Raw genomic sequence first — 72089 nt, forward strand, 5'->3', positions numbered from 1 at the left:
ACGCACTCATGTCAAAACCCTACTGCTTCTCATGCCATGAGGTATCTACCGACAGACACACGTACAGGTATCACAGATAAGGGGCAAACCATTTGATATTCTGCTCAACGATGTTAAGAACAAATATTTCTAACTGAAAAATATCTATTTCTGGGACGCCAGCAGTTGACAACTGGGTCGACTCGGTCGCCCGTGCCTTCAGTGATCTGGTACTACGTTTTACTCATTCATTCACCCTCTTGTTTACCTGACTCATCAGTACGGCAGAAACAGCTTGCCAAGCTGTGTGTAGGCTTGAAACGGTTATCCGGTTACTCAGAGAGTAATCTCCCTTGATCAGTTTTATTTTCTCCTTTTCTTAGCAGCCATGGCGGACAACTGCAGCTCAACTAGGTGGCGAAATACGTCAAAAGATAAAATAAAATTAAATGCACGGTTTGCTCATTCCAACTCTTTTTTAAGGGTGGCACCACCCCTTCAATATGGGACCACCCCTTCAATATGGGACCACCCCTTCAATATGGGACCACCAGCAACTGAAACATTTGAAACTACTGCACTCAGATTCAACTGGACCCGTGAAGTTCCGGGTAGAGAATAGGTCTTCAGCAACCCATGCTTGTCGTAAGAGGCTCACTGACTCATTTGATGCATGCCATTGTATCCCAATTGCGCAGATCGATGCTCATGATGTCAATCACTGGATTGTCTGGTCCAGATTAGATTATTTACAGACCGCCGTTATATAGCTCGATCATTGCCGATTGCGTAGTTAAACAACAAACAAACACATCTGTAAGAATGAACAACCCCCAGCGCGTAGAGTATGTTGTGTCTGACATGTGTCCACATGAACATCCGGGCTAGGATATGTCTTCAGCAACCCATGCTTAATGGCGACTATGCTTTTAGTAAGAGGCGACTAACGGGCTCGGGTGGTCAGGCTCGCAGACTTGGTTGATGCAGTTATGCCGTAGCCCAATTGCGTGGATCGATGCTCATGATGTCAGTCACTGGGTTGTCTGGTCCAGACTCGATTATTTACAGACCGCCGTCATATACCTGGAATATTGCTTAGTGCGGCGTTAAACACACGAACAAACAAAAACAAATATCACAGTATAGTCAACAAGCAATATTTCTTTACACTTATAAGGCGCTAATATAAAATGGCAATATAAAACCTTATTTCATAATTATTTACATGTCAGCTACATCAGGTATGCAGGTGCGACATTATTGTCTCGACCTCATTTACAAGAGATCGATAGCATGAGCCCCGACCAGAACCACCGGCTGGACTAAAAACACGTGAATGCACCCAGGTTAAGTCATAGACATAATCCTCGAAATTCTGGAAGTTTTGACACAACATGATGATCGTGCCTGGGTACCGCCTCATTAGGTATCGCTGGCATGGCAATTGCACTTACAAACAATCCGTGACTAACTTTGTCTCACTTTGTAACAGTTAAAGAATTCAACGCGAGGTGTGCGGTAGGCAATGAGAACATAAAGGATGCTGTTTATCATTATTTTCACATTTATTTTTTCGTTGGCAAACTATAGCAGTAATCTAAAGACTATTACCGTACCGGGTCGCTCCCATTGATCAGGATGATGGAGGGAACATATTGACTCGAAACTGCTCGCTTGTCTGCGAAAAGAAATCGATAGCCTAAGCAGACTAGTCTAAGGGATATAACTCTTGACGATCATTTTAAGAAAAGCGCGACGATCCGGTGAAGTTATTTGAGGTTCGAATCGGGAGCATGAATTTTGCACCCGTGAAGATCTGGGTTTGAATAGGTCTTCAGCAACCCATGCTTGCCGTAAGAGGCGATTATGATAACTAACGGGATCGGGTGGTCAGGCTCGTTGACTTAGCTGATGCAAGTGGCCCAGTCGTCTAAGGCGCCGCGATTCGTCCCTTGGGCACGCCAGAAACCTATGATTGTGGGTTCGAATCCCGGTTCGCCCCGATTATGTTTCTAGGTTTATCAGCACCATACCCGTGCTCGTGGGTTACACGGAAGTGGTAAACGTCTGACACCTGCATCAATTCGGGGTTTCCTTCCACATTAAGCTGACACGCCGCGATATAACTGGAATACTGTTAAAAGCGGCGTAAAACCCAACTCACAATGATTATGCTTGTCGTAAGAGGCGACTAACGGGATCGGGTGGTCAGGTTCTAATCTCCAAACCTCTGCTCCATTTAACAAAATTGGAATCATATTTGTATCGAAAATTATAAAGGATGTATTATACATATATTGTTTGAAGAAAACCAAGCTTGTACAGCTGCTTGGTTAGCCTACATCTTCCATGTCAGTCTATTTGTAACATATACACCTAAGTACTTACAGAATGATACAACATCTTACGAATGCCCTTAACAAAACCGATTCTCTATTCTAGCTAATGTCCAATCAGTTTTAAAAACAATAACTTTTATCTTATTCTTCTTTACAGATAACTTTGCAACTGATTAATTTTCTTTGTATTCCAGGTATTGTGCTTACTATATCATCGGCAAAGAAAAGAAAAACAACTATATAATTTCCGGGTGAAGCTCGATGCCACCAGAACAGTTTTGCTGAATTTGTTGAGCTAATTCGTTGATAAAGGAGAACAAAAATGGACTTAAAAATGCATCCTTGCCTAACACCGATATTGCTTTCAAAGGTGTCAGACACAATGCCGTTAATTCGCACACAAACATTCTGATACATACAGCACATTAACTTTCCAATTTTACTGCTAAGACCATGAGATTTGAGACGTGACTGACTATAATTTATTTCTGCTTACAGATTCAAAGTCTTTAAATTGCTAAGTACTGTCATACCACTGAAGATCCGGGGTAGAATAGGTCTACAGCAACCCATGCTTGCTGTAAAAGGTGATTATGCTTGTCGTAAGAGGCGACTAACGGGATCGATGGTCAGGCTTGCTAACTTGGTTGATATATGTCATCGTATCCCAATTGTGTAGATCGATGCTCATGACGTCAATCACTGGATTGTCTGGTACTGACTCGATTATTTACAGACCGCCGTCAACTGGAATATAGCTGAGTGCGGCGTTAAACAACAACCAAAGAAAGTTCATAAGATACTTCATCTGATGACAAATAATATCTGAAGTTATCAGCTCTACCGTGGACCCATGCAAATCTGATCACTTCCAACTGTTCAGTTGTTCGCCTTGATTTAAAAAAAGTGAAATCCCCAACACCCGCATCTGATCCACATCTTCCATTCATAATATGGATGTTTAGAACACCTCACATATCTTAAGAGATGTACCAAATCTGTTAATAGTTGAATCTACCGAAAATCGTTTCATGCTAAAACTGTTAAATAAATCCCACCTGTTGTTACCATTACCTTCCAAGTATCCAATGACATCATCTTCAACAAAATCAGGTTGTGTTCCAGTTCTAGAGTTATAATCACCTCCGATGATAATATGCACATCATCGCACTTAGATCATCTTGTAACAGTACTATACCGGTTTCACATTGTCGTAACGGGTTATTATACCAGGTTGAAGACCCCGGGCGAATATATACACATCCGTATAACAGGTCTTTATTTAAGAAACATCTATCCATATCTGGTTTAATGTATATACCACTATCCCACACTTTGGTCCACTTTACAAGATGTGAAAGCAGAAATGAGATTGCAGAAAGCAATTGAACTCCCGCCGCCGAAGGTAACTCACAGAACTGTAAAATAACCAGATTCGCGTAAATAAAATATGCACCTGTCTTATTCTCCTTTACATCGTCTTCTTAATAAACGGTGCGATTTTCTAGGTCGTCGCATGTCAAGGCAAACAGTATTTTATACATATTTCAGTCGACCTACCATGCCCCACTTAAGATATTTATTTCAGTAGCTATTATTTATTGTTTCAAAGTATTTCTAACATCAAACAGTTCATTGCGCTAAAATGACTCTACCAATTACAATTTTGATAAAATAGTCTAAATATAAATTAAATGTACTAGTAGAGCCTCCCTTGTGTAGAGCCTCAATAAACTCGGCAGGTCAGGACGCGAGGACGACAGTCTACCCACCCAAGAACGGGTGCACGGGCCTTGTCGAGGAACTGAAGCACTAACTGACTCAATCTGTCAAGGGTTCACGATGTCCCAGTTTTCAATATCCAGGTGCAGGGGCGCTGTACCGACACGTGGGCCCGGTAACATACATATATCTACAACTCTGGTAGATATTAAATAAAACTGTGTTATCTATGTCGACCGTAACCGTGGCCTGTTTAACACCACCTGTACGTAAAGATCCCTTGCATAAGGCGCTTCGTCACGCTGATAATAATGATTATCAGATTAAAGTAAAGAATGCAGTAAAGAGGGTTTGGGTGATCCTGGTACAGTCTGGTTTGGCTCATCATCAGCTCCTATAGTATAGCGGCTTATATTGACTAAATTGTGCAATTTGTGTTAAAAGTATGACAACTAATACACAGGTTCTTCAAACAAGTATATAGGGCCATCCAGTCGTCTAAGGCGCCGCGATTCGCTGTGCAGAGTTGCGTCCCTTGGTCACGCCAGAAACCTATGATTGTGGGTTCGAATCCCAGTTTGCCCCGACTGTGTCCAGGTTTATCAGCACCTTATCCGTGCTCGTGGGCTTCACCGAAGTGGTAAACGTCTGATACCTGCATCACTTCGGGCTTTCCTCCCACATGAGTGAGTGAGTGAGTGAGTATGGTTTTACGCCGCTTTTAGCAATATTCCAGCAATATCACGGCGGGGGACACCAGAAATGGGCTTCACACATTGTACCCATGTCGGGAATCGAACCCGGGTCTTCGGCGTGACGAGCCAACGCTTTAACCACTAGGCTACTCGACCGCCCCTTCTCCCACATGAAGCTGTCACGCCGTGATATAACTGGAACACTGTTAAGCGGCGTTAAATCCAAATCACTCTCACACTCCAATATTTTCCAATATGGCCGCCAAAATTATCCTCATTTTTGGACATTTGTAAACATTAGGCGTTTGGTTTTTCATATCGCTTTCTCATATACTGCACTGCCTTGTCAAAACCCTTCGAGAACTTTTCGGAGAATGTGAATATGGTTGTAATAATGGCAGCAAACCCGGGTACTCTCTCAATGTCAGTCAACAAATTGGGAGGTATCAAACCTAAGGCACCGAGTGAGTGAGTATGGTTTTACGCCGCTTTTAGCAATATTCCATCAAATGGGCTACACAAAATGTACCTATGTCGGGAATCGAACCCGGGTCTTCGGAGTGACGAGCGAACGCTTTAACCACTTGCCTACCCGACCACCCCGAGAATATTGGGGAATATCAAAAGGGACATCCATTTTCATGACATAAATGATTTCCTTTGAATCATCAAAAAGGACAAGATCGGGTTTGTTGGCCTGGGTATAGGTCAAAGCCTGTATTGCGGGCCTATTCCAAAGAATTTTGCTTTATCATTTTTCACGACGCCGTCGACATATTCTGTGTCAAAACCACAAGCATGGCGAAGACGGAAGTAAAATGTTTAGTGTTGTGTACTTTCTGCTCATTAACCTTTTACGCTGCCTGGCGCTCAGCATCACTGGCATAAAACAAGGAGTGGCTGGCTCGGACTCAGTATGATGTGTCGCACCCCGAGTGGGTTTGCCGCACGGTATTTAATTGCTATAACCCCGGCGTAAGTAAGGTCCAGTACGTGGGGTGACTGAAAAGTTCTGAGCCTAATAACATTATTTTTCAATGTTGCCCCCTCCGGAGTCAACACACTTGTGCCAACGATGCGGAGAGCCTGGTTTCCACTGTGTCCTCCTGGTGATGTAAAAGGTCAACCACAGCAGAGATGACGTCATCATGATCTGCATAATGCTTGTTTAGGAAGTTCAAGGGGTGAGGTAGAAATCTGACTGCCAAATCTGGATAATGCAGAGGATGTTTAGTAATTTAAGCCACAGTCATGCATTCAGTCAATGAGACCACAGACTGTGTACTGGTGCATTGTCCTGGTGGAACACGACGTTTAATCTTGATATTCTCGCGCAGTTGCCTGAAGAGATTTGCATAATATTGACCATTAATGAATAGGAGGTGGTCCTCCAGTAGGAATCCCCCAAATCACCCTGCCAGCTCAAGGGACAGTCTTGCTGCCTTCTGAAGAGACGTTAGATGTTCCCACTGCTTTGACTGTTGTTTGGTCTCAGGCTGTCACTCCCAAACACTCATCCATGGTGACAAATCACTCAACAAAGTCAGCTGGGTCTGCTTAAAGAATATAAATTCTCACAAGAGAGAATGATGAACCTGGAGCAAGGAGCTGTGGAACCCAGCGTGCTGAAACCTTTATCATGCCCAGTTCATTCCACGCGCCGTTGTGTCGTTGCTTTATTTAGTTCTTTTCTTTGTTGTTTAACGCCGCACTAGGCAATATACCAGCTGTATGAATGCGTTTTGTAAATAATCGAGTCTTGACATGAACATCGATCCAAACAATTGGGATACATGCCATGCATGAACCAAGTCAGCGAGCCTGACTTATGTAGTTCTGAAATTCGTAATATTAATTGTGGTTCACTTCTCAGAATGTCCTGACTCTCTCATGAGAGATGCCAGCTGTATTAGCTACATGTGGCATGTGGTGAGTCGTCTATCATCTATAATCATGTTATGTAGTTTATCAACATTTGTCTTAGTTTGTGTCTTTGTTGTTTAATTTCAGCTACATGACGGCAGTCTGTAAATAATCGAGTCTGGACCAGACAATTCAGTGACTGACATCATGAGCATCGTTGGCATTTGAAGGTCTTCCTGATCTTGGATCATCCTCGAGGGTCTCTCTTCAAAACCCATTAACTCACAATCCACCTCTCAGCAATGGCACAGGAAAAAGCATCACCCCCTAAAGTTGTTAATATGGCTGTTGGTGTTCACGCTTTCAGTTGGAGATCCTCGGTGACAGCGCAGTTTCCAATTCTGTCTATTTTCATCAACAGAGTAACGTCGCGTTTACCAGTATTCCAGTTATATCACGGCGTGTCAGTTTAATGTGGGAGGAAAGTCCGAAGCGACGCAGGTCTGAGACGGTTACCACTTCGGTGAAGCCCACGAGCACGGGTATGGTGCTGACAAACCTGGACACAGTTGGGGAAAACTGGGATTCGAACCCACAATCATAGGTTTCTGGCGTGCCCAAGGGACGCAACTCTGCACAGCGAATCGCGGCGCCTTAGACGACTGGGTCACCCGTGCTCCCCTCATCAACAGAAAAAAACCATAGTCACTTTGTAGACATATGCTGCCTGGCTGTGTACTTTGTTCAGATGCAGCCTGTTAACGGGGCAGATATTGTACTTAGTACATGCAGTGTTGAGGGTGTACTTTTCAGCCACCTCCGCTTTGTTTGTTTGTTGCTTAGCGCCCCACTCAGCAATATTCCAGCTATATGACGGCATTTTGCAAATATTCGAGTCTGGACCAGACAATCCTGTAATTGATATCATGATCATCGATCTACGCAATTGGGATACGATGACATGCATCAACCAAGTCATATCTCACCTGTTCACTGACATTGCACCTCACCTGTTTATTGACATATCTCACCTGTTCACTGACATTTCACCTCACCTGTTTATTGACATATCTCACCTGTTCACTGACATTTCACCTCACCTGTTTATTGACATATCTCACCTATTCACTGACATTTCACCTCTCCTGTTCACTGACAACATTCAGTTTCACATGTTCTGGAACCTAGGCTGTTCATGTCTGCACCTCTCTGACCTGTTTGTGTGTGTACCCTCTCACTTGTCCAAGGTCTATCGTCTCGATTTTTTACGAGTTAACGTTTGTATGCTGTCGGTTGCGTTTATCAGATAGCAGCCACTGCTTCAAAAGTACAAGGCAGGGTTACCTTCCTTGTTATCGAGGACCGTCGCTTGCGAGACTGCCGAGAGGGGCCTGAAGCGGTGTGTGTTGTCGCAAACTTGGCAGGTACGTCAACGTAGACTTATGGTTTTGCAGCGGATCGCATGTAACTATGGCAATGAGCACGGCACTACTCTCGCTTCCTTGAGGTTTATTGATTGCCCTTCAATGACAGAACATCCCGTCGAAGTTATGGGTAGAGAGGGGTGGTTTACATGAACGGAATTAGAAATATACAGTGTATTACCGTTTAGTTATTGTTTCACGGGGGATGGGAAATGTTTGTTAAAGAGAGGATAGGACATGAATTTTCAGCGATCTTTTTGTGTCCCATTTATTTCTGGAACTATAATGTTATTTCGAAAATAGTTTCTTTCTTACTATAATGTGCCTGGTGGTCTCAGCCATTCCTACAGAATCATTTGCATGGTGAGTCGGGAATAAGTGCCTAAGAGTGTCCGCCTGATCCATGTACAGTTGTACACGCGAGGTACGTCCAGCTCTTGGGCTTCCGGGAGGTCACAACGTGTATGAACGAACCTTTGATCATCTCCTGTTTATTTGAACATTTACATAACAATTGATAGGTTTATAGTGTCGAATACGATATTTCTTTTCCTTAGTGTTACAAGTGAAAATGTAACTGCAGCATTTCTTGGGATGTGTAATAGTCAATATTGTAAGTTCATATAACCAATGTCAATGAATAGCCGTTTCATTTTATTTTACAACTAAAACTGAATATTACTTTAACAATGGATAATACTTTTCGTTAAATATATGCACACATTTCTGAAAGAATTGCCTTGGTCTTGGAATTGTTTTTTTGTATGTTGTTTGATACGCAGAACAGTGATATCTGACGATTCCCCAGGTGCGCGTTAGTCACAAACAATTTTACGAATTATTCCTCTCGTTTTGCATTATATAATCAATGGGTTCATTCTTTTTTTCAATATTGTGATCACAGGATATTAAACTGTTTACTTTATTTCTCCAGGAATTGTAAAAAGTATAAAAAACAAAACCAAGCCAGGAACCCCATTGGTCCAACCTTAAATGATTATCCTGATAATTCTTTACCAACAGAGTTTTCTTCGCATCTTTTATTGTGTAATTCTGAGACGAGATGAAGAGAAATAACAAAAGTAATAATGGAAAATATATGTCCACCATTAAATATAAATTTGGTTGTTTTGAAATATTTTTTTGGGTATTTCATTACGTAAATTGATGCCAAACAGGTGCGTGTCTAGTCCAATTAAGATACACGACAAACTATCTAATTGTTTACATATTCAATACATTATTTACTTGCTGAAAGCAGTCACTTTATGTTGTGTCTAAAAAGCGTCAAATTCCGTTTTACACATCGAAATTTTCCATACCATGAACGAAACTTAGGTGAGATATATATTAATCAAAATACGACGTTATCCAAGACATAAAAACAGACATGACGTCAAAAGGAACGGTGTTATGTTTTTGGTATTTTTTATTGCATTTGATTAAAAGGCTAGTGCTCCATTAATAATGTGTACAACATTAGTCAAATGACACTTGCACAATCAGGAGAATGTTGGAATCTAAGGACTAAGTTATAGGTTATATAGGGCCATCCATTTCTATATTACCTTTTTTTAAGTACGATTTCATCATTTGTTATGGTTTTTTTTTTATAATTAAAAGTATACAGTTTCAATATCGATATTTGTATTGGGATATTTTGGTTCCTCGTAAACAAAACACCACGAAAATTAATTGCCCTTACCCACAGCTGATTCTCACCAAGTGACCTGAGTTACAATAAACTAGTGCTAAGCATAGCGGAGTTATGCCCCCTTTTCTTTGTACGCGTGTAACCTCTCCGTAGCCTTTTGACGTCATAGAAAAAATCAGTTTTCGTCATTTACGGCATGCTATTTTTGGCATTGAATGTATGTCGTTATACATACGCATATAACTCCATTTGATATGTAGTTATGTCGTTCAGATATTTTGTTCGCTCACAGTTTCTGTAAAGCTTCTAAATAAAAAAATCGTCGCACAGTACTTTTATCGGTGTACGAAAAAACGCGGAGAAATTTACTGCTTTTCAACGCAGAATAAATTCTCTGACAACACTTAGTAGTGTCTTTTTTAAAACCGTTTTAATATTTGCAGTTTAACTTAAACCATCAAATAGGAAATTTAATATTCTCCACCTCTGCGTAATTTTATAGCCAGAGGTAGATTCAGTACCGCGTGAGCGCAATTCTCGCACAACCTTCACTTTTCCGACCTTAGGAAAATGTGCGTCAGAAAAAACCTCGGCATTCAGAGGGAGAGACCCGTGATATGGCTGGAATAGAGCTAGAATCGGCGTCAACCCATTCTCACTCACTCTTGGGCTCCATGTGCCTACACAGTATGGAATCGCAGAGGGGCGGATCTGAATTACGCCCTCCATTGTGGACGGATTACACCAGAAACAGCCAAACATGTGCGCACGTTAAGAGATAATTTCTTAGTTTTAGTGTAAAATTGACTGAATATATCAGCTAAAATATGAACACGAGATATATGTACGCGTAATGTACCACCACGCCAAAATAAGTACACACATGACTGGCGTTACCCATAATTCACTGTGCTGTTTAATGCGTTAAAGTTTGGACAAGTATTCTTCAATTAGATAGTTTCTACGATGTTCACAGCATTGATTTAACTACATGTAATTCTTGTATCTTGATGATCCTTAACGTTGAAAGGAGGGACAGCGAAAGCACTTGATACACAGCCAGTTACGGCCTCCCAGCCAGAAGTATGACAGTGACGGTCAGGTTGGCCTCTGGGTGACTTTATCTACCAGTGACGGCCTTCCTAGGCCGTAACTGAACATCTCAGTGTGTAGGTAATCTTGCATCTAGTCTCATAGCCACAGTTGAGCTGTCAGTGGTTATACAGAAACCAGATTACGTCACCCAGAGGCCAACCATGCCACCTGCAGCGGTGTCTCATACTGTTGTTGGCCGAGACGTTGCAAGTGGTCGCGTGTAGGGTGTCGGCAGTCAGCAACCCTGGCATCGTGTTGAACGGATTACACGTAGGGGCATTGAACAAACTAGTTTTTCAAAATATCTGTGTGAACTGATTACTCTTTTGAGTAATTGCTTTTAAGATTTTTCCATAAACTTAATGATACAAATACAAGCGATTCATCCATATGCGTTGGAATTTTGTATCGAGATAAGATTTGTTCAGCTACAGATACAAAACCAGATATTTTTTATTTAAAACTATGAACCTGATTTAAGAAAAGCAAAACACCTTGAAACAATGTAATTTTTGCGGCAGGCGATTTCCATTCGGAGATTGGTATTACCAGCAACTCTCCATGCCGTCGAGGTATGATGACACAAGATCAACTGCTGTCATCAATCATACCACTCGATATATTTTTTCGATCTAATTTCAGAACTGTATTGTGTAAATAAGGACATCTGCTGTCATATCCAGATCAACTTGACATATTTGCTTCTTTATTTCCCACTGATACCGTGGTTGGTCCCATGTGGTTTGCAGAACAAACAATCAACGTTTGTTCACTATTGATCTGAGAATAGAGTTACCTCCCCTGGTCTTGGTTGTTGATGGTTGTTGAGACAGAGGAAATCTAATTGTGTTTAAGTTGTGAAGGTATGTACTTACAAGTTCTCGACAGAAAGTTGTATGGTAGCGTCATTATTATAACGAAGTGTTTTATTTGACTATTACTAGTACAAAGAAGATTTCGTTGTTATTTCCAGTGACGGCTCACGGAAACACATCCGTGGCTGTTGCCAGTGAGGCCACTGAGGGTAGAGAGGGGTGGTCTCGGGGACACCATACGTTTTTTACACCCCTTAGCTTCGTTTAAACCATTTGTAGATGAACTGATGCACATGATTAACATTAAGGCATTTATATTCAGTTTTCTAATCTGCGGCACTGAAATATCACAAATGTAGAATGAAATAAAAAAGAAATATTTTCCGATCTATATATGTGTAATTTCAGTAATGAGAAAAACACCTTAAAATGAACAACACTGTTTTATTTTTGTTAATTATCATTTAATGCAACACTCACGAATATATTTCATCCATCTGACGACAGCCGGTGAATAATAGAGTCTTGTCCAGACAAACCAGGATTGATACTTGGAGCAACGTCCCATGCAGTCGTAGTACGATGACAACCAAGTCAACAAAAAATGCATTTTGTGTACAACAATGACTCCCCTCCCATGAAGTATGCCCATCTCCTCATGTTTTGTCACCATATCCCTACTGGAATGGCACAATATATTCAATAATGACATTTAAGAAGCGATTATATTATCGCTATTTCAACAATTGTAAACACTGCTTGATAAGACCACACACGCTTATCTAAGGTTTTGTTAATCAAGTTGTTCGCGAAGTTACCTACCTTGCAAAGGTTGTTGATAAGCTTAGCGGAGCACTTTTACGTCCGGACTGTCTCCAGGCTAGTTATTTTCCTTGGCGGCTTGCAACCATGCATGGAACTGAGCCCGAAACCGACTGACCGTTATGTTTACAAACAAGTGATGATTTTCGTGATGTCCAATACACTTTTCCCATTATTTTGTCTGAATTATTTGCTTCAACTTCCATGTAATTAGTGAGGTGTGAATGCAATCTCTGCAATCTCGTACCGAACAAACAAACAAACAAACCAACCCAAAAATATATATGTCATGGTGACAGAGTGCATTGTTACAGAGAGTGCACAATTACATGGTGACGTGGGGTGCACGATAACACAATGACACAGAGTGCAGGATGACATGGTGACAGTGTGCCTGATAACACAGTGACACAGTGTACACTTTGATGCCGATTTCACGATGACACAGTGACACAGACTGCTCAGTGACACAGTGTATACAATGACAGTGACACAGAGCCCAAGATGACACAGTGATAGAGTGCCTGATGACACAGTGACACAGAGTGCTCAGTGACACAGTGTATACAATGACAGTGACACAGAGCCCAAGATGACATGGTGACAGTGTGCCTGATGACACAATGACACAGAGTGCTCTATGACACAGTGTATACAATGACAGTGACACAGAGCCCAAGATGACACGGTAATAGAGTGCCTGATGACACAGTGACACAGAGTATACAATGACAGTGACACAGAGCCCAAGATGACACGGTGATAGAGTGCCTGATGACACAGTGACACAGAGTGCTCAGTGACACAGTGTATACAATGACAGTGACACAGAGCCCAAGATGACATGGTGACAGTGTGCCTGATGACACAGTGACACAGAGTGCTCAATGACACAGTGTATACAATGACAGTGACACAGAGCCCAAGATGACACGGTAATAGAGTGCCTGATGACACAGTGACACAGAGTATACAATGACAGTGACACAGAGCCCAAGATGACACGGTGATAGAGTGCCTGATGACACAGTGACACAGAGTGCTCAGTGACACAGTGTATACAATGACAGTGACACAGAGCCCAAGATGACATGGTGACAGTGTGCCTGATGACACAGTGACACAGAGTGCTCAATGACACAGTGTATACAATGACAGTGACACAGAGCCCAAGATGACACGGTGATAGAGTGCAAGATGACACAGTAACACAGAGCATAAAATGACAGTGACAGCATGCGTGATGTCACAGTGACATAGATGGAGTGGTGACACAGAGTACACAGTGACACAGAGCATAAAATGACAGTGACAGAGGGCTTGATGACAATGACATAGAGTGCATGATCACACAGTGACAGAGTGTATAATGTGACATTCCTGTACATGACAAAACAGTAACACATGCATATGACAGTGACAGAGTGCATGATGACAGTGACACGGTGACATGGTGACAGTAAATGATGACACAGCGATAGAGTACATGGTGACAGTGCATGATGACAGTAACAGAGTGCACGATGACAGTGACAGAATACATGATGACAGTGGCGGAGTGCATCATGACAGCGATAGAGCACATGATGACAGTGACAGTACATGATGACACAGTGAAATAGTGCATGATGGCAGTCACAGAGTACATGATACAGTGACAGAACATGATGACACAGTGGCAGAGTGCATGATGACAGTGGCAGAGTGCATGATTACAGTGGCAGAGTGCATGATAACAATGACAGTACATGATGACACAGTGACAGCGTTCATAATGACAGTGACAAAGTGCATGATGACAGTGACAGTACATGATGACACAGTGGCAGAGTGCATGACGGTGGCATTGTGCATGATGACACAGTGAAATAGTGCACGATGTCAGTGACAGAGTGCATGATAACAGTGACAGAGTGCATGATAACAGTGACAGTGCATGATGACAGTGACAGAGTGCATGAATACAGTGGCAGAGTGGATGATGACAGTGACAGAGTGCATGATGACAGTGACAGAGGGCATGATTACAGTGACAGAATGGATGATAACAATGACAGAGTGTATGATGACAGTGACAGTGCATGATGACAGTGACAGAATGCATGATGACAGTGACAGAGTGCATGATGACAGTGACAGTGCATGATTACAGTGACAGAATGCATGATGACAGTGACAGAATGCATGATGACAGTGACAGCGTGCATAATGACAGTGACAGCGTGCATAATGACAGGGACAGAGTGCATGATGACAGTGACAGTACATGATGACACATTAACAGAGTGAATGCTGACATGACAGCTATATGATGGCGGTCGGAGTGCATGATGACACAGGGACAGAGTGCATGGTAACACAGTGATAGAGTGCATGATGACACAGTGGCAGAGTGCATGATGACACAGTGACAGAGTGCATGATGACAGTGAAATAGTGCACGATAGCAGTGAAGGAGTGTATGATGACACAGTGGTAGCGTACATGATGACAGTGACGGAGTACATGATTACAAAGTGTCAGAGTACATGATGACACAGTGATAGAGTGCATGATGACAGTGAGAGTACATGATGACACAGTGAGAGAGTGCATGATGACACAGTGACAGCGTGCTTGATGACACATTGACAGAGTGCATGATGACACAGTGACAAAGCATGATGACAGTGACAGAGTGCATGATGATAGTGAGAGTGAAGATGATGACACAGTGACAGTGCATGATGACAGTGGGAGAGTAGATGATGACACAGTGAGAGAGTGCATGATGACACAGTGACAAAGCTGATGACAGTGACAGTGCATGATGACAGTGAGAGTGTACATGATGACACAGTGACAGAGTGCATGATGACACAGTGACAGAGTGCATGATGACACAGTGACAGATTGCATGATGACACAGTGACAGATTGCATGATGACAGTGAGAGTGTACATGATGACAGTGAGAGTGTACATGATGACACAGTGACAGAGTGCATGATGACACAGTGACAGAGTGCATGATGACACAGTGACAGATTGCATGATGACAGTGAAATAGTGCACGATAGCAATGACGAAGTGTATGATGACACAGTGACAGAATACATGATGCCACAGTGACAGTACATGATAACACAGTGACAGGGTATATGATGACACATTGACAGAGTGCATGATGACACAGTGACAGAGTACATGATGACACATTGACAGAGTGCATGATGACACAGGGACAGAGTGCATGATGACAGCGATAGAGTGCATGATGACAGTGAGAGTGTACATGATGACAAAGAGAGAGTGCATGATGACACAGTGACAGTGTATGATGACAGTGAGACAGCGTACGATGGCACAGTGACACAGCGTGCATGATGACAGTGACACAGAGTGCACAGTGTCACAGTGACACAGAGTGCAATATGACACAGTGACAGTGCTTGATGACACAGTGACAGGGCATGTTGACATGGTGACACAGAGTGCACAGTGGCACAGAGTCAACCAGGTATGGATACGCAAGCGATACACAAGCGAGCACAATCAAATGGAATATGTGATGGTAGACACTCAGCATGGACAAGGCTCATTGAAAAGTACATTGTGACAACGTATCCTGAATCGTGTGGATAGTCATACATTCGATATCAGTTTGCTGATCTTTCCGACTCTTAACACATGATGCAGTGACTATAAAGCATCAACGATATTTTCTCAGGAATAATCCTCAATACTAACTGATAATGAACAGTTTCTTCTGTTTTCAGGTAGTTCAGTTCAAGATGTCATTTCCTTCCTTCATACTTCTTAGCTTAATAGTCAGCTGTGTCCAGGGAGCAAGAATTCTTCATATCCCCGCTCCTGCAACTAGCCACTGTCTAGAATCAATGTCCATTGGGCACACACTTCTTGAAAGAGGCCATCGCGTAGCGTTGTTTGTTGTCCTCTCGAATCCCAAGCCATATTTAGAAAGAATAAATACTGAAGTCTTCAAGTCCAGATTCAGACTGGTTGTTCCTGATCTGAATCCATCGTTTCAGGAGAAACATGATGACCTGATGGCAATTATCCTCAAAGGGATATTTGAACGAGTTGGTTAACTGGGCATGATTCTGTCTGTCATGAAACCTATAATCGAAAACCACTGCAGGGTTGCAATGAAAGATAAAGAAGCTCAAAAAAAGTTTAAAATGGACAAGTACGATATTGCGGTGGTCGATTCGATGCCTGGCAAAGAATGTCTGTTTGCCATTGCAGCCTATCTTGGGGTTCCAGCAGTCACTACCAGTTGCTATATTGGCCCGACAGAGCGGAATGCCTCTTCAAAGTAACACTCTCCCTCACATATTGTCTACTTACACGAATGACATGACATTCCCAGAAAGGTTCATGAACACACTCGTCAACTTCGCCACTCCACTTCTGTTGCGCTTCATGTCCCCATCCATTGACTACTCGGTATTGGATGAAAAACTCTGACATGTCCAGACAGGTGACTTGATAAGGGACTATATCATTGACTACCCCAAAGCTGTGTTTCCGAATTTTATTCAGTGCGGTGGTCTTACAGCAAGACCAGCAAACCCACTTTCATCTGAGATGAAGAAATACATGGATGCGGCAGAACAAGGCGTTGTTCTTGTTACCTTTGGAAGTTTATTGAAGGGTTTTCCATCGTCATTGATTTGAAGTTGATGGCTGTCTTTGGATGACTGAAGTACCAAGTTCTGTTCAAGCAGGATAAAGAGGAAATCTGCGGTAACATCAAAACCGTGAAATGGGTGCCGCAAAATGATATCCTAGGCCATCCCAACACCAAAGTGTTTATTTCTCATTGTGGGAAGAACGAATTTTGGGAGGCACTGTATCACAGAGTTCCTATCATCTGTATGCCAATCCACACGGAAACATTCACCACAGCCATTAAGGTTAAGAAATACAATATCAGATCTAGAATCAAAATATTTGATGATACTGTTGATGATCTGTTTGAAAACATCAGCTACGTTCTTGAAAACAAATCTATCAGCCAGAACATGAAGAGGATGTCGAGCATCTTTCGTGACAGACCAGAAAAGCCTGACAGAATGAGCGGCATCTGCTGTAGAACATGTTATCAAGTACGGCGGAGACCACTTGCGACAGCCCCCAGTTTGCTTTGTTAGTTACATCTATGCTGATGTATGGGTGTCTATTGCTGTTATTGTCAGTGTAATATTTGCTGCCGATAACTGGATCTGTCGCAAGTGTTGTTGCAAGGGAAAGAGTGACAGGAAGCACAAAACTGACTGATGAAGTATACCTTGTGGGGTATATAGATTGATAGGCGTATTAATATGAAGCTAAGATCAATGAATGAATCGTGACTGTGAATATGACAATAATCATGATTAGTGAAGTCACTTGTCATTGATATGTTGATATTCATATACTACAACAGACTAAAGACTATTTCCTGCAGACTAAAGAATGATACTATTGTCAAATAACAAATTGTGTTCAGTGTTTTCTGTGTTCTTTGAAATAAAGTTTTCCTTTTAAACAAAAGTTATTCAACTGTTGGATCATGACTGTCTTTATTTCGGTGTCTTAGTTGTCATCGTACCCTGATCGCATGGAACGTTGCTCCTAGTATCAATCACCGGTTTGTCTTGTCTTGATTTGACTCGATTACTTACGGTGTCAAACAACAAACAGCATGTACACTTGCTAAGTTGTAATGGGATTGTGGGGAGGGAGCCTAGTGGTAAACTCGCCTGGTGTACCAGCAATTCTGTTAGAATCCGCGTCACTCTCTATAAAATATCAAAGGTCAATAAATGTGTACGTCGTAGCCCTAATCTTATCAGTTCTAACAAAGCAGTATTGTATCAATTCATGTTGTTACCTTAACAACACCGCGTGTGTCAGTGCCCCATCTCCACCCTCAGTGTTGGGGTCAAAAACTGTGCACACCCTGGGTCCTTACTCATGATATGAGTCACGGGTTGCCCGGATTGAAAAAAACACTTTTATTTGTGGTTTTCACCATTACTATGTGCTTTCCTCCCACAAAAACACCCGATTTGACTCGATTATTTACAGGCCGCTGTCATATCAGCTTGAATAGTGTGGTGTTGAACAACAAACAGGGTGTAGACTTGTAAAGCTATAATGAGACTATGGGGAGCCTCCTGGTAAGCTCACCTGGTGTACCAGCAAAACTGGTTGCAATCCGTGTCACTCGCTATAAAATATCCAAGGTCAATAAATGTGTACACCGTAACCCGAGTTTTTATCTATTCCAACTTCGCGGTATTGTACCTGGTTGTTACTTAACAACACCAAGTGTGTCAGTGCCCCATCTCCACCCTCAGTGTTGGGGTCAAAAACTGTGCACATCGCAAACGGATATCTGTGAATACATGTACCTAAAGGAAATGAGACATGTTTTATAAACATTTTGAAGCATATTGTTAGTATAGGATCTAACTGTGTTGTTTGGGTGAATGGTATACCTTTCATCGCTCTTATAACACAGTCACTCAGTGGTTTTCTCTCGTTACACAACACTTAACACAGGCACAGTAGCCTCAGTTGTGATGTCAGGTGGTAACAGAAAGCAGCTCATTGCTTTTCCCTAAACTAGTCTGGACTTGTGCCGATTTCATAGTGCTGGCCCACTGAGATAACATGCCGCAGTTTAAAGTAAATCCCCCACTCAGTATACTGACTCCGAGCCGACCAATCCCTGTTTTGGCCCAAACCTCACGCAACACTAATCCTAAACCTTAAACCTTCAAAAACGCACCTCATGGAGCAAACACATCAAAATCAAAATTGACAGTTCACTTTTGACCTGCATCACTTCGGGCTTTTCTCCCACATTAAGCTGACACACCGTGGTATAACTGGAATTCTGTTAAAAGCGGCGTTGAACCCAACTCACTCATTAACTCACTGTCAGTCAGGGCTCAGTATAATGCACTGTCAGTCAGGGCTCAGTATAATGCACTGTCAGTCAGGGCTCAATATAATGCACTGTCAGTCAGGGTCTCAGTATAATGCACTGTCAGTCAGGGTCTGAGTATGTTGAGCTGTACGTGGTCAATATGTTCCGCTGTTAGTCAGGGCTCAGTATGTTGGCTGTCAGTCAGGGGCGCAGTTGGCTGTGCTGTCAGCCAGGGTCAGTTTGTTTCCTGTCTGTCGGGTCTCAGTATGATACACTGTCAGTCAGGGCTCAGTATGATACACCGTCAGTCAGGGCTCAGTATGGTACACCGTCAGTCAGGGCTCAGTATAATACACCGTCAGTCAGGGCTCAGTATAATACACCGTCAGTCAGGGCTCAGTATAATGCACTGTCAGTCAGGGCTCAGTATAATGCACTGTCAGTCAGGGCTCAATATAATGCACTGTCAGTCAGGGTCTCAGTATAATGCACTGTCAGTCAGGGTCTGAGTATGTTGAGCTGTACGTGGTCAATATGTTCCGCTGTTAGTCAGGGCTCAGTATGTTGGCTGTCAGTCAGGGGCGCAGTTGGCTGTGCTGTCAGCCAGGGTCAGTTTGTTTCCTGTCTGTCGGGTCTCAGTATGATACACTGTCAGTCAGGGCTCAGTATGATACACCGTCAGTCAGGGCTCAGTATGATACACCGTCAGTCAGGGCTCAGTATGATACACCGTCAGTCAGGGCTCAGTATGATACACCGTCAGTCAGGGCTCAGTATGATACACCGTCAGTCAGGGCTCAGTATGATACACCGTCAGTCAGGGCTCAGTATAATACACCGTCAGTCGGGGCTCAGTATAATACACCGTCAGTCAGGGCTCAGTATAATACACTGTCATTTAGGGCTCAGTATAACACACCGTCAGTCAGGGCTCAGTATGATACTTTGTCAGTCGGGGCTCAGTATGATACACCGTCAGTCAGGGCTCAGTATGTTGCCCTGTCTCTCAGGGTCTCAGTATGTTTCCCTGCCAGACAGGGTTTCAGTATGTTGCCCTGCCAGACAGGGTTTCAGTATGTTGCACTGTCAGTCAGGGTTCAGTATGTTGCCCTGTCTCTCAGGGTCTCAGTATGTTGAGCTGTCCGTGGTCAATATGTTCCGCTGTTAGTCAGGGCTCAGTATGTTGGCTGTCAGCCAGGGACAGTCTGTTTCCTGTCTGTCAGGTCTCAGTATGTTGCGCTGTCAGGGCTCAGTATGCTGTACTGTCAGTCAGTGACTCAGTATGTTTCGCAGGTTTAGTCGGGGTCTCAGTATTTTGCGCTGTCCGTCAGGACTCAGTATGATGCCTTGTCAGTCATGGTTACAATATGCTTGCTGTCTTTAAGGCGCTTGTGATCAGTATAATCCGTTGTCAGTCAAGGGCTCAGTAGGTTGCCCTGTCAGTCAGCATCTCAGTAGGTTGCCCTGTCAGTCAGCGACTCAGTATTTTGCACTGTCAGTCAGGGGCTCAGTAGGTTGCACTGTCAATCAGGACTCAGTATGTTGTACTGTCAGTTAGGGGCTCAGTATGTTGCACTGTCGGTCAGGATCTCAGTATGTTGCCCTGTCAGTCAGTGTCTCAGTATGTTGCCCTGCCAGACAGGGTTTCAGTATGTTGCCCTGTCAGTCAGAGCTCAGTATGTTGTACTGTTAGTCAGGGCTCAGTATGTTGCCTGAGTCAGCGTCTCAGTATGTTGCCCTGTCAGTCAGCGGCTCAGTATGTTGCCCTGTCAGTCAGGGTCTCAGTATGTTGCACTGTCAGTCAGGGTCTCAGTATGTTGCCCTGTCAGTCAGCGGCTCAGTATGTTGCCCTGTCAGTCAGGCCTCAGTATGTTGCCCTGTCAGTCAGAGCTCAGTATGTTGCCCTGTCAGTCAGCGGCTCAGTATGTTGCCCTGTCAGTCAGGGTCTCAGTATGTTGCACTGTCAGTCAGGGCTCAGCATGTTGCCCTGTCAGTCAGCGGCTCAGTATGTTGCCCTGTCAGTCAGGCCTCAGTATGTTGCCCTGCCAGTCAGGGGCTCAGTATGTTGCCTTGTCAGTCAGGGGCTCAGTATGTTGCCCTGCCAGTCAGGGGCTCAGTATGTTGCCTTGTCAGTCAGGGGCTTAGTATGTTGCCCTGTCAGTCAGGGTTCAGTATGTTGCCCTGTCAGTCGGGGTCTCAGTATTATGCCCTGTCAGTCAGGGTCTCAGTATGTTGAGCTGTCCGTGGTCAATATGTTCCGCTGTTAGTCAGGGCTCAGTATGTTGGCTGTCAGCCAGGGACAGTCTGTTTCCTGTCTGTCAGGTCTCAGTATGTTGCGCTGTCAGGGCTCAGTATGTTGTACTGTCAGTCAGTGACTCAGTATGTTTCACAGGTTTAGTCGGGGTCTCAGTATTTTGCCCTGTCAGCCAGGGTCTCAGTATTATGCCCTATCAGTCAGGGGCTCAGTATGTTGCCCTGTCAGTCAGGGGCTCAGTATTATGCCCTGTCAGTCAGGGGCTCAGGATGTTGCACTGTCAGTCAGGGTCTCAGTATGTTGAGCTGTCAGTGGTCAATATGTTCCGCTTTTAGTCAGGGCTCAGTATGTTGGCTGTCAGCCAGGGACAGTCTGTCTGTCAGGTCTCAGTATGTTGCGCTGTCAGGGCTCAGCATGCTGTACTGTCAGTCAGTGACTCAGTATGTTTCACAGGTTTAGTGAGAGTCTCAGTATTTTGCGCTGTCCGTCAGGGCTCAGTATGATGCCCTGTCAGTCATGGTCACAATATGCTTGCTGTCTTTAAGGCGCTTGTGATCAGTATGATCCGTTGTCAGTCAAGGGCTCAGTAGGTTGCACTGTCAGTCAGGGCTCAGTGTGTTGCACTGTCAGTCAGTGCTCAGTATGTTGCACTGTCAGTCAGGGGCTCATTATGATTAGCTTTCAGTCAGGGGCCTTGTCAGTCTGTTGCGGTGTCCATTGATTTAAGGTGTGGCATCAGCTACCAGTACCTAGTTCATCCCAATGATCATTATTCGATCACACTTTCTCACACACTGAGCTGATAAGAGGTCATGCTGTTAAATATATATATTTACATTATACCCTCTTACAATGTAGAGCAGTGAAAGCCCAACTTCAATAATTAGTAATCAATAGCCTCTTTTAATTGCAGGTATTTCAGTTGAAAGATGTCACTTACTAACTTCGTCCTTCTGATCACAATTGTCAGCTGCTGCCATGGAGCCAAGATTCTTTTAATTCCAACTCCTGCAACTAGCCACTGTCTGGAAATTATGTCCATTGGAGAAGCTCTTCTGAAAAGAGGCCACCATGTTACCTTATTTGCCGCCCTCTTTGATCCCAAATCTTGTATTGGAAGGTTGGATAAGGAGGCTTTCAAGACCACATTCAATGTTATTGTTCCTGATCTTGATCCATCGATGCAGAAGACACATGATGAAGTGTTGGCAGCTGGACACAAAGTAATATTTAGTCGTGGCGCTATGTGGAAAATGTTTTTGAACTTTTTGAAACCTATGCTACAGAATCACTGTAGTGCTGCGATGAAGGATAGTGTTGTTTTAGAAGGGTTAAAGAAGGGCAATTATGACATTGCATTGGTGAGTAGAATGCCTGGCTCAGAATGTTTGTTTGCCATCGCTGCCTATCTTGGGGTTCCAACAGTTGTTGCTAGCTCCTACATCGACGCAAGAGACAGCGGAATGCCTCTACAAAGTAACACATTTCCTCACCTTATGTCTAGTTTCACCAATGACATGACATTCCCTGAAAGACTCATAAACACACTCTTAATCTTTGCCACTTCTATCGTATTCAGAGCTTCTTCAACATCTACTGACTACTCTGTACTGGGTGATAAATTCCGAGATGTTGATGCAAGCAAACTGGTAAGGGACTCTGTGCTTTTCATAGAAAACTCCGATTATATCATTGACTACCCCAAAGCTGTGTTTCCAAATTTTATTCAGTGTGGTGGTCTTACAGCAAGCCCAGCAAACCCTCTTTCAGGGGAATTGAAGAAGTACATGGATGCGGCACAAAAAGGTGTTGTACTTGTTACCTTTGGAAGCTTGATAAAAGGGTTTCCACCACCCCTGATTGAAAAGTTGATGGCTGTCTTTGGTCGACTGAAGTACCAAGTTCTGTTCAAGCAGGATAAAGAGGAAATCCGCGGTAACATCAAAACCATGAAATGGGTGCCGCAAAATGATATCCTAGGCCATCCCAACACCAAAGTGTTTATTTCTCATTGTGGGAAGAACGGATTTTGGGAGGCACTGTATCACGGAGTTCCTATCATCTGTATGCCAATCCACGCGGAAACATTCACCACAGCCATAAAGGTTAAGAAATACAATATCGGATCTAGAATCGAAATATTTGATGATACTGTTGATGATCTGTTTGAAAAGATAAGCCTCGTTCTTGAAAACAAATCAATCAGCCAGAACATGAAGAGGATGTCGAGGCTCCTTCGTGACAGACCAGAAAAGCCTGCAGAACGAGCGGCATCTGCTGTAGAACATGTTATCACGTACGGCGGAGACCACTTGCGACAGCCCCCAGTTTGCTTTGTTAGTTACATCTATGCTGATGTATGGGTGTCTATTGCTGTTATTGTCAGTGTGATAATTGCTGTCGATATCTGGATCTGTCGCAAGTGTTGTTGCAGGAGAAAGAGCGACAGGAAGCACAAAACTGAGTGAGATGGAACATTTTGATAATGTTACTTCGTAGGTTAGAACTCATGGATGTTTGAATGTTTGTTCACCTTGATAACACCAGCACATTACATACAATGAGAATAAACTGTTTGATATACTTCCAAATGTCATGGCTCAGTCAATCAAAATGATGATTTGGCAATTCATTTAACTAGACTTGTTTTGTTACAAAGGCTGCATACGCCACCTCTGACTTCTGGCCTGTACTAAAATGAAACTTAATTGAACAAGAGATTCAAGCAGTGAAAAGTTCAATAACGTTTTGAAAATTGATGCCAATGTCGTATTTTGTTTTGTCAAATTTTATATTCATATTATTCCAATATTCAATGGACACTTCGTTTAGTTCGATATTTTATTATATCAAATGCACTATGGCGGAATACATATGTACTATTCATGTTACATAACAGGATACGTAGCAGTCTGACGGTGTTTAGCCATTGTGTTAGTCAGTATGCAATCTGACCGTTGGACAGCTACTAGGCAGGCTGCCTCACTGATCCTCCAAGATGCTGTCTGGCCATTGCTGTCCTGTTACCATTGTGTTTTGTTTGTGTGTTTGTTGTTTAATGCAGCACTCAACAATGTTCAAGCTATATGACGGCGGTCTGTAAATAATCGTGTCTGGACCAGACAATCCAGTGATTGATATCATGAACATTGATCCACGCAGTTGGGATACGATGACATGCATCAACCAAGTCAGCGAGCCTAACCACTCGATCCCGTTAGTCGCCTCAAGCAGGATCGACTCTTATACGGCAAGCATTGGATTGACGAATACCTTTCCACCCCGGATCCTCATGGGTGTGGCTGTATTCTTTTAATCAGGAATAAAATGTTGTGGACCCAATGATGGACTCCTGTGTTGGAAGAGACAGATCTCCCAAACGAAATAGCCCTGGATACTTGTAATGATTTGTTTGTTTCTTGTTTAACGCCACACTGAGCGATATTCCAGCTGTATGACAACTGTCACAAATATTCAAATTTGACCAGCCAATCAAGTGGTTGACATTATGGGTATAAATCTATTCAATAAGCATACGGTGACGCACACTCCACCAACTCACCAAGTCTGACACATTCAGTCGCTTGAGGAATTATACGGATTTTCCCAAGGCTGGAGCAAGGAGAAATAGGTGTGGGGCGTAATAGGGATTGAGTACATTAATCTTGGCAGCTGATAATTATTTATGTGTGTCTTATCCTCTCAGGATCTTCATTTCACGAGTTCGAATCCAAGACCTATACCACTTTTGGCTTTCCTCACACTTCAAGATCACCTGCTGATATACTGTTGAATATGTGTTAAACTGAACTCGATCAATGTATGCGGGGGTTAGATTAAAATAGTTTAGGCACTTTCATATCATTATTTTGGACCTGCAATATACAATCGTGAGATTGATCTCTTTCTTATCACATTTAGCTTCGACCCTCACTGTATATTTTCAATGGGAAAGGATGCATGTTTAGAAGAGATAAAATTGATTTGAGGATTACCAGTAGATTCTGTGTTCACTGTAATAAAGTATTATTTTCTGTGTTTTGTTTTAGTATTGCAACCTCAGGTTTCCAAATACAATTTAGTAATAATTTCTGAATTGAGTTGTTGTTTTTTTAACGACCACAATTAATATATTGCAATCGAGTGTCATTAATAGAGTGGGCTCGTGAGCTAGGTGTATTCTTCAGAATATTAAACACATCAACCCCTCTAACGTATCCGACGCCATACCATTCTCCGCTCTTGATCTGAAATAAGCTTCAGTGCTTGAGTTTTTGGCCATGTGACTTAAAAATCCGACGCCATACCATTCTCCGCTCTTGATCTGAAATAAGCTTCAGTGCTGGAGTTTTTGGCCATGTGACTTAAAAATCGACATTCTGACGATGCTTTATCTTTGAGTGTCCGTGGATAACTCGTTCCTAATCCTTTTCTATTTGTGAATAAAATATGCTTTAACTAAATTCACTGAACATAATTGCGTTGGTCTACAATTGGATGCATCCTCTAATGATCTTTCGCTAATTCTACTGCACTGTTACATCCAGATAACGCAGTCCTTCTAGCCTTTTCAAGAAAACATTACAAACTTCTTTTGGTTGTTTTCACTGATATTGTACAAATATTGAAACTAAATATAAATACTAATAAAACAAAAGCAATATTTTTGGGGGTAATGCATCTCTCAAAAGAAAGCATATAAGTCTTGAATGTAACTAATCTGGAATTCGTTGATGGGTATAAGTATCTTGGGATTCATTATCAGAAAAAACAATAAATTTCACTAAATCAGTAGATACATCTGTGTGATCACGCTATTTTACGCATGTGCTTTGTTCCACGAAAATCAGGGGCGGTCGGGTAGCCTAGTGGTTAAAGCGTTAGCTCGTCACGCCGAAGACCCGGGTTCGATTCCCGACATGAGTACAATGTGTGAAGCCCATTTCTGGTGTCCCCCGCCGTGATATTGCTGGAATATTGCTAAAAGCGGCGTAAAAACATACTCACTCACTCCACAAAAACCACGCATATGTAACCTTTCACATAAATGTCAACTTTATTTATTTGATGCTATGCTGAAACCACAGGGGGAAGTTTTGGGTTTTGAAATTTTTTTTTTTTTAAAAAGTCCACATATATTATATAAGAAAACTTATCCCAGTTAAAAAAGGAACACCACCTTTTATGCTTTATGCTGCGCTGGATAGAACTCCCCTTTTTATAGATATTCAGATAAGAAAGATCACATTTTGGACGAAAGTTTTTATCTGAAAATAGAGAAAACTGTCCCATATTAAATACATGTCCTGGTATAAAGGTACAAATACCAATGGTAATATTTACAAATGGCTCATTTTTATTCAAAATATGTTAGACCAAGCTGGCATGAGCTATGTTTGGCTGTCACAGAGTTAAATATCATCTCCCTGGTAAAACGTAACCCTTTCACGCAAACTACATGATATTCATCGGCAAAATTGGAACGCGGTACTTCAGATTCATCTTAATGTTCAACATATCTAATCATCATAATTGACAAGAATCTTGAATAGTATTTATTAAATGTTCCTTTCTTTTAGCTCTTAAATTACTCCTCTTTTGAACATCCTGTAACCACTGTGACCAAGACTCCAATAAGTGATCATATTTGTAAGTTTTGTGAAAAATGAAAGGTGTTGGTGATGAAAAGTATTACATTTTTAAATGTACATATTTTAACGATGTTTGTAAATTGTATATCCTATGTAAATGTAGGAATCAACTTAAAATTGCTAGAGTTTATAAAATTGTTTAACACCTCTAAAATCTGTCCAGATAAAACTGTAAATATACTGATATCAACATGAAAGCAGTTAAAGCTGTCAATATCACACAACCAAACTCAAATAGTGTCGCATTAAGTTGTAATTTTGACGTGTGGGTTATCGTGAGTGAGTGAGGTGGGTTTTACGTTGCTTTTAACATTATATCAGTTACACCACGGCGTGTCAGCTCAATGTTGAAGGAAATCTCGAAGTGATACAGGCCTCGGACGTTTACCACTTCGGTGAAACCCACGAGCACGGATATGGTGCTGACATACCTAGAAACATAATCGGTGCGAACCGGGATTCAAACCCACAATCATAGGTTTCTCGCGAGTTTGAACTTACACATATTTAATTGCTTTGAGCTTCAATAACCTTTTCTTGTGGTACGAGGAAACTGAGTGGATTCGGTGGTCAGGCTCGGTGACTTAGTTGTCATCGTACCCTGACGGCACGGGGCGTTGCTCCTAGTATCAATCACCGGTTTGTCTTGTCTTGATTTGACTCGATTACTTACGGTGTTAAACAACAAACAGCATGTACACTTGCAAAGTTGTAATGGGATTGTGGGGAGGGAGCCTAGTGGTAAACTCGCCTGGTGTACCAGCAATTCTGTTAGAATCCGCGTCACTCTCTATAAAATATCAAAGGTCAATAAATGTGTACGTCGTAGCCCTAATCTGTATCAGTTCTAACAAAGCAGTATTGTATCAATTCATCTTGTTACCTTAACAACACCGCGTGTGTCAGTGGCCCATCTCCACCCTCAGTGTTGGGGTCAACAACTGTGCACAACCTGGGTCCTTACTCATGATATGAGTCACGGGTTGCCCGAGTTGAAAAACACACTTTTATTTGTGGTTTTCACCATTACTATGTGCTTTTCTTCCACAAAAAAGCTCATGCGCAGTTACATGTAGAATAATGTTTAACGATTGATCGACGCTCAGTTAAATTCGTACCATGTCCGCGTCAAGCACAAGTCGAGTGCAGAACAAAACAATTAGTGAACCTGTAGAAATGACACAGGTGGTGATAAAATTCGATTATTCAACTTATTTTTCAAACATATTTCTCCGTTCTCATAAGACACTGACACTTTTTAGATGTATATTTAGAAATTTTAGAAATTTTTAATATTTAAGTTTTCATGGCAACAAGATGGAATTAGGTTCCAAACTCTTTTTTTACAAGTTCCATGACAAGTTCCACCTCGGTCAAAAAAGGTTTGGGTTTGTTTAGATTTAATTATGTCATACATTCTGCAACAGGGGCGGGGGATATAGCTACGTTTGTGGCAAACTCTTGTTAACACTTGTTCTGCAACGGAGAATTAGAGTAAAGAAATGGACGACTTGTGGTTTAACATTTTGCCGCAGCTGCCAATACCTGCTGTTGTTGTGGCGATGGAATAATTACCATAAGGCTTTCTCCCACACAAAGCTGACAAATATTATCAATATTTACATTTTACCCACTTACGATGTAGTAGCTAGTCCCTTTGTAAGTCAGTTGTTCCTCATGTTTGCTCTAAGAAAGGGTCTCTGCATGTGTTCTGTCAGTTACATGCTCAGCGTGATCCACTCTCAGCCAGGGTCTCAGTATTTTGCACTGTCAGTGGTGGGCTCAGTATGTTGCACTGTCAGTGGTGGGCTCAGTATGATGCACTACCAGCCAGGGGCTGAGTATATTGCACTGTCACTGTTGGTCTCAGTATGTTGCACTGTCAGTGGTGGGCTCAGTATGTTGCACTGTCAGTGGTGGGCTCAGTATGTTGCACTGTCAGTTATGTGCTCAGTATGTTGCACTGTCAGTGGTGGGCTCAGTTTGCTGCACTGTCAGTGGTGGGCTCAGTATGATGCATTGTCAGTGGTGGGCTCAGTATGTTGCACTGTCAGTGGTGGGCTCAGTATGTTGCACTGTCAGTGGTGGGCTCAGTATGTTGCACTGTCAGTGGTGGGCTCAGTATGTTACATTGTTAGTGGTGGGTTCAGTATGCTGCACTGCCAGCCAGGGGCTCAGTATGTTGCACTGTCAGTGGTGGGCTCAGTGTGTTGCACTGCCAGCCAGGGGCTCAGTATGTTGCACTGTCAGTGGTTGGCTCAGTATGTTGTACTGTCAGTGGTTGGCTCAGTATGTTGCACTGCGAGCCCGGGGCTCAGTATGCTGCTCTGCCAGCCAGGGGCTCAGTATGATGCATTGTCAGATTTGGGTTCAGTATGTTGCACTGTCAGTGGTGGGGTTCAGTATGTTGCACTGTTAGTGGTTGGCTCAGTATGTTGCACTGTCAGTGGTGGGCTCAGTATGTTGCACTGTTAGTGGTGGACTGAGTATGTTGCACTGTCAGTTATGTGCTCAGTATGTTACATTGTTAGTGGTGGGTTCAGTATGTTGCACATTCAGTGGTGGGCAGAGTATGTTGCACTGTCAGTGTTGGGCTCAGTATGTTGCACTGTCAGTGGTGGGCAGAGTATGTTGCACTGTTAGTGGTGGGCTCAGTATGATGCATTGTCAGTGGTGGGCTCAGTATGTTGCACTGTTAGTGGTGGGCTCAGTATGTTGCACTGTCAGTTAGGGTTTGAGAATGTTGCACTTTCAAGCAAGAGCTCAGTATGTTGCACTGTCAGTGGTGAGCTCAGTATGTTGCACTGTTATTGGTGGGCTCAGTATGTTGCATTGTCAGTGGTGGGCTCAGTATGTTGCACTGCCAGCCAGGGGCTCAGTATGTTGCACTGTCAGTGGTGGGCTCAGTATGTTGCACTCTTACTGGTGGACTCAGTATGTTGTAGTGTCAGTGGTGGGCTCAGTATGATGCACTGTTAGTGGTTGGCAGAGTATGTTGCACTGTTAGTGGTGGGCTCAGTATGTTGCACTGCCAGCCAGGGGCTCAGTATGTTGCACTGTCAGTGGTGGGCTCAGTATGTTGCACTGCCAGTGGTGGGCTCAGTATGTTGCACTGTCAGTGGTGGGCTCAGTATGTTGCACTGTCAGTTAGGGTTTGAGAATGTTGCACTTTCAAGTAAGAGCTCAGTATGTTGCACTGTCAGTGGTGGGCTCAGTATGTTGCACTGTCAGTGGTGGGCTCAGTATGTTGCACTGTCAGTGGTGGGCTCAGTATGTTGCACTGTCAGTGGTGGGCTCAGTATGTTGCACTGTCAGTGGTGGGCTCAGTATGTTGCACTGTTAGTGGTGGGCAGAGTATGTTGCACTGTCATCCAGCTGTGTTGTAAGTAAGGGCTTCAGTATGTTGTGTGGTAAGTACGGGGATCAGTATGTTGCACTGTCAAAAGATTTTGCGTCACTCGTGAAAATGTTAGACTCTCCCCACTTCACTCGATGAGATAAAAGTGGTATTAGAGAAAACACATTAAATATCCTCTATTTATTACTATCACCTACTTAATAATTAGCTTGAGACAATCTGAAAGTGCCTAGATCGTCACAGACAAAAATCGCTGATAAATAAACGATGAACCTAAACGAATATGCAGGACCGTTAACAATGAAACCGGATTGCAGCTTTTACTAAAGATGGCAAAAGCAATACTCTGACAAGACTCTGACATCAGCAAGGCACATAGACAGCTGATTAAACCGGCTGCGACCAACAAACACCTGACACTAAACACCTAGCCGTTGAATCTTGCACTCTCCAATGAGTGAATAACGAGGCTTGGCTTGATGCGGAGAAATGGGCACAGAGGAGCGAACAGAATTGTATTGTCTGAAGTAGGACAAACCTGAATAGCAAACTAAGTACTAAACCAAAATTGGAGATGTAGGTAAATATAGGACTACCTAAAGATACTATTAAACATTGAAACCAGATACGTACAATTAGTAAGGTGACAAAAATGACTATAAATGAAATTTATAAAATTAAAATTTATAAATGCCTGAAAATTAAAGTTACTAAACACCTTCAATATGCGAATATGCTTTCACACACTTAGGAGATAACATACATCAAAACAACAGCATATATAAACAGCATAACATTAAAATGCATAAGAATGAAATTTACAGATAAGAAATTCTGTAGCGATCAATCACAATGTTTAGAGAACTGAAGCCGAGACAGAGATAAGTAAGGTAACACTAAGATCACTAGACTGTAATTAGCTCGGTTTTACGACATGGTGACAAGGATCTAGGATCGAAATCTTTGATGATACATACTGCTGACAATAAGCCACGTTCTTGAAAACACAGTTATCAGCCAGAACATTAAGAAGATGTCAAACCTCCTACGTGAGAAAGCATGGAGAACAAGCAGTAGCTGCTTTATGACAAGTTGCCCCCCCCCCCCCCCCCCCCCCAGTTTGCATTATTTGTTACATCAATGGTCATGTATGGGTTTCTAGTGCTGTGATTTTCGGTTATAACTGGAAGTGTTCTTGCAAGGGAAAGAGTGACAGGAAGATCAAAACTGAGTAATGTGTTGTATATTGATAGTGTTACGTCGAAGGTTAGAACTCATGAATGTTTGTTTACTTTGATAGTACCAGCACACTACTTCCAATGAGAATAAACTGTTTGATATACTCCAAAATGTCATGACTCAATTTATATAACTCGACCTATTTTGGTGGCATTAATAAAGGTAGCCGCTCCGAGTCAGGATCTTCAGTTCATATGAAGTATCACCTTCATGACATGTCAGTCGAGTCTATGATTTGAATAGGCCATTGATTTGAAAGTAGTATTTAGTACTTTCCCTCTGGGGCTCAGGCTGTCTGAGGCTCGACTTGTATTTTAACAACAACCATTAACTGCCGTACTCCATCTTTGATAGCCAGTTGCGGTATGTTTGATCATGTTCTACACACACATAGGATTTTAAGGATCCCATTTTCTGGAACGCGAAAAAATACAACACTTCAGTTTTTTTGGTAAGATCATTGGTTATGTATTTTTAAACTTGTACACACTGATTTTCAGACTCGCCAATAGAATCTAATCGTAATGTGACTATACAAACGCAAATATCAAGTAATTGATTGAAGTATTTAGAATTCAGATAAACATCTCAGATAAACTGTCGAATACTTACTTATAAATAGTTTTAAACAATATATCATTTTTGTCACAAAAACAAGTTCTGACTGATCTTTGACCATTTGCATTTCACTACAGAAGGTAACCAGAATATCTCAGGCCCAGAATGTATTTGGAGTATTCCAGGAAATTTGATCACTGTCTGGAATTATCCCTTTCATCAATTAACTCTTTGTCTTACAATGTTCGTTTGTTTGTTGTTTAACGCCTCACTATTCCAGCTATATGACGGCGGTCAGTAAATAATCGAGTTTGGACCAGACAATCCAGTGATTTACATCATGACCAGCGATCCATGCAATTGGCACACGATGACATGCATCAACCAAGTCAACGAGTCTTACAATGTAGTTTGTTGTACAGCACATATTAAATGAATGGAAAACCTGGATAAATTGCTGCTACATTCCTCTGTAATAACCCTTTTCATACCAACAATAAATATCGCATTTCAGATTAAAAGCAACATGCATATATACTCTTCAAAAAAAGAAACTATACATCAGGATTGCAACTGAGTTTATTTTTCGAGTTTATATTTCATAAATATTATAAATAGTGAAATGTATAGCTAAATTATTGCTGTATAATATGCACTGAACAAAAACAGGTGCAAAGTCGTCCGGGGTAGGTGGAAAGTCACTAACGATTATGACCTCCTCGAGCTGCTATCACCTCAGAGGAGCGACTGCCCATAGGCGCAATCAAAGTCCGAATACTTGCCCGGGGGATGTTCTGCCACTTCTGCTCTAGCGTCACAGATGTTCAATAGGGGACAAGTCTGGCGAGCGGGCAGGCCAGGGTGGCGTAGGCATGTTGTTCTGACGCAGATACTCTGTGCAAACATGTGCGACGTGGGGTCTGGCGTTGTCCTGCTGAAAGGTGCCGCCATTTACGTTGAGGGAGGGGACAATGTGGCGCTACAGGATCTCGTCTCGGTAGCATAGACCATTAAGAGCACCATCCACTCTCACCTCCGTGATGAATGCCTCCCAACACCATGACGCTTCAACCCGACAAAACGATCCACTTGCTGAACGCAATTTTCAGCGTAACGTTCGTTACGACGTCGGTACACACGGGCAGCACGTCTCAGCAGAAAACGGGACTCGTCTGTGAACAGAACACGTGTCCATCTTGCTTGAGGCCATGTGACTCTCCAACGACACCACTGCAGACGTTCACGGAGGTGATGCGGCGTCAGGATGTTACGCCACACAGGTCTCCTGGTTAGAATACCGGCTGCTCTCCTGGACGCAGTCCCGGTGTTTGTGAGACTGTTGACGTCGCCGTGATGAAACGGTCCCGCAGGTGTCGTACCCGGTTGTAGCGATCTTGCCCAGGCGTTGTAACGCGAGGTCGTCCTGACCTTGGCCTGTCACGAACGTTGCCGATTATCAAATAGTCCCTGACATCCCAACTGGTGAATCTTTTTCCAAGTTATATTCACACACAGTGTTAACTAGTTGATCAAAATCCTTTCAATGTGTTGAAATAGTCAAACTACTTCAACCGATAACCAAATTGTTGTATTATGAAGTAAATATGACCTCCATATGTGTTAACTCATTTCATTAACTATAATACACTCAAAACAAACTGATGACGTTGCACCATGGCACCTTGTGCATCTTGCCCTTGTTTCGCCAGTGCCAGCCGATATTCGCGGTTTTCACTGTACTGTATAACTGTTGCAGGATTTCACACTGTCACGCTGACTTTGCCGTCGTTATGTCAAAAAACTGTTGACTCAAGAAAAGAAGCCTCTAATTAAAAGGGAGAGGGCACTTCGGGTAAAACAAAGGTTCAATTAAAAACACTTGTATTTTTTATTCTCTGTAAGTTTTTATGCCAGAAATGTCTCAAAATGGCCAATAAATGTACCCAGACAAAAACTTTCCTTACTGCACTTAACACAATTAATTGCATGTATCATGATTTCTGAAAATCTCATGATGCGAATTTCACCATGACACTGTTTACTTGTGTCAAACAGTTTTATATTTGTTCTGAATTTAATTACTACATTAAATGTACACCTGACGATCAATTTGATAATAAAGATTTTGCCAAAAAGAGGAAATATTGGGTTTTAGCAGAAAGCTAAAAAAGAACAGAGTTTGAAACCACTGTTCGTCGTTAATGTATCTGATGCTCTGTTCTTTTTTTGTTGAAACTTCATAAAAATAATATTTTTTTTTAAACTCACAAACGTTACAGTATGTTTCCATCAAAACTATCTCAATACACTATGTGATCGACCCAACAGTTATATCATAGATATAATACTTTTTAGCAACATATGTTTTAGAAACAGACATATATAAATCAGATACGTTAAATTATCATCAGATACGTTACCTGCAAGATTCAGTGTTTGTGGTATACACACGCTCGTAATAATACAATATAGGATCCGTTCATAATCTTAAACCTAAGCTAATATTGCCATCAATATTGTCACGTCGAGTTTAAAATATTACTTACCGAACAATATGGAATATTTATAGGATTTGTTTAAAAAATTGTGCTCAAAGACATGTGCTGAGACTGAAAGTGGCCTGACTCTTTGGTCAAATGAGCAGGTTTTTCTCATAAAAATCTGAATAAAATATATACAGTTCACGTATCTGATGCTATAAATAAACAAAAGAACGACATATATTGCCCTTAATCCACTATACATCTCCTGGACATACACCACACCCTTATCTCGCTGTTCATTCTGTCAGAAAGTATTGAATCGGTAACTGGTTTAGGAGTTTCACAATCCGTATTGGTGTGTTTAACATATCTGCATGATGAAAAACGAATGTAACAAAGATAATAAAAAAAGAAGAGTTTTAATTGTAACATTCTTACTTGAAGACATGTCAAAGCTGTAGTTTGCTGTTTGATAAACAGTAAATACCCGTGTTTATGCATTATTTAACTGTGTAAAGAGTTCAATTCAAATATTATAACAACGATTTCAAAAGTGTTTAACGTATCTGATGACAGATTCTATTGGGACAGATTCATAAATGTTCTCAGTCAAAGACAACTGACAATACTGATGTAATATTGTTCAAATACAGTTTCTATGTCAATTCTATTAACAAATAACATAGAACATTATATGCGTATTGGGAAAATGTGAAATATAGTTTGAAAGTTTTGATGTATATAGGCGAGGGACAATGCAGTTATTGACTGTATTTCAAGTATTATTTGAAATCAAATAATGTATAAAATAATGTTTTCGTGAATATTCTGATTTAACCACATCTGGTATACATATCTAAATTTGTACTTGTTCATAAAGTTGTACAAAATTCAGCAAATCTCCACTTAGTGAAGAATGAATGTTAAATTCACTGAAGGTGGAAGTACATCAATGAATAGTAAATGGGGATTCAGTTTTCTCGCAAAATTAATTCATTTCTGTCGGTGAAGAACTTAAAAACGTAAAATTTATAACATAAATTTTGATCCAAGACTTGGCGACCAACGTTTTACGAAAACTAATATTCCTTTTGAAAAACTCACCAGTATTTCACTTTCTTTACATTTGGATTCCTTCATGAGATATGAAAACAATGTAAAATGTCAATAATCTCAATACTGCAGAAATAAGTATTGTTTAACCAAAGTATTCATATAAGTCACTGAAGTAGATATAACAAATAAATAAATAGATTGCCCAGAGCCTTGTCTGATAAACCAAAGAAACACAGTGAATCAGCAACCATTTAAAATGTACTGCACAGTCACTGGTGCGCGGCGTTAAAATAGTGTTAAAACCTAAAAGGCAAACAAAAAACCCGACATAGTAAAAATATATTTTATAAGAGACCCGTGTTAGTCTAGCTCGCACTCGCCCGTCTTCTACATAAGAATAAAGATCGGACACCTCTGGACACCTCTGCCGGTATGCTCACTTGAGACCCGCTAAGATGTTTCAAAGCGTAACTTGCTTTGGACGTCCATTGATGCACATAGGATAGACAACATGGTCGACGGACAAATTAATATGTATACATGTATTTTCATTTAACAACGCTGTTTAGAAATGATTTATAAAAAAATCTCAGTCGATGTTCCCGAGTGCTCAGACGGCAGTGACGTCAGTGGTGAAGACTTGTAAGCAGATGTATTTGTTCATTGGTAGTTAATAGAATCCAATCATTGCGGAAAATGCCAACCTGCATGTCGTCTGCTTTTGCAGTCAGCAGAATGGTGAAATGACTGCCACCTTAAATCATGGTGATTAAAGAATGAGATTATAATGTAGCTTTCTATTAAGATGTAATATATCTCTTATGATGGGTATTTCGCTATCACGCGTCTGCTATTGTAGACGACACGCAGTATATATTTTCCGCAATGACTGGATTCTGTTACCTACCAATGAACAAATACATCGCCTCACCACTGACGTCACTGCCGTCTAAGCACTCGGGAGCATCCATTGAATTTTTTATGAAACATTTCTATACAGCTTTGTTAAATGAAATAGCATTCATACATATGCATTTGTCAGTCTTCCACGTTGTCTATCCTATGTGCATCAATGGACGTCCAAAGAATAGTTTTAAAGCTGTTCTATGTATTGCAATTTACACTTTGAAAAACTCTTGGCGGGTCTCAAGGGAGCATACCGGCAGAGAAATGTCCCATCTTTACTCTTATGGAGAAGACTGGCGAGTGCGAGTTAGACTGGCACTGGTCTCATATAAACTATTTTTTATGATATTGTTTTTGTTGTTGTTCATTTAACACTATTTTAAGGCGCGCGCCTTTGTGTACAAACTCCCAGACACCGCATTGGTAATGGTAGTTTTAACAAAACAATCTGTACTTTTTCTTTAGGCAGAAAATGCTGATCAAATAGGAAAGTCTTCCTCATACTATAGGTGTTTTATGGATAACAACTGTCAAAGGTTATCACGCAATGCCAAACCCAACAGCATTGAACACTGCAAACTCAAAGATTTCTTTGAATTCGCTGTATTAATCGTAGGTAACAGGCAATCTTAAAATGCAGCTGCAGGTATTGGCCGTTGGATATCTCATGTCTGGTGAATCTGGCAGAAACTCAAGTCGTGAGTTTGTATCAAATCCACAAGTTTGTATGGAGTCAGATGCAGTGTCGAACATCAATATGTCGGAGAATTGCAGCCTTGATTCCCCTCTGAAACATGGCGAATCACACTCATAAAACAAGCATTGTTTATTATTTTTTACTTAAAACTACAGTTTTGCATATGTGCCTGCACTGTGCTACATGTACAAACACAAGACGAATTGCAGATAAGAAATTAATGACTCCCTTCATGGATATCAAATCATATATTACCTCTAAAACCTAAACAAATACAATATCAGTCTCATTTGTATGTTCCCCGTCAAAATCTTTTTGAAAAATACAAAGTTTCATTTCATTTGAATACCTTTCATGTCACTCAGGTCAATCATGCATTATACTGTGGTCAAGGAAAGATGTCAACTACCCTACCTCATCAACAATCAGCTTCATAATTGGCCGCTGCAACCAGTAGAGCAGATGAATTACGAATGGCTGCCGGGTATCAAAACGAGACTTTTCATCTCACGTGACTTTCTACCGCGGTGGAAATATTATCACCGCGGTGTAAATAGTTTTCATCGCTGTGGAAATATTATTACCGCGGCGGAAATACTTTTCTGAATTTTCATTTTAGTTTTTGACATTTTCATTTTAGTTTTTGACATTTTCGCTTCACTTTTCAGCGATTCAATATCTACTTTACACATGATTTATCACATATTTGTATGACAAATCGTGTTAATTTGCAAAAGGTTACGATAACAGAAAGTGAAATATCAAAATTTTGAAAAACAGACGCCATGTCCCTTATGGGCCACCGTATATAACAGCTATGAGAATATTGATGAAAAAGAGCGGACAGATTTACACATAGACGTTTTAGGCTAACCGCTGTGGTAACATCCTGTCAACAGAGAGATATGTTAGTGATGTAGGTGTGCTATTTGTATTCCTGTATGTGCATCTTTTCAGCAGATATGATTTTATTGTCAGAAACCTTGATGTTGTTCGTAGCATGCATACTCTACAAGTGTAGTTCTCATATCTGACAATGCTGAATAGATCTCACATGTTCCTTGAAACAACGGTTGTGTTTGTTGTATCTTTGCAGGACATGCTGGACAACATGATGGTGACTCTTACTTCCATATTGGCCATCGTGACCTGTGCTTCCGCAGGCAAAGTTGTGTTGATACCTGGTCCAGCTGTAAGTCATTGTCTTGAGACTCTTGCCGTTGGTAAGGAACTCTTAAAACGAGGTCATGATGTAACATTGTTTGCACACCTGTTTGACGCCAAAGCATGTATTAATAGGTGGGACCTTAGCAAGTTCAAGTCAAAGTTCAAGACCCTTTCACCTGTTCTAGATCCAGACGTGATACAGAAACACAATACCTTCTTTGAACAGAATGAAAAGGTGATGATGGACGGCACAGGTCTTCTAAAGATGCTTATATTCATGGTAAAGCCAGTGATAACTAATCTTTGTCATTCTGCCTTTTCCGACCAAAACGTTCTGAACGAGCTTCAGGAGGATAAGTATGATCTTGCTGTGGTAGAAGGACTACCGATGACAGGGTGTATCTTTTCCATTCCTGTTTATCTTGGAATCTCTTATGCAGCTATTGGTTCATTCATTGATCCGCAGGATGCTATGATGCCACTACAAACAATATTATTTCCAAGCCTTTTTTTGCCGTATTCTAATGACATGACATTTCTTGAACGCAATAACCTACTTTCTTAACCCTCTCATCAAATACGCCATAATTCCCTCCCTAGATCTCTCAAGCTACAGAGAAAAACTGAAAACAGTCGATACAAGGAATTTGATTAAAGATTCTGTTCTTTTTCTAGAAAACTCAGATTATTTCATAGACTACCCAAAAGCACTGTTCCCAGATTTCTTACAAATAGGAGGCCTCACAGCTTCTCCCTCGAACCCATTACCAGAGGATCTGAGGAAATATATTGATGTTGCCAGGGGTGGGGTCATCCTTGTGACTTTTGGTAGTGTTTTGAAGCATGTGCCTCAGCGTGTGGTTGAACGGATGAGCATTGAGCATGTGATTAAATATGGCGGTGATCATATGAGACCTCCTGAAGTGGACATTCTAAGCAGCTTCTATGCAGATGTGTGGCTGATCATTTTTGTCTTTGATTTCCTCTTAGTTAGTGGGGTCATATTCATATGTCGTAAATGTTGGCGCATAAGAAAAGGATCCAGTAAGCCCAAAGCAGAATGATAAACTATTGTCCTAAACAAAGTATACCAAGGGTTTGAGAGACTACGAACAAAACCAAAGCATGTGTAAAGTTGTGTTTTAACATAATGTGTAGACCTGTTCATATTATCCAAACATAACCTGTACGACTGACGGAGACAAAAAGACACATTGGGGTAAAAAATGCCCACTTGTTCAACATGACTTTAGAATCTATGAAAGCACGTTCCAAACCAACTTAATACCGAGTATGTCCACCTTATGCATCAATGCTCTCCTGAACACTCACCGATTACGTCAAACGTCAGATGACGTTGGTGATACTCCGCTGCCATTCCTCAATGAGACATTGTCCAAGTTGTTGACTGTTGGCTGGTGCCTCTGCTCGTCCTTTGATCTGTCTGTCAAGGTAATCCCATAAATGTTTAATGGGGTTCATATCAGGAGAACTTACCGGCCAGGGTAAAACGTGAATATTTGCGTTGTTCAGGAAGTTATGTGTGAGCTTGGCTATGTGCAGTCATGCATTGCCTTCCTGGAAGTTGATGGCTTCGATCCGTATACTAGGCGTAACTCGCTCAGATGAGTATTACTAGTGATAAGAACATGACTAAAGATACAACATAGCGATGTCAATCGTTCCCACTTTATAAGCAAACTCCTCACGGGTAAGACTCATATTTTCATCAAATTCACCTCATATCCAACACTATAGAGGTTGACTCTGGTATTGTATGAGGGGAGCTGCAAAGGGTATGCTGAATGGGCAATACGAACAGAACATTCATAATTGAAGACCTGACACGTTACAGTCACGAACTTGTCAAAATGATTGACGGGTATTTGCAACGGCGGCGACATAATTCGCATTGAAACTGTAAATGATATTGCCCAAATATAATTGATTTGACTGTATCAATTCAAAAATCCCTATACCCGGTATTCCTACTCTATACGGAGAACACACACATTGTACATTATGCTAAGTGACAGTCCTTGTAACGGACATGTTACAAGCATTTATTCTATACCTATCATAGGTGATACGAGTCATTTTGCATGTGCGATATAGCCAATACAGAGACGGTTACACCACAGAACCTGTAATAACCTGACCCGCATCACACATCTGGTACGGATTATAAGGCTTGTCAATGCATTTTCAATGGGATATCGATATCAGCCTGGGTGGCCCGAATATCAACTGCACATATCCATATTGCACCACAATGTATTGTTTTGTAGATTTGTATACTTCTATTGCTAAAACAATCATTTCATTGTCAACACAACCACAATCTACCTTGGATACTTTGACTTTGAAAACAATCCACACATATTTACCATGAATTAATTACTGTCCGTGCACACTACTATGAGACACTCAAAACGCTTTGGTTCATGATATATACAAAGTCTCCACCTGAAAATCAAAAGTACTCATCAAACAAAAATAAGAATAGTGATGTTATTTGGAATATACTCAAGTGACTTCCCTTCCTGTTTTCATCCTCCCATAACTGAGACATGACTGACATAGTAACTCATAACAGGGCAGTGATCGGCTTTTTCTATAACAGATGTGTTCCTTCACACCTAAAACGCTATATTTTTAATCAAAATTGGAATATCTCCAGTTTTATCTCGGGTAAACGTTGTACCACTGGCCATGTGTTATATTCCGTTCTTTGCTTAATCAACTGTTTGTTTGTAAATGTCACTTCACGTCGCTTCCTGCTTCCTCCTGATGTCCATCCAACTTCTGGCACAAAGGAGGCACTTGAGTCACTAGAAAGCTCACGTGATGTTTCGGGACGTAAATCCGGATTTGTTGAGTAACACTGTCCACCGCTTGCGTGATATCATCACCAGTAAACATTGGAGAAATATGAGCACGGAACCTACACGAATTGACATCAAACACGCCGGCCTTGATAGACCCTATCTTAATAAGTAATGCTTATAACTGTACCCTTACAGGTGTTATCAATCTTGCACAAATATATCTGATCACAAAACAAAGAAGGGTTCGCTGCACTGTGTATCTTTCAAAACACATAACATTTACATAATATGGTGATTTGCATAAACCTAACTACGTATCTCATGACGAACATTAACTGGAATAGACAGTTTGCTGCATAGGGCGATGTTAATGACGTGATTTGTTTCATTCGAGTATTAAATGTACCATGGCTGACCACGTTCCAAATGAAACAATAACTGTTCGACTATGTGACAACCCTGGGTTGATAAAGATCAGCGTCTATTATGAGACCGTCACAGATAAAAGGTCATAAGTACCGGTAATATTAGTCATATAACGAATTATAAAAATATATCCATAAAAAACTAGTTTAATTATATGAAAAAGGTTGCAAAAGAAAGTTGTTTTTCAGATATAAATGGATTACTAGATACATATCGATCAAGTAAAAAATATTAATTACTTGGAAATTATTGAGATACATTTAAACGATGGAGGAATGACAACATGTATCCCCCAGCTTTATACGGATACAAGCTCGGACAAACCTTTAGCGTTTAAAGACACCGACAAGGCTGAATTTCTTTATGAGTATTTTGTTTCTAAAAGTAATGTTGAACCTATATTCAACACTTGAACCCCCTCTCAACAGAGCTGTGCATCCCTCCTTACCAAACATGGGCAAGAAATTAGTAATCTGATCATATCATTACCATGTAATAAAGCTATAATTCAAGGGAAGGGATTTGTCTTACTTCTTGTACAACGGCATGACATGCGCTAATGCCCAGTCAAAGGGAATGAAAGGGGTTGCTATAAAGATTGAAAAACCTGCTGCCACCACCACTGTTACTATCATACAGTTACTTTCAGTTCCATCACTTTGTGCCTTCCTTCCACAATACACTTATGAGCAATAACAAATACAGTTATTTTTAAGACAACAACTCAACGATAACTTGCTCTTGTGTTAGGAGTGTCGAATGTAAACACTCAGATAAATTCGTATTCCGTCCGTATCAAGTCCAAGACGGGGGCAGAAAATAAGCAAGTAGAGAACCGGTTTTCTTGATCTCTTTGGGCGGACACACTATTGTCATATGGTCATGAGATGCCATTGGCTGATGGAGAGTCTTGGGCATAAGTGGGGTCACGGGTGGCCCAGTCGTCTAAGGCGCCGCGATTCGCTGTGCAGAGTTGTGTCCTTTGGTCACGTCAGAACCTATGATGGTGGGTTCGAATCCCGGTTCGCCCCGATTATGTTTCTAGGTTTGTCAGCACCATACCCGTGCTCATGGGATTCACCGAAGTGGTAAACGTCTGAGAACTACATCACTTCGGGCTTTCATCCCAGATTAAGATGACACGCCGTGACATAACTGGAATACTGTTAAAAGCGGCGTTAAACCCAATTCACTTACTCACTTGGGCATAAGTGACACAGATGGACACTGGAAAACATAAAAGAACAGAAAATTAAACCGTCAGGGTATCAGTAACAAAAAATATATTTCTAAAACAATTTGTGTCAAAGCAAAGTCAACTGTCATTTTGTGTGCATATGAAATAATAAATGAGCATATGATAACCAATATACTAATCAGTTCATATCCACAGACTTCAGATCTGAAACATTACCTCGTTGTAGTTACAACTAAAAGTTGGAAAAGGACATATTTTGCAGGGGCTAGCAATACGAATATCAAGTTGAGTTTTGATACTGGTGATTTTTTGCTTGGGATAAAGTTATCGCCCTTGTCCCTGTCCCTTCACAGCGCCAGTCAGAGAATGCAGTCTATTTGATCGCTGTTGGTACAAAGGTATGTGAGTTGACGATCTTTCAATGTGTAACAGTGGGATTATAACCTACAGTTGATTTATCTAATTGTGAGGCAGGTGTTAATCTAATAAATTCTCGATAGCACTGCACAGGGAACTTGGGCGCACAGTTAGGGTGTGTTTGTAGATAGAACATCTACATGACCCCCTCACCTCTTGATTCGCCAGTGAGCACGTTGTAGGTATATATGTCAGTATCAATAGCTTTGAACACCTGCTGCATATGTATTGGCAATTGTGCGGAGTCATGCTGTTATGAGCCGCCACAGACGGTCAGACATACCCGTCGTGTTACAAATAAAAATAGAATACTAAACGAGCTCCAGTGTAATACCAATTTTATGAAACGAGTTTCATAACATTGGTTTTACACGGGAGCGAGTTTAGTATTTTATTCACTACTTGCCATTTATAACGTTTATTTAATTATACTGTTGAGTATGAATAGGCTGACACCTACACGATCCACGGCATAGTCCAATTGAGTTTAACAGAATAACACTTCAAACACGTCAAAAGTTGAAACGTATGAATTTAATACCATACAACGGTCCACCTTTAGAATTCACAAAATTATCGTAGGGCTAAGACTATCGCAACTCATACTTTAACTTAGACTAACCACTGTCGTTACGCTTCAAAACGATCGCCCTGTGGAACAGACCCTTGCACCTCAAAGTTTACAGTAACGTCACAATACCCGATGACGTAATTTGTGGAATTTTGTTGCAAGATCCATTGGCGAAACAATGCCATGTGACGCCAGCCTAGCAACAAGGTTGCTGGGGTCATCGAGTGTGCATAAGCTCCTCTCAGTGATCTATCAACTCTACACGCGATGTCGTTGAATAAGCCATTGGATGTTGAGAGCTTTCAATATTTGTTCGTGAAATGTGTTCCGAGAGTACATAAACACAGCTGTATGTTTATCAAACGGGTGACCTCTTCACGGGCAAGTAATAAATCCAGGTTACTATATGTACAAACCGCGTTTAGTTCGACCCCCTATTCACCCTGAATAATCGAGGTCAGTATCTGTGTACATGACAGGCCGCCGGCGGTGGATGGCTTATGTGAGAGGACAGAGATTTGAAGTGCGTAACCATTGCTAATCAATTATTGTTTCGTGAGTTTAGTAAGGTAAGGCTGAAAATTCAATTATGTTTAAACATTTTAAAAGAACATTATTCTATATTTTTAAATACTCAGATCTCGCAACGTTGTGACAGTATTAGAAGTACCACAGCATCCAATAATTTAAGTCTCAGTATATTGCACTGTCAGTTTGGGGGTCAGTGTGTTGCACTGCTATAAGTCAGAGGCTCAGTATGCTGCTCTGTCAGTTAGGGGCTCTATATGTTGTACAGTCATTTAAGTACTCAGTATGTTGTACTGTCAGTCAGGGGCTCACTATGTTGCGTTATCAATCAGGGGCTCAGTCTGTTGTACTGTCAGACAGGTACTCGGTATGTTACACTGTCAGTCAGGGACTCAGTATGTTGCATTGTTAGGGGCTCAGTATGTTGCATTGTTAGTTAGGGGTTCAGTATGTTGCATTGTCAATAAAGGTCTCAGTATGCTGCACTGTCAGTCAGGGGTCAGTATGTTACACTGTAAGTAGGGGATCAGTATGCTGCGCTGTCAGTCAGGGGCTCAGTATGTTGCGTTGTCAGTTAGGGGCTCAGTATGTTGCGTTGTCAGTTAGGGGCTCATTATTTTGCACTGTCAGTCAGTGGCTCAGTATGTTGCGTTATCAATCAGGGGCTCAGTATGTTGTACTGTCAGTCAGGTACTCAGTATGATGCACTGTCAGTTAGGGGTCAGTATGTTGCACTGTAAGTAGGGCCTTAGTATGTTGCACTCTCAATCAAGGGCTCCGTATGCTGCACTGTCAGTCAGGGGTCAGTATGTTGCACTGTAAGCTGGGGCTCAGTATGCTGCGCTGTCAGTCAGGGGCTCAGTAAGTTGCGTTGTCAGTTAGGGGCTCAGTATGTTGCGTTGTCAGTCAGGGGTCAGTATCCTGCGCTGTCAGTCAGGGGTCATTATGCTCTGCTGTCATTTAGGGGCTCAGTATGTTGCGTTGTAAGTCAGGGACTCAATATGTTGCACTGTCATTTAGGGGCCCATTATGCTGCACTGTTAGTCAGGGGCTCAGTACGTTGCGTTGTAAGTCAGGGGCTCAGTATGTTGCACTGTCAGTTAAGGGCTCAGTATGGTGTGCTGTCAGTTAGGGGCTCAGTATGTTGCACTGTCAGTCAAGCACTCAGTGTGTTGCGTTGTCCTTCAAGTAGTCAGTATGTTGCACTGTCAGTTAAGGGCACAGGATGTTGCGTTGTCAGGCGCTCAGTATGTTGCACTGTCAGCTAGGGGCTTAATATGTTGCACTGTCAGTTAGGGGTCAGTATGCTGCGCTGTCAGTCAGGGGTCAGTATGCTGCGCTGTCAGTCAGGGGTCAGTATGCTCTGCTGTCATTTAGGGGCCCATTATGTTGCACTGTTAGTCAGGGGCTCAGTACGTTGCGTTGTAAGTCAGGGGGTCAATATGTTGCCCTGTCAGTTAAGGGCTCAATGTGTTGCGTTGTCCGTCAAGTAGTCAGTATGTTGCACTGTCAGTTAAGGGCACAGGATGTTGCGTTGTCAGGCGCTCAGTATGTTGCACTGTCAGCTAGGGGCTTAATATGTTGCACTGTCAGTTAGGGGTCAGTATGTTCCGCTGTCAATCAAGGGCTCAGTATGTTGCACTGTCAATCAAGGGTTCAGTATATTGCACTGTCAATCAAGGGCTAAGTATGTTGCACTGTCAGTCTGGGGTCAGTATGTTGCTTTGTATGAAAGGGGCTAAGTACTTTCCTTTGTCAGTTTGGGGCTCAGTATGTTGTGCTGTCAGTTGGGAGCTCAATATGTTGCACTTTCAGTCAAGTAATCAGTGTGTTGCGTTGTCAGTCAAGTATTCAGTATGCTGCGCTGTCAGTTAGGAGCTCCATATACTGCGTTTTCTGTCAGGGGCTCAGTGTGTTGCGCTGTCAGTTGGGAGCTCGATATGTTGCACTTTCAGTCAAGTACTCAGTGTGTTGCGTTGTCAGTCAAGTATTCAGTATGTTGTGCTGTCAGTTAGGAGCTCCATATACTGCGCTTTCAGTCAGGGGCTCAGTATGTTGCACTGTCAGTTAGGGTGTCAGTATGTTGCACTGTCAGTTAAGGGCAACGCAACATACTGAGCCCTTACTGATAATGCAGCATACTGAGTACCTGACTTACAATGCAACATACTGAGTACCTAACTGACAGTGCAACAAACTGAGTCCCTAACTGACAGTGCAACATACTGAGACCCTGACTTACAGCACAGCGTATTGACCCCTGACGGACAGCGCAGCATACTTACCCCTGACTGACAGTGCAACATACTGACCCCTAACTGACAGTGCAACATACTGACCCCTTAACTGACAGAGCAACATACTGAGCCCCTGACAACGCAACATACTCAGCCCCTGATTTACAGTGCAACATACTGACCCCTGATTGACAACGCAACATACTGAGCACTGACTGACAGTGCAACATACTGAGCCCCTTACTGACAAAGCAACATACTAAGTCCCAAACTGACAGTGCAACATACTGAGCCCTGACTTATAATGCATCATTTTGAGTACCCGACTGACAGTGCAACATGCAACATATTGAGCCCCGAACTTACATACTGAGTACATGACAGACAGTGCAGCATACTGAGCAACAAACTGACATTCCAGCATACTGAGCCCTGGCTGACAGTGCAACATACTGAGCCCCTACTTACCGTGCAACATACTGAGCAACAAACTGACATTCCAGCATACTGAGCCCTGACTGACAGTGCAACATACTGAGCCCCTACTTACCGTGCAATATACTGAGCAACAAACTGACAGTCCAACATACTGAGCAACAAACTGACAGTCCAACATACTGAGCAACAAACTGACAGTCCAACATACTGAGCAACAAACTGACAGTGCAGCACACTGAGCCCTGGCTGAGTGTGCAACATACTGAGAACTTGATTGACAGTGCAACATACTAAGCCCCTAACTGACAGTTCAACATATTGAGCTCTTAACTGACAGTGCGACATATTGAGTATGTTCACTGTCAGTCAGGGGTCAGTATGCTGCGCTGTCAGTAAGGGGTCAGTATGCTGTGCTGTCAGTCAGGGGCTCAGTATGTTGCACTGTCAGTCAGGGGTCAGTATGCTGCGCTGTCAGTAAGGGGTCAGTATGCTGTGCTGTCAGTTAGGGGCTCAGTCAGGGGTTAGTATGTTGCACTGTAAATCAAGTGCGTTGTCAGGGGCTCAGTATTTTGCACTGTGCGTTAGGGAGTCAGTATGTTTCACTGTCCGTCAGGGGTCAGTATGCTGCGCTGTCAGTAAGGGGTCAGTATGCGGTGCTTTCAGTCATGGGCTCAGTATGTTGCACTGTCCGTCAGGGGCTTTGTATGTTGCACTGTCCGGCAGGTACTCAGTATGTTGCACTGTCAGTCAGGGGCTCAGTATGCTGCGCTGTCAGTAAGGGGTCAGTATGCGGTGCTTTCAGTCATGGGCTCAGTATGTTGCACTGTCCGTCAGGGGCTTTGTATGTTGCACTGTCAGGCAGGTACTCAGTATGTTGCACTGTCAGTCAGGGGCTCAGTATGCTGCGCTGTCAGTAAGGGGTCAGTATGCGGTGCTTTCAGTCATGGGCTCAGTATGTTGCACTGTCAGTCATGGGCTTTGTATGTTGCACTGTCAGGCAGGGGCTCAGTATGTTGCACTGTCAGTTAGGGGCTCAGAATGTTGCACTGTCAGTCAGGGGTCAGTATGCTGCGCTGTCAGTAAGGGGTCAGTATGCTGTGCTGTCAGTCAGGGGCTCAGCATGTTGCACTGTCAGTCAGGGGCTCAGTATGTTGTACTGTCATTCAGGGGCTCAGTAGGTTGCAGTGTTAGTCAGGACTCAGTATGTTGCATTGTCAGTTAGGGGCTCAGTATGTTGCACTGTCAATTGCAGGCTCAGTATGTTGCGTTGTCAGGGGTTCAGTATGTTGCACTGTAAGTCAGAGGCTCAGTATGTTGCACTGTCAGGTAAGGGCTCAGTATGCTGCGCTTTCAGTTAGGGGCTCAATATGTAGCACTGCCAGTCAGGGACACAGTATGTTGCACTGTCAGCCAGGGGCTTAGTATGCTGCGCTGTCAATCAGGGGTCAGTATGCTGCGCTGTCAGTCAGGGGGCTCAGTATGTTGCCCTGTCAGGTAGGCGCTCAGTATGTTGCGTTGTCAGTTAGGGTCTCAGTATGCTGCGCTGTAATTCAGGGGCTGAGTATTTTGCACTGTCAGTCAGGTTCTCGGTATGTTGCACTGTCTGTCAGGTTCTCAGTATGTTGCACTGCCAGTCAGCGACTTAGTATGCTGCGCTGTTAGTCTCGGAATCAGTTTGTTAGGTACCAGTCCAGGGCTTTGTATGTGTACTGTCTGTCACGGTCTCAGTATCTTGCGCTGATAAGAGACTAAATATTTAGTGAGGGAAAGGTACAAGCATTTCATTTGAAATACCCGCAATTCTAACTCCTGCAACTAACCACTGTCTGGAAATTACGACCATTGGACAATTCCTCACCTTATGTCTAGAGACACTGGTGTCTCGGTTAATTACCATGGCCTCACCACAGAGACATGTGCGGGTCCGCTGCCTATCATTAAAGTCTGAGTGTGGCTGTTTGGCCACTGAAGCTTAACGTTGTGAATAAGGTGCTCATACATGTAACGTAACACGATACGTGGCAGTCTGATAGTGTTTCGGCTGAGGGTTAAAGATAGAATGCAATCTGTTTGTCAGTTTGAATTCTGACCCTCGGACAGCAGCTTGGCAAGTTGCTTCCTTGATCCTTCAAGATGCTGTCTGGCCATTGCTGTCCTATTATCATTAGGTTGCTATATTTGTTATGTCAGGAATAAAGTGCTGTTTATCCACTCATGGACTCCTGTGTTTGAAGAGACAAAACAAAATAGCCCTGGATATTGGTAATGATTTGTTTGTTTGTTGATTAAGGCTGCACTAAGCAGTCTTTCAGCGTTATGACAGCTGCCTGTAAATAGTCCAGTCTGGACCAGCCAATCAAGTGATACGGTGACCCTGAAGCAAGTCACCAAGCCTGATCCATTTAATCACTTCAGAAAGTTTCACGAATAATGGGATGGGGTACAAATTGGGACACTGGGGCATAATCTAGGTAGCCACTAATCGTTTACATGTGACTTATCCATATCAGGATCTTCTGTTTATGCGCTCGAATCTTTGTACCATGGCCGTTTGTTAAGCTGCGTGTTTTACGGCCCATTATATCCATATTGAGTCACATTTCGGCCTTTAACAAAAAAATTTGACATAGACCAATGTCAAAAAGAAATACCACCCAAAATGCCTTGATTATCAATGGAAAACTGTCATTTATCATTTCCACGCGGTGACGTTTCTTTTGCGCTTCAGCAGATACGATTTTGTTGAGGTTGTTCGTAGCATCCTCTTCAAAATGTAATTCTCAGAATATCGGAAACGATCTCAAATGTTAGTTTCCCTGTTGTATTTGTTGTATCTTTGCAGGACATGCTGGACAACATGAGCGTGACTCTTACTTCCATATTGGCCATCGTGACCTGTGCTTCCGCAGCCAAAGTTTTGTTGATACCTGGTCCAGCTGTAAGTCATTGTCTTGAGACTCTTGCCGTTGGTAAGGAACTCTTAAAACGAGGTCATGATGTAACATTGTTTGCACACCTATTTGACGCCAAAGCATGTATTAATAGGTGGGACCTTAGCAAGTTCAAGTCAAAGTTCAAGACCCTTTCACCTGCTCTAGATCCAGACGTGATACAGAAACACAATACCTTCTTCGAACAGAATGAAAAGGTGATGATGGACGGCACAGGTCTTCTAAAGATGCTTATATTCATGGTAAAGCCAGTGATAACTAATCTTTGTCACACTGCCTTTTCCGACCAAAACGTTCTGAACGAGCTTCAGGAGGAAAAGTATGATCTTGCTGTGGTAGAAGGACTACCGATGACAGGGTGTATCTTTTCCATTCCTGTTTATCTTGGAATCCCTTATGCAGCTATTGGTTCATTCATTGATCCGCAGGATGCTATGATGCCACTACAAACAATATTATTTCCGAGCCTGTTTTTGCCGTATTCTAATGACATGACATTTCTTGAACGCTTTATCAACACAATAACCTACTTTCTTAACCCTCTCATCAAATACGCCATAATTCCCTCCCTAGATCTCTCAAGCTACAGCGAAAAACTGAAAACAGTCGATACAAGGAATTTGATTAAAGATTCTGTTCTTTTTCTAGAAAACTCAGATTATTTCATAGACTACCCAAAAGCACTGTTCCCAAATTTCTTACAAGTAGGTGGCCTCACAGCTTCTCCCTCGAACCCATTACCAGAGGATCTGAGGAAATATATTGAAGGTGCCAGGGATGGGGTCATCCTTGTGACTTTTGGTAGTGTTTTGAAGCATGTGCCTCAGCATGTGGTTGAACGGATGATGAATGCTATGGCCCGATTGGAACAGCGTATTTTATTCAAGCACAATAACGAGGAGCTTAAGGGAAATATCAAAACCATGAAGTGGATACCACAGAATGATGTGCTTGGCCATCCTAACGTGAAACTCTTTGTCTCCCATTGCGGAAAAAACAGTTTATGGGAGGGAATATACCATGCCGTTCCTATTATTTGTACTCCTTTCGGAACCGATGCTGTTTCAACAGGAATTAAGGTAATGAAGTATGGAGTTGGGTCATCGGTTAATATTCTCCAGGGAACTACTGAGGAAATATTTCAAACGGTTCAGGCTGTTCTTGGCAACAAGACTATAGAACAGAATATGAAGACCATGTCTGCTATAATGCGTGATAGGTCGGAAACTCCCTCACAACGTGCAGCATCTGCTGTTGAGCATGTGATTAAATATGGCGGTGATCATATGAGACCTCCTGAACTGGACTTTCTAAGCAGCATCTATGCAGATGTGTGGCTGATAATTTTTGTCTTTGATTTCCTCTTAGTTAGTGGGGTCATATTCTTATGTCGTAAATGTTGGAGCATAAGAAAGGGACTCAATAAGCCTAAAGCAGATTAAATACTATAATTGTGTCACAGAGTGACTTAAAAGCACTCTGGACAACGCAATGTTAAAAAATAGTAGCTTACTGTTAGTTAGTCTGGTATGCCGACAGCACCTGTATGTACAGCCGCGAGTAGGATATGCCTACTTGCTGGACTTCACTAGTAATTGTTGAGTTGGAATCTCCGCTCGACATAGTTCTATAAGTAACTGTATTTGTTTGTTTTATTGCCGACTAAAGAGTCAGTGAGTGAGTATGGTTTTACGCCGCTTTTAGCAATATTCCAGCAATATCACGGCAGGGGACACCAGAAATGGGCTTCACACATTGTGCCCATGTGGGGAATCGAACCCAGGTCTTGGGTGACGAGCGAACGCTTTAACCACTAGGCCACCCCACTGCCCGCCGACTTAAGAAGTTTGGACTCAAAGTTTTCTTCGTCTTCAATCTGAGCTTATTTCCCCGTCAACATACGCGTTGACAACTGGTGTTAGAATCTGGCTGGAGTAACTTTTGAGCTTACTCCCGATCCAGTAACCTCTCCACTTGCCTATCTGGGATATCTCCCGAATGTTCAACTTCAGAAAACCCTCATTTATCTGGTCAGAAGGCTATAACACCTTCTTCAGCATCGTCGATAGATCTGTATGTGTAATTCTATTGTCAAGATGAGATTTCATCAGGACCAAGAGTTCAAACTATTGGAACTGATATTCGAGAAAACAAACTTGCAGCGAGACAGCGATGTTCAGCAGATTTCAAGCCTATCATTGACTTTCTAGAGAATGGTGAGATTCCCTCTCATTACACTGATTCTCAAGTCAAAGGTCGCCAAGGTCTCTCACAGGAGTATGATCTATGTGATGGCATCTTGTATCATTTCTACCTGCCAAAGCATAGAGGACACAAGAACGGCCGTCACCCATTGGTTACACAACTGGCAGTTCCTATTTCTGACAGGAAATCCCTGCTGTATGCTTACCATGATTCAAAAGCAGGTGGGTGCCACTTTGGTCGGGATGCCACCCGTCAGTCCATTTTGACCAAATACCATTTGCCAGGCTGTGACCAAGATGTCGAAACATACATAAAGTCGTGTGAAGAATGTCAAAATAGCAAACGTTGGGCCCATTCAAAACCAGCTCCAACGGTACCAATACCTGTTGAAGACAACTTTTCCAGGTTACATGTTGACATCCTTGGACTTCTTCCTCAAACAAAGGATGGGCATAAGTATGTTCTTGTAGCTGTGGATTCATTCTCAAGGTGGATTGAAGCATCTCCATTGCACCCTCAAGATGCTGTGGAAGTAGCAACAAAACTCTTTGATGAGGTCTTCACAAGGTACGGTGCACCTCGAACTCTAGTCATTGATAGAGATCGCCAGTTCACATCAAAGCTGGTCCATGCTATCTGTGAAATCTTTGAGGTTAAGCACCACTTCACATCCTCGTACCATCCTCAAACAAATGGAATGGTTGAATGGCGTAACAGTACAATTGCACAAGCCTTAAAATCTTACTGTAATCCTGACCAATCCAACTGGGCTGATATTCTTCCATGTGTTCTCATATCAGTGCGAAACACACCATGCCAATCAACTGGTTACTCACCACACCATATGCTCTTTGGCAGAGAGACGTGTCTTCCATTTGATACTACACTCGCACCGAAGCCAACACTTGGTAAAAATGCAGAGACACATCTCCAGCAGCTCATCGACAATCTGAAGGTTGTCAAATCTATTGCTCGCGACAACATGTCTGTAAGTCAACAGATAGACAAAGAGCACCAAGAACTAAAATCATCAGAACCTTCTTATATATTAGGTCAGCAGGTGCTTCTCAAGAGCCCCGTAGTCAAACAAGGACTTTCACCGAAGAAGTCGCTATCATGGACAGGTCCTTATTATATCACAGACATTGGTCCAAACCACACCTTCAAAATTCACAGAGGTTCAGATGACAAAGAACATAAATCTTTGGTACATGCCAATCGCCGGAAACCCTATGTCCTCAGAGATAATGTTGCACGGCATGTTGACTCATCATGTTCTTCTACACCTACATTGGTGTCAAGCAGAGCACAGTTACCAGACTCTCCTGCACAAACTTTGCAAGGCAGCCCTCCACTAGACTCACCAGTCTCTAGTGAAAAGCCAAACGCAAAAGCAGATGAAACTGTGCCATCAGAGCACAATCACAAGCAAACAAAAGATCACAATCAAGATCAATTCTATGATGTCGAAAAACTCTTGAAGTACAAAGACATCAATAGCATCCGCCATTTTCATGTCAAATGGGTTGCATATCCTACACCAACATGGGAGCCACACCATAACATAGGACAAGGACTTATAAGAGACTTCCACGTGCATAAAACACAGGCTGGACGCAGTCATAAACACAAACGATCACACAAATATTTTGTCTAATCTCTAATAATATAGTTATCCATGACTTTGATAGTACCTGGCAGTTAGTTTCATTGTGAGTAGTTAGATATTGTCGACAAACCTGCAGGGCCTCCTGTGTTATTAAGTGCTAGAAGGATGATAGTTGCAAATGTCATCTCTTCAAACCCGTTGTCAACGCTAATCAACCCACTTGATCTTCTCTCAGAGTTGTCGGATTCAGTTATCTATTATTATAGATTATGCTGTTATAATGGTGTATATTTCAAAATCGAAACAAACGTTATGGCCAAATATGACACCATTTGGCCACCTTCCTTCAGATAACTATTTAAAACTTTAAACTTAATAAAAAACAGTTGTATGAACTGTTACTCATCCATGAACTAAACCAACACATGTATATGACCTCTTTCATCAAGTAAAGTTTTCAAATTGCCGAGTTCCTGCTGAGAACAATACCCTACATGTTCTATTAAGCCAGATGTTGCTAAAACTATTGTATTATGCTTCGTTATGTTGTACTTGTTTTGGTTCTCATCACAGAACAATACTCTGTCATAACATGTACTGTTTGGTAGGCTATTGCTCAAATATTGCATTCTTTTCATATCAATACCTGTAGTATGTTTGTTACCATGATAAATGTATATTGTATCTTTCAGTAGCCCTAGTTCCATGTAACATATTTTGTGCTTTTGCGGTCAAAAACTTCCCACCGCGGAGGGATATTGTCATAGTTCTAAAATCACTATTATTAACCCATAATTTATGGTGGTCATATTTCAATAATAATATTTTGTATTTTTCTCAATATTTTATCTTACGACTAGCTAAACCTAAATACATTTCTGTAGATAATGATAGTCAGTTGCCGTGCACGTAACTGAATGTCACAAAGCAGTGACTCTGGATTATGTAACTCAGACAGGTGGCCAGGCTAGGGTTATGTCCCTGGCTGTAACATGGTGTGTCTGGCCGGTCGCACCATCATTTTAGTATCAGATAGGTGGAATATAAAGGATATTAAGCGGTCAGTGCGCTTCGTAACTGTCGAATAATTGTAATTAATACACCACGCATGTAGCAGATTTAGATCATAGTTTCAATATTAGGTAACTAACGCATTCAAAGAAGGCCTGAGTCCCTAGGTAATATACGGAGTCCAGTGGCAGATACTTCACTCTGTCACGAATAAAGACTATAAGGGACTCAACAGCCTTATCTCTGTTTTAAAGGTAAGATAACATTATTTTCTTGTTAAATTCTCCTTGCCTTTAACGTATATGATATCCTGTGCAAGCAACTATATATTTACCATGGTTTGTTAATATTTAAGAATAAGTTATATGTCATTGGCGCAAAGCAACTTGAATGTTAATTGTATGTGTGTGTTTTTATAGATATTAGTAGATTAGTTCACGTGCACATTAACTGTTGATATGCCAAGAGATAGATAAAGCCGTACATTACATAGCATGAGAAAGTGTACATTGTGGTCTCACGTAAATTCCGTCTCATGCGAATATTGGCTATGCTACGTCTATCATTTGGTTAAACATTTACGGCATTGAAATTATACAGTATGTTAAATACATTTGTATGTAAATACATGAGTAACGCTGGAATGCCGTAAATGTAAATGTTAACAGTTCCTGTATGAAATGTCTTAGCATAAGATACTTCCCTGTCCATTATTATTCACAATTCGCTTTTTTATTTTAGAACAGTCCTGTTGAGAAACGTTCAAACCAGTCGCTATCAAATCATGTATGGTTGTCAATTATATATTTAATGTGACAAGTCATTGACTGCATCTATCTTGTAATGTAATACATTGTTTAAATATCCCTCTCTATATGAAATTTCACTCTGCCACGAATGAAGACTTAAAGGGCCTCAGCAGCCTTCTCTCTGTTTTAAAGGTGATAGCCGAGTAATCAGCTCTACTAAGTTAATTCCCCCACTATCTTGGTCATTGTGACGTAGCAAACGGGACCACGCCCACCCAAGGCAAAACGGCCCCAAGGCAAGCTACGTCAATTGTACAAAATGTTGGTGATACTGGAGAAAGGTATGGAGTTTTTGTAAGCCTTGTGGGGGGATGGTATTATGTTAAAACATTCCCAATCTCAAGATATAATACACACATATTGCCATTTTCTGTTCAGCTATAACATGTTTGCCTGATGTATGTAAAAAACATATCCTCTGAGGGCATGTATTATGTTAGTGCCTTGTGAAGCCCTTAAGGAGATTTTTATATTTTGTGAAAACACATACGAGATATTGAAAATATGTGGAGCATTCTGGACCACCTTCTGATCACCTTTATCGTTGAGAACAGGCAGGAGAGAACATATGGTGATAGAAAGAAGTTATAAAAGCCAGCAATGGTCGGCAATGTTGGCAATAGTTGAAGTTGCAGGAAATGCACGCACTTCACAATTGTGGAGGTAATACACAAGCACAAAACTGACAAATGCTGGGAATTCAGCCAGTTGGGATATGCACGTTATGGTTCTGCCTTTATATTTAATGTGTAACAATACAGAAAGGTAGACAACAAAAGAGTCCTACTTATAACCCCTACAACCAATGAATTGCTATCTACGTATGAAGGAATGTACCTGTACAGTGTAAATGCATGTGTGCAAATCATATGATCATTAAATGTACTGTTGCTGACAAGGTCTTTCATTCTCAATCAACTTGTCTTAATGGACAAATGTCAGTGAGATCTAAAGGCGATATTTATTTTTGGCGCTGACTGGGTTCAACCTTCATTAGTTGAACATCAGAAGCCATAATATGGGAACGGGTGGCTCACTAATTTAAGAAGCCGTAATTCGTTGTGAAGAGTTACGTTCCTTAATTGTACAAGGAACTGATGAACGTAGATTCGAATTCGAAATTCTCCCTAATAAAGTTCTGTGGTTTGTCAACACCATGCCCATAATCGTAAGTTTCACCACAGTTGTGAACTGGAGACCTTATTAAAACACATCTCTGACATCATGCCTCTGTTTGAACGCTCCGTTATTTTTATGGAATGGAGAGTTACTCGGACATTCCCCTCTACGTCTTATAACACTTTGGAATTTCCTCATACATCCTGACACACGTGAAATACTGTTCATTACATAACAGACGGAACTATTTTATTTTACATTTATTAACAAGTAAATATTTTCCTTTTTTTTCAAAAAGCATGTGTCGTCAGCGGGGCTCGAACCCGCATCGTTATATTTGAAAAAGGTTAACTGTCAGGCTCAGCTACTGCGGCACATGAAGGCAGGATGTGAAATAAACCATTAAATATTTTCATAATTTTGCATAATGCTTATAAGTTCAAAATAATATGTATTTATTTTGTGTTAGGGAAGGTTACCCACAACAATGCTCATATCTATAACAGTTAGATAAACCTTTGACAAGAAAAAAACAAATAAGGTAATATAAATATCGCTTGTTCGGGGTTCTTTTTTATATTTCCTATTATACCCATCAGCATGTATTAACAATGTGCAAGCGATTGATAAATACTAGTTTAGAACCCAACGAAATTATGAAAAGCCGTGTACCATGCATTGTAAATGTCAACTCGCGACGGAGCATGGCGCACGTGCAACAGCACCAGGGAACGCATTCCTCGTGCATCACGCAAGGTCGACTCACGCAGTATAAATACAGACAACAAAGAGCTCTGGTTTATTTTTCAAATATTTTCAACTACAGAATATTTTGTCAAAGTGTAAAAGTAGGGATGAGTTGTAAGTAGGGGAATATCCTCTTAACTCTTTATTCCTTAAACATAATGGGCCTCGGCCACTGCGGGGCCCATGTCCATTATTTTTAAGGAATGGAGAGTTACTCGGACATTCCCCTCTACGTCTTATAACACTTTGGAATTTCCTCATACATCCTGACACACGTGAAATACTGAAATACTGCAGTTGCAGTGCAGTGATACGTGTACACATATGTGCACCCCCCATCAAAAAAAGTTAACTGCATGCCTTGTACACATGTACAAAGTTCTTTCTTGGTAAATATGTCATAATATACAAATTGAACTGCGATGATTGTTTGTAACTTAATTACCAGTAGATGCCTTTTTCAACCTAAAAAATGTCATTATAAGCAAAATAATTATTTTAGTTGTCTCAAAATAAAAATATTGATACACAATGGAAAGTAGGTTCCCGTTGATCAAACGCCTTAGAGATCAACCAATCAAGTATCTTAAGTGACAAAAAAGATATTGAATTACATTGCCTATTCAACGAGCAATTTCCAGCTCTTTTCTGCATCATTTATCCATCATTTAGTGACCTTGTCTATTAAAGGAAATTATCGTATTTCCCCATACATATTTGTTTTTAAAAGGTACTTGTCCAAATGAAACATTTATACGAACCTGATCTCTAAAGGCAACAATAAGCTATCATGATATTGCATTTTAAGTAATGGTGTTCATTACATTTGGATATGTGTGTGTGTGTGTGTGTGTGTGTGTGTGTGTGTGTGTGTGTGTGTCTGTCTGGGCACGATGACACACGAGTGGGTAGGTGATCTGATTATTAAATACAGGAGACCTATTCTTTCCCGCAATCGCAATGGATAACACAAATTTAGTTATTTCGAGCTGTAATAAATGATGTTACTTATCATTCATCCTTGACTTTGTCAACTTCATGACACGAGATGGATTCTATCGTTAGGTCAGATACGTGCAACCTTATTTCCGAACACGTGTGGCATTATAAGTTCAGGGCGTATTGTGCCTCCAATTAGTTTAATATCTATCTGTTAATTCTATAAGAGAGACAACTGGTGTTGACTTTTACACTTCGGTCTTTGACATGCACGTGCTGTTGTCATAAAATTTGTAATGCAGCTCTGTGTCAAATTAACCGTGGAAACTTCAATCGCACGAGTAATAATGTATGAAAAATATCACCTGATACCCACGTTTGCTTATCTGCCTAAGAAATCGCTGTTATGTGTGAAGTGGCGTCTACAGGTTAAGATGTAGGCTTTAGGTTGGTTGGTTGGCGGCGGTCTGTAAATAATCGAGTCTGGACCAGACAATCCAGTGATTGATATCATGAGCATCGATCCACGCAATTGGGATCGATCACATGCATCAACCAAGTCAGCAAGCTTGACCACCCGATCCCGTTAGTCGCCTTTTACGACAAGCATAGTCGCCTTTTACGGCAAGCATGGGTTGTTGAAGACCTATTCTACCCCGGAATCTTCACGGTTCTGTCTGTAGGCTTTAGGAGGAACAAGAGAACACTAAAAGGTAAACACATATCCACATTCAACGACCTTCACATAACTGCTGTATCCAGAACATATCGTCTGATATAATTTAAACTTCCTACGGAGTAGGTACAACACAAACATACCTGAACATCAAATGCAGACCATTAATACTTGAGGAAACACATGTTGGTTGAAAGAGAGGGTCTCGTTTAATGACATAGGAAAACGTTTACATTCAACAAAAGGGAACGAGCCAGCAGAAACTCTTAACCCCATTACATGTACAAACACATAACATAACAAATGGAAGACCCTCCACTGAGCCGTAGCTATGACCCGAATGACAAAGGTTCGTAGAGAACAGTTAACTTGAAGACGAGTTTCAAGAGAAGAGTACCCGCACAAATGTGGAAATACAGCCCTACCTTAGAGAAGTTTAAATCTTTTTAATTTAGTTGCATACAAAAAATGGTTCAAATATAATGGATTTTATGTTAAAATGTGACATTCAAGTTACATTAGCAGGTGGTGTTATGGGGATGGAGGTGGACGTTGCCATGATTAAAAATTGCTGACACTGTATGCTTTGCCAGCCCCCGGATATGGAAGTATGCCCAACTAAATACCGGACAATCCAGTCCTAGGGGAGGTAACTTCTACCGTTTAAATTATTTTCCCTCTGGAAAAACACATGCATATAATGTTATCAAGTATCACCTGCAAACAGAAAAACAAACAATAGTCGCGTCGCTCAGCTTTTGCCGTCTTGCAAACCTTACTTCGACATCATACATACTTCATTAGTTGGGCGGTGGGGTTGCCTAGCTGGTGGTAAAAACGTTAAACTTTGCACGTCACACCGAAGACGCGGGTTCAATTCCCCACATGGGTAAAATGTGTGAAGCCCAATTCTGGTTTCCCCGTCGTGATTTTGCTGGAATTTTGCTAAAAGCGGGGTAAAACCATTCTCGTTCATTACTACATTAATTAGTACCTATATGTTGGACAGACGTTTATTTAGCAAAATCATACAAAACACCACACCTGAAAAAACAGTTTTGACACAGATATGGTTTCCCCAAAGAAGTATAAACACGAGGAGCTGGAATTACTTCCTGCTTTTAAATTACTCGCCAGAAAAAGTAATTATGTGGGATAGTAATGAAATGGGACATGATCACTGTGACTGCCAGAACGCCATTACATATTGACAATGGAAGAGTAACTGACAGTACCACCGAGACAACATAATGGCGCCAATAGTTGTGCCGTTTGGCGTCTTGGTTTGTCTTTCAAGGTCAAAATCGGCATCACTGTCCCGGAACGTTTAATACACAATAAACCACAAATAAACAATGAGAGGAATACCTGCTCTGACAATACAAACACTACGATGAGCGGACTTTCCAGCTCAGACACACACGAAGTAAATCAGCTCAACCTCTTGGGCGTTTCCTACCAGCCGCTCATCCTGTTCGTGGTCTTCCGTAAACCAGCGCTCGGAATACCAAGCTGACTAACAGTAGCAATGTAACACAGTAGTGGGCAACAATGAACAGAAGAAGAGACAATGACGTTGCTCTGGACATGGGTCGTGATTACCGACACAGCCGGATATTAATTGATTAAGGTTATATATCTAAAAATGTCACGGCTTCAGGATAATTAGCCATTGTTTATTCAGACAAAGGTTATCCCAAATCGGCCACTATGACACCTTTAACAAACAACAAACGCAGGCAAAACAAAAGATAATAAGTTGAAAGAGTATAAAAAAATGTTGAGATATAGAGCTGCTTGTTTTCATAACTTGTTTCTGCACATTTAACAAACCGTTGGCGAGGAACCACAATTTAATATACTTTGGATATTTATATTATTGTTTTAGATATTGAGGGAAACAGGGACTACTTTCAATTTATTCTACTTCATCAGCAGACATCTTTTTGAATTTGATAAAGTATTGCAAAGTTATTAATAGACAGAATTACAATGCAGATAATGAAGATGCATAGTTCAAAAACATGAATAAAATATCTCACACGCACTTCTCGAGAGAAAGCGAAGAAGATGATCTACTTTTGCTGTACACTGTGGCACTTTGGAATGCGTGGCGTCCAAGGCAACAATATAAGTTTGTGGAAATAACCACGGTCACATACTCTTGAACTATCTTTCATTGTACAGTAACAAATCAACACCTCTGGTTCCATGAGTTACGAGAGATAACAGACCCGTGAAGATTCCGGGGTAGAATAGGTCTTCAGCAACCCATGCTTGCCGTAAAAGGTGACTATGCTTGTCGTAAAAGGCGTCTAACGGGATCGGGTGATCAGGCTCGCTGACTCGGTTTGATGCATGTGATCGATCCCAATTGCGTGGATCGATGCTCACGATATTAATCACTGGATTGTCTGGTCCAGACTCGATTATTTACAGACCGCCGTCATATAGCTGGAATATTGCTGAGTGTGGCGTTAAACAACAACCCAAACCCAAACGAGGCATAACAACGTGATGGACATGACTGCCACTGTGAGTTGATCTGTGTTGTCCACTGTTAAGTGGACTCCGGTGGTCATTCGTCGTTTTGCGGATATAATCCAAATAATATTACACATTATCAGAATGATCGTGGGAATTATATCTCGAAACACTAAAGTAATGCTTCCTCTATATACATCATAAGCATATGGAATTTTAAACAGCGTCATATTAAATCTATCATTCCATGCAAGAGTCGGCCAGTAGGCAATCCACAGAGGAACATTGTAAGCAATGGAGAATAGTAAAACCCCAGCAAGCATCCTGTTCACGACGGAGTCCCGCACGTAGGATCCCAAATGCAATGTCGAAGTACTTGCTATGTTTATCTGCACTGCTATTAGAACAGTGAGGTACATCTCAAATAGGGAGATGATCGTAACTATCAGAAATGCAAACTGATGGAATATCGAGTATGTTACATCAGCAACAACAGAAGACCGAGGCTCATGAAGATTGCGGGTGTCCACAAGTGCGAGGTGTTCCAAGAGTCTGACTCCACTTTTTGTCCGCTTGATCCGACTTAGAACAATAGCTCCATAAGAGTTTCCAAAGATTCCAAATATGGAGATAGACGTTGAAATGGATGCCACTATCCGCACAGTAGATACAGCAGAACCGGAGAGGGGTGGCTGTTTTTCATCTTTAGTGATGTTTTCAAAGTCGGTTCGAAGAGTTTTTATACATCTCAGTCCCAAAAGATCACCGATAAAAGGTCACCGATAAACACTTGTTGCAAAAACATGTCTCCCATGGCTGCAGTTGTATGCATGCCCGTAATTTTGAATGTGCCCGTCGAATCGGATATTTCATGCACACATTCTAAGAGCTTAAGTACGAAATCATAGAAGGGACATTGTCGCGTTGTAGCCCTTTCAAAAACAAGCAAAAAAGGGTCAGAATGAAACAAAGCATAACATCTTGACCATCTTGACGCATTGTCCCGTTGTCGCATTGTCGCATTTCTTACTTCTACCAAAAGGCAACAACACGACAATGCGACATTACCAATATGGCTACTTTCTTTTCATTTAAGCATGATTATGTCTTTTTGTGGATTTTGCTTTGAAGTTTGTATGGCAATCTACGGATCTTACTTGCGTCCCGTTGGGCTTGCTATTTTTGGACAAAGGATGCTTTGCTTTTGCTTTTTATCCCTTGTTTGCTGAAGGGAATAGGCTGCACTGTAATTCATATAAGTAGGGTATACATGTCCACATCTGTACCCTAAACACGTTTAGATGTTAAACACAATCCTAACCACAATGTTTAGACCCAACCATGTCAAAAGTATTGGACACGGAACGTGTTTAAGTTTGTGTTTAGGACATATTTTTGTCAGCGTGTATCGCCACGTTGCCCGCAATACATTCAGTTCTTTGTTTTCAATCTATATGTTTGCTCCAAGTGAGGTTTTGATCAAGGAATTATTATTGTTGTTGCTTTAAGTGTTTAAGAGGTCGCTTCCGACTGACCTGTGCCTCTTCGGGACTCATGTGTGTGAGTAGGGTACACATGCCTATTGTTAGTTTTAGTATTGATAAGATTTGTATTTTGTAATTGATATGATTTCAATTATCATTTTTTGAAATTGAGAGAAGAATGTCTTTCGCTGCTCTGATTATCTATCAGAAACAGGGCCAGTTTGGCCTTCGCTATTGCATCTATTGGCCTCGGGAGATCTACGATAGCTAGCGGATCTAACTGCAATTTTTGTTTTGTATTATTATTATTGATGATAACATCCAATTTTACTCAGTGCTATATCGTATGTTTGAACTGTTTTATGCATTTTATGTATATGCACTCTTTCTGAATAACCTGTTTCTATCATAAAACGTATTTCTCCTGTATGACTCGCCTCGATTATATCATAAAACGGTATGCATTCACGGTTTACCGCATTCACGGCTTCTCCATCGATGTGGCGCTCGCGGTTCCAACAGCAGACTCACTCAAATATGAGTTCGGCGTCCTCGGGACTATCTGATATTCAAATGTGGCGTTCCCGGCCCCTCACCTTTGTGACCTTTACAAATATCGCGTTGTCACATTATCGCCCTTTGTTAAAAGTAAGAAATATAATTCAAAGCGCGACAATGCGACAATGTCAGAATGTCAAAATGTCGCGTTGTTGCGCTTTAGTTAATTTTGACAATGTTCGCTTGTATTTGCAAGGGCGACAATGCAATCGACTATGCGACAAACGCGACAATGTCCCTTCTAGGATTCCATACTTAAGCCTTGTTATTAACGTCCCTGTGCACTGATTATGGTTTGTGGCCATGATATGAACCCATCTCTAAAACGTGTTTCTGATCCTGAGCAATTATCACTTGAAGAGGATGGTGAATAATTATCGTAGTCCATTTCAAATGTCCAGGACGCAGTGTCGCCATTGAGCCGGTATCAACTAACCATTTCATATAGTCTATAAACGTGTAATTCATGGCAGATTCAAAGACCGAAAATCAATTAGCAAATTCGCTGAACGATTTGGGAATACGAAGTTTATTCCGATAAATACTCCTCTAGATCACAGCGTACACAATACCGTGACGTGAATCGTGAATTGTCTTGCACGCATACAACAGTTTTCGGAAGCGGCGTCATAGTGCATTCACATACATAACCAACACTAGTAGCTAGTTGTCTTATCGTGCCGTCCTGCACTGACACACTGGGCCAACGCTTATACTTAGACCTCACACACGCACCTTTTCTCTGAAAATATCATTTAACCCACAACATATGATTTTACATAATATTCAGCTTTCCCTATTATTTTGTTAACAAAACAAATGAATTTTGACCAAATTGCAATGATTAAGATACAGAAATTGCCTTCCCCATCCGCTCTTTAACACACACACACACACCACACACACACACACCACCCCCCACCCCCACACACACACACCACCCCAACACACACACTCACTCACTCACTCACTCACTCACTCACTCACTCACTCACTCACTCACTCACTCACACGTACATTTAATGCGGGTCACGATAATGCATTTTAGTTGGTTTTGTCAACGGCTAACCAAACTAATCCGACGTAAATATCAACAGCGAAATCATACTTTTATCACAAATCATAAGAACTGATTAAATTGCATTCAGGTAAAAGGGACAAGCCTGAGGATGTTGGCGTTACTTCAACGATGTTGTTAATGGAACAAGTGGATTTTTGATCAACTGAAATGAATAACATGGACTGAGATAACTTTGTGCTTGATGTCATGGTGTGTTAGATGTATGTGACTGGGTTGCCTGTAGTAGTCTTTCATCTGCTTGTTTTTCAGGTGACATTTCAAGTGGATAAAGCTCACACCTGTTAGGTATAACCTTTCTTTAAATCGAATACTACAAGTCATAATTCTAAATACTATTGAACACTACAAATCATAATCTCAATATACGTATATATTTTCCAATCGGACATGTATCTTATCAGAATGTGGTTAACGTTGGTACGAACGGCGTGTCAACTTGAAGGAAATCCATGTGGAACAAGCACATGTTTTGGGTATTGTTTAACGTCACATCCACGTCGGATCTTCCGGCATCTATTTAACGTCGTCATCTGCAACATTACATCTATATATCGATGTCCTGTAAATAGTCTGGACCAGGCAAACCTGTCATTGATGTTGGCAGTGTCCAAGGCCTTCGGGTTACGACGACATGTCATCTACCAAGTGGCAGAGCCCACATGTCATTCGACGAACATACCATCTACCAAGTGACAGAGCCTACATGTCATTCGACAAACATGCCATCTACCAAGTGACGGAGCCTACATGTCATTCGACAAAGATGCCATCTACCAAGTGGCAGAGCCCACATGTCATTCGACAAACATGCCATCTACCAAGTGACAGAGCCAACATGTCATTCGACATGCATACCATCTACCAAGTGACACCCTTCATGTCATTCGACAAGCATATGATCTAACCCGGATACAACTGAGTTGAAGGAGAGACATGGAATATAATTTATATGATTATAGAGACAGCAAACTTTACAGAGAGCATGATGTGCGGAGACATGCATATAAATAAACGTATTATAAGTGAGTTTGGTTTAACGACGCTTTGAAATGTATAACTGTTATTTCACGGCTTGTTGACAATACCTTATATGTTGCTACATTGTGATAAGGAGCCCACTGGCACAGAGCTGAAACAAAATAAGGGATTCTATTCAGGGTTTCCAGGACGTATGTTCGAGGACACCCTGTACAGTGAATTGCAGCTCCTGTGTCCCTTAGCCGTGTTCCATGTCCTGTGTCCCTTAGCCGTGTTCCAATGTCCTGTGTCCCTTAGCATTGTTCCAATGTCATGTGTCCCTTAGCCGTGTTCCAATGTCCTGTGTCCCTTAGCCCTGTTCCAATGTCCTGTGTCCTTACCCCTGTTCCAATGTCCTGTGTCCCTTAGCCCTGTTACAATGTCCTGTGTCGCTTAACCGTGTTCCAATATCATGTGTCGCTTAGCCCAGTTCCAATGTCCTGTGTCCCTTAGCCGTGTTCCAATGTCCTGTGTCCCTTAGCCGAGTTCCGATGTCCTGTGTCCCTTAGCCTTGTTTCAATGTCCTGTGTCCCTTAGCCCTGTTCCAATGTCCTGTGTCCCTAAGCCGTGCTACAATGTCCTGTGTCTCTTAGCCGTGTTCCAATGTCCTTTGTCCCTTAGCCCAGTTACAATATCATGTGTCGCTTAGCCATGTTCCAATGTCCTGTGTCCCTTAGCCCTGTTCCAATGTCCTGTGTCCCTTAGCCCTGTTCCAATATCATGTGTCCCTTAGCCGTGTTCCAATGTCCTGTGTCCCTTAGCCGTGTTCAAATGTCCTGTGTCCCTTAGCCGTGTTCCAGTGTGCTGTGTCCCTTAGCCGTGCTACAATGTCCTGTGTCTCTTAGCCGTGTTCCAATGTCCTTTGTCCCTTAGCCCTGTTCCAATGTCCTGTGTCCCTTAGCCCTGTTTCAATGTCCTGTGTCCCTTAACCGTGTTCCAATGTGCTGTGTCCCTTAGCCGTGTTCCAATGTACTGTGTCGCTTAGCCGTGTTCCAATGTCCTGTGTCCCTTAGCCCTGTTCTAATGTCCTGTGTCCCTTAGCCCTGTTCCAATGTCCTGTGTCCCTTAACCGTATTCCAATGTCCTGTGTCCCTTGGCCGTATTCCAATGTCCTGTGTCCTTAGCCGTGTTCCAATGTCCTGTGTCCCTTAGCCCTGTTCCAATGTCCTGTTTCCCTTAGCCCTGTTCCAATGTCCTGTGTGCCTTAGCCCTGTTCCAATGTCCTGTGTTCCTCAGCCTTGCTCCAATGTCCTGTGTCCCTTAGCCCTGTTCCAATGTCCTGTTTCCCTTAGCCCTGTTCCAATGTCCTGTGTGCCTTAGCCCTGTTCCAATGTCCTGTGTTCCTCAGCCTTGCTCCAATGTCCTGTGTCCCTTAGCCCTGTTCCAATGTCCTGTGTCCCTTAGCCCTGTTCCAATGTCCTGTGTCCCTTAGCCGTGTTCCAATGTCCTGTGTCCCTTAGCCCTGTTCCAATGTCCTGTGTCCCTTAGCCCAGTTACAATGTCCTGTGTCCCTTGGCCGTATTCCAATGTCCTGTGTGCCTTAGCCGTGTTCCAATGTCCTCTGTCCCTTAGCCCTGTTCCAATGTCCTGTGTCCCTTAGCCCTGTTCCAATGTCCTGTGTCCCTTAGCCCTGTTCCAATGTCATGTGTCTCTTAGCCCTGTTCCAATGTCCTGTGTCCCTTAGCCATGTTCCAATGTCTTGTGTCCCTTAGCCCTTTTCCAATGTCTTGTGTCCCTTAGCCCTCTTCCAATTGGAACAGGGCTAAGGGACACAGGACATTGGAACAGGGATAAGGGACACAGGACATTGGAACAGGGATAAGGGACACAAGACATTGGAACACGGCTAAGGGACACAGGACATTGGAACACGGCTAAGGGACACAGGACATTGGAACACGGCTAAGGGACACAGGACATTGGAACACGGCTAAGGGACACATCCCAGCAGGCACGCAACGTTGGATCAACGTTTAAAATTGGTTGCGTTTAGGTTGTGACGTTGATCAACCAAAACGCAACGTTGTATCAACGTTAAATCTTAAACGTTGAGCCATGGTTGTGATACTGACGTCACAACAACGTTGAATTTAAGACGTACGTACATCATTTCAATTTGACGTACGCCTATTCGAAAATCGACAAATCACCATACTTTTCCACTCCGTTTCACCTGTTTAAACACTGCGTTGAAACCCAAGCATGATCAGTTAGGCTGCCTATTCAAATTTGAACAAGCCAGGTATATTAAATTATATATGTGTATTTTTATATATATACGTGCACATATGTAAAGAAATTCACAAAATAATTACACAACACGGATGATTCCCCGACGTGTTTCAGTGTTATCTTCAGGGAGAAGTTGAAAAGGGTTTAACCTGAAAAATAAATATCTTGACGCGTGGACTTGAACTCGGTACTTGCAGCTGATGATAGTTGGATATTTAGCATCAGCGAGGACAGGAAGTGGATTTGCGACTGCGCAGAAAAGTCAAAACTTGGCGGATACTCGGTCGAGAAGGTAAGTTCAAGTAACATTTGACATTCTTTGCATGTTTGTTTCCATTCTTATGTTGAAAATGAGTTGTAGTTCAATGGTCATTTAGTTATGACACGTAGATCCGTAAAGTTGCATTTTCGCACACACCTTTGACGAACAGATTATAAATAGCCCATCCAATCGGTCCATTGATAGGCTGGGCAGGCTGTGTAAGTGGGCTACAACATGGCTCAGTCGGCACGCGCGAATATATGAATTGACTTTTACTGACGTGTAGTTAATTGTTTTTATATCCGTATATGTTTGAGTGAAGTTACTGAAAAATACCAGATCTACATGGGCCTAGTTGTTGAAATGTGGACCCGATGCACGGAGCGGGTGTAGCCATGTTGATCGTGGTTGCCGCGCGCCATTTTCGAATTTCTGTGTTACGGTATTTCAGTGTAAATCTTCAATCAGTATGTTGCATGAAGTAGATTTTCAATGTTTAATGCCTTGCTTTGAATGCAATATACCGGACACCTACCATTTTTGGTAAGGTATGTGCACGAGCTCATTCCTTACTAATGGTTTCCAATTTTTTCAGACGCCATTTTTTGTGGCCTCGCTAAAATGACATGGGTTTCGCGCCATTTGTGCACAAGCTCATTCCTCAGTGACGGTTTCTAAGTTCGTTAGACGACATTTATTTCGCCTTGCTAAATTAACAGGGGGCCCAACACACAACGGCTTGAATTAACTTCTTTCGTAAGTAAATGTTTAAATAGCATTACCAATGTACATACAAAATACAACGTGTCTGTTGAAATGTCACTCCGACGGATGTCACTAATGAGGTCGGTGCACGCCATCATTTACCTTCTATTTTTGGGTACTTTTTCTGTGTTGATGTCCAAATTTCGACTTCATGAATCGCTTTGATGTTCAATTTCAAAGTTAAATCATATTAAACCATAGAAATGCAAGCGGGGTAATATTTCTGCTTATTTTGACCTTTATCGACCGATTTTTTCAAGTATTGATGCAGTCACGTGCCGCTTCGTTAGTAGCATCGAACAAACATGGCGGATAGGTGTCCGGGGTGTAATGCACGTGTAACGTCAAATTAATAACTTGCCATCTCTACAAGAAGAACTTAAGAAACTGTTCCATTAGACATTATGAATTATTACAGTGCCAATACTTAGGTCTTAATAAATTGGGTGGGTTGTCAGATTTGGTTGATTGGCTGTCAATGTGGAAACTATTTGATATTCGGTATTTGACTCAAATTATGTTGCAATTAATGTTACTAGATTATACAGATATATCCTCCGATAGTTTTGAACATTATTATTCCGATGAATATTTTAAAATATTAGCAATAGTGTCCAAAATTAATGCATTAGTAGATTTATATTTATATATATATGTTCATTGTTGACTTTAGGACAATTAATTGCAAGGTCAATTATAGATCGTTTAGGATGCATGTCTACCACCATCAGCTGTTCATTTCATTGGCATGCAGGTCTTAAGACATGAAATAGCGACTGTTGTAAATGGTGTTTCAGTTTGTTGGCAAAAAAAAGATAAATTATTTACATTCCAACAGAAGTAAAGATATAATTTACCAATAGGTATTATCATTTCCAGTTTGTTCTGTTAGCACCTTAAATGTGATTTGTTTTTGTTTTAATTAAGTTGCTTGATTGTTTAATTATACCTTTTCAGAAATGTTGTCAAGGCAACTTTGATGTTAAAACCATGCACCTACAGACATACTCACTCAGATTAACTTATCACAATTAGGGTATTTATGGCTTTGCAATTTGCTTTAAATATTGTGCTACTTTCTGAGTTACACTAAAGGAATCTATACCTGTTACATTCTATGTCTACAACAAACTATCTTTTATTGTTATGTATTTATTTCTTTTTCACAGGATTCCAGAGAAGGTTCTCTATCTTTTGACGGAAATTAGGAACCTAATGAAACAGAATCAAGACTCAGTGGCAGACACAGTATCAGTAAGCTCTATTGAGCAACTCAATACACTGGATGAGTTGGATACTCTGGAGGGGAGACTGAGAGAGGATGAATATCAGGCCAGCTTGGTAAGTCAAGTTGAAGTTATGGTACTGTTATTACATTGTAAGATTAGAATGTTGTTTGTTATGAATTGCTTCGAAACAAAAGTAAACAGTAACATGCCATAAGTTTTGGTTGAATTAATATACTTATATAATGATTTTCATACCACATATAAAGTTCAAATGTTCTTTTTACAGAAAATTACTTAAGAAGGATTGGTGGGACGAATGCCGATGACCACGTGGAAAAGGCTATGCTAAGGTAAAATAGAATGAAATTAGTGAAAGGTTACAGTAGCTCAGTAGGTAGAACTCAGGTCCATGGATCCATATAGACTGGTACAAGTAGTGGTAGGGATAAAGTTTTTTGAGTTTTGAAAATGTGGTAAGGTATATACTTTTATTGCCTCATTGTAAGATAAGTGGAATGTTTAAAATAAGGAAGTGGTGTTCATCCACACACAAATCATTAATCAGTTGGTCAATGATTATATATGTACATCAAGAACATCGATCCATACTTTGAATTTGCATCCTCAGATATGTTACTGGTAATTTTTCAGAATGATGACAAACTCGCCCATGTCCAAAATGAACATGAAGGGGAAGAAAACCAAGACTGCGTTTCATGTACTACTTTGTGTGTGTTGATTAAAGGTAAAAAGTAATTATAATAATATTTTTTATATAGAGATATGAGAGAAATTAAACCATCACTCATATAAAGCGATCTGTATACATAACACCTTTTGTTCAAGCTAAAATCATATCTTTGTGTTTGCTACCACTACACACACATATATATATATATATATATATATATATATATATATATATATATATATATATATTTCATTCAGTGAGTAAGCTTAGGGGATATTCATAATTAAGAATTTTTTATATATAATAACACAATATCTGTCGTTTTAGTTTTAATGTTATACACACAAGTTTTGAATAACTTAATAATAGTATTAAATTGCATGTTAATATTATTTCAGATTCAGTCCTCCTGACCTTTCCAAAGACAATGGAAACGGAACTTCAGGATATGATCAGTCGATTTCTTAAATATGCCCCTGGCAGAACGTGGGGGAGATGGAAGGCCTAAGCACTAGGACCTCTTTGCCACCCAGAAAAAAGAAGAGCTTATGTTGTATATATTTGAAATTAAGTTGTTGTTTTTAATTATCTTTGAATACAATTTTTGAAAACAATGTATCTTTGTTGTTCATTCATCATCAGCATCAGTTATAAGTATTTAACAATGTCATTCAAAGAATAGGCACGTGAAGATCGGGGGTAGAATAGGCCTTCAGCAACCCATGCTTGTCACAAAAGGCGACTGCGCTTGTAAAAGGCGACTAACGGGATCGGGTGGTCAGACTCGCTGACTAAGTTCATGCATGTCATCGGTCCGAACTGCGTGGATCGATGCTTATGTTGTCAATCACTGGATTGTCTGTTCCAGATTCGATTAT

The 72089-nt window shown here is 41.5% G+C and overlaps 2 protein-coding genes, 1 long non-coding RNA gene and 2 pseudogenes across 4 annotated transcripts; all 5 read left to right on the forward strand.

The window, feature by feature from the left end:
- Window positions 1–7930: 7930 nt before the first annotated feature.
- LOC139443440 (UDP-glucuronosyltransferase 1A5-like) lies at window positions 7931–25637 on the forward strand. Its single transcript, XM_071224429.1, has 2 exons — window positions 7931–8023; window positions 22498–25637. Exon 2 carries the CDS (start codon window positions 22514–22516, stop codon window positions 24050–24052), a length of 1539 nt encoding a protein of 512 aa, XP_071080530.1. The 5' UTR covers window positions 7931–8023; window positions 22498–22513; the 3' UTR covers window positions 24053–25637.
- Window positions 11579–17758, forward strand: LOC139443441 (UDP-glucuronosyltransferase 1A7-like; annotated as a pseudogene).
- Window positions 25638–33294: 7657 nt separating the features above from the next.
- LOC139443587 (UDP-glucuronosyltransferase 3A1-like) lies at window positions 33295–40328 on the forward strand (annotated as a pseudogene).
- Window positions 40329–44611: 4283 nt separating this feature from the next.
- Window positions 44612–52381, forward strand: LOC139444033 (UDP-glucuronosyltransferase 3A1-like). Of its 2 annotated transcripts, none has more exons than XM_071224937.1 (2): window positions 44612–44662; window positions 50185–52381. In XM_071224937.1, exons 1-2 carry the CDS (start codon window positions 44612–44614, stop codon window positions 51733–51735), a joined length of 1602 nt encoding a protein of 533 aa, XP_071081038.1. In that variant the 3' UTR covers window positions 51736–52381. The 2 variants fall into 2 exon arrangements, with proteins under 2 accessions (XP_071081038.1, XP_071081037.1); XM_071224936.1 differs by having other exon boundaries at window positions 44627–44708.
- An 18165-nt stretch (window positions 52382–70546) lies between these two features.
- Window positions 70547–71922, forward strand: LOC139444308 (uncharacterized). The gene is made up of 4 exons (XR_011651751.1): window positions 70547–70632; window positions 70807–70870; window positions 71172–71265; window positions 71610–71922. It is a non-coding gene; the product is annotated as an uncharacterized lncRNA (long non-coding RNA).
- Window positions 71923–72089: the final 167 nt, after the last annotated feature.

This window comes from Haliotis cracherodii, unplaced genomic scaffold (genome assembly GCF_022045235.1).
Source record: "Haliotis cracherodii isolate W230 unplaced genomic scaffold, xgHalCrac1.p SCAF_5, whole genome shotgun sequence".
In the NCBI taxonomy this organism is placed as follows: domain Eukaryota; kingdom Metazoa; phylum Mollusca; class Gastropoda; order Lepetellida; family Haliotidae; genus Haliotis; species Haliotis cracherodii.

What these genes read in the sequence shown, in the direction of transcription:
- LOC139443440 (XM_071224429.1), top strand. Translation starts at nt 22,514, where the DNA reads ATGTCACTTACTAACTTCGTCCTTCTGATCACAATTGTCAGCTGCTGC.
- LOC139444033 (XM_071224937.1), top strand. Translation starts at nt 44,612, where the DNA reads ATGACAGGCCGCCGGCGGTGGATGGCTTATGTGAGAGGACAGAGATTT. An exon ending in TGAGAGGACAGAGATTTGAA is followed by an intron (nt 44,663 to 50,184) that starts GTGCGTAACCAT and finishes GTATCTTTGCAG; the next exon opens with GACATGCTGGACAACATGAG.